Here is a 72,089-nt window from a genome sequence, read left to right as displayed (position 1 = left end):
CTTTATATGGCGGGTCAAGATTTTTCCTCAGTCCATGAACAAACTACTTGGCGAGTCAAATGAACTTATTTCACCTCTTACGGTAGATGTTCAAGCGTGTAAATTCACCCGTACTTTACTCCTTTGTAGCATGGGCACCGTCTTCAAAAGTGACTGGCTCCCTACCAAAGTCGAGATACCATACTAGTAGATTATGTGAAAACGGGCAATTTGGACCCTCAGGACGTTATCGGTTGGTGTACCGGGTTCGGAGAGGATCTCCCCAACCCCAAAGAAGGGGAGATAGTCGTTTTCGTCGAACACCTTGAGCGAGGTTTCAAGCCGCCCGGATCAAAGTTCCTTAGAGACGCCATGGCTTTCATGAACGTCTGCCTCCAGGATCTGGGACCTATGCCAGTTCCAAGTGTTCTGTGAGGCTTACCTACGGATGGAACCCTCAGTTCCCCTATTCTGGTACTTTTTCCACTTAAATCGCCAAACGGAATTTCACAATGGCCCCAGCCTGGAACTTGGCGGTGTAAATGTTCAGCGCCGCAGGGATAGCCCGTTTCCCTCACTCGCCATGCCAAGCCATCCCAAAGGACGGGGCGAGTCTTCGTTCTATTGTCAAGAGACCTCGCCTGCAGGCGAAAACAAGCTTCTGGGTTATAGGAAAGATCGCCTTCCAACGAATTTCAAGCTTCCGGACAAGCTCACCGAAGAGGAGGAATCAGATTTTATCCCAGTATTGTCCAAGTTAAGATCTTTGACAAACAACAGCCTTACTGGGGTCGACTTGATCCCCTGCTGGGTCGAATGGCGCATCCTCCCTTTGAGTCGCCCGGACGGGCTAATGTGCGAATTTGATGGCACCTTAGATCATCCTCAATGTTATTTCCATACGGCTTTAACAGAAAATGATATTGTCACCATCATCAAGAAGCTGACCGGCGAGCCTGCGGGAAAATACGGCCAAATCGGCCTCAAACCCTTCTGCAAAATTAATCTGGCGCCCAAGGTAAGCAATTTTAACCCGCCTTTTGTTTTTACTTCTTATGTTTCATTCGAATTGTGGCCTTTTATAACATATGCCATTCCAGAAAGGTGATAAATTTTGGTCCAAGAAACCCAAAAGGCCAGCCATGAAGCAAGCTAAGCCGCCCCCAAAGAAAACCAAGGGCAAGGGCAAAGCTGCTCTGGCCGAGCCATCCGAAGCCGATGAATCTCAAGTCGGCGACGCACCGTCAGAGGTAAAAACCTATCCTCTTTTCACTCGCCATCCGCTACTGTTAACTTTGTATTTATGTCTCTGCCTCTCCTGAATAGAATGAAAACAACGGAAGCCGGGAGGATTCTGTAGAGGTAATTTCTGTTTCCTCCGATTCATCTCCTTCTCCACCTAAGCCGGCCAGGCGAATTTGTGGGAAAGTTCCCTTCTCACATCGAAATGCTTGTTTGGACCCAAATTTTATACTGAAGAAAGCACAACATACTTCAAATCGGAAGACCCGAAGTCATTCCGGTGATCTAGTGTCCGGCTTACCAGCAAAGAACAAGAGGAAACCAAATGAGGTACCCATGAACAACACTTCTTCATGTTTCTTTGGATCACATCTGTAACCCGCCTATATCTTTGACGTAAAATTCTTGCAGAATTCTCCTCCTACATCTGGCGACTCAGTAATGTCGACACTTCCGCCAATGATTCGAGTCCCTGGGTAAGTCCTTTGATAATTTTACTTTGAATCTGAGGGTGATAAATTTTCAGTCCTTTAATGCGCCTCTCCCCTCTTTTAGGACACATGCGAAGAAGAGGAAGACCAGCGGGTCAACTCCTATCATAATTCCAGAGCCCATCAAAGAGTCAGCGCCGATCCAAGATAAGCCGGATCAAGACGAGCCTGAGAATCAAATGGATCTTCCTAGCTCGCCCAAGGAAACAATGGATGCCCCTAAGCCACCAAGTCCATTGACAACAACAGAAGACCCGGATGCTGTAATTATCACTGGTACCAGCTTCTCTAAACCGGCCACAACGGTTTTGTCAAAGCATGTGCCATCATCCTCTCAAACCATTCCTGAGTCTGGACTCTCCAAGGCTAAGCTTTCTGAATATGAACATCTGGAATTCAAAGAACTCTGCTCTGGTTTTGCAAGTCGCCTGGAGGCGAGTTATGAGATGGAGAAAAGCCTGCTCCGAATGCTAAAAAATAAACATGAGGTAAGCTTTGTTATATATCATATTATTCCCATTAACCCCCAAGGGTCGGGTCATCAGTAAAAAAGATGAGCCGAGTCTTGATAACTTAGAAAATTTTCGACCAGTAACCCCCAAGGGTCGGGTCATCAGTAAAAAGATGAGCCGGGTCTTGATAACTTAGAAAAACTTTCGACCAGTAACCCCCAAGGGCCGGGTCATCAGTAAAAAGATGAGCCGGGTCTTGATAACTTAGAAAAACTTTCGACCAGTAACCCCTAAGGGCCGGGTCATCATTAAAAAGATGAGCCGGGTCTTGATAACTTATAAAAACTTTCGAGCAGTAACCCCCAAGGGCCGGGTCATCAGTAAAAAGATAAGTCGGGTCTTGATAACTTAGAAAAACTTTCAACCAGTAACCCTCAAGGGTCGGTTCATCAGTAAAAAGATGAGCCGGGTCTTGATGCTGTATAATTTTATCTGGAAAAAAAATTATACATTAGCCCCCAAGTGTGAGGGATATTGCTTGCAATAGTTCTCAGACTTGCCCCTTATCATGTACTTCAACAGGAAACTCTTATTCAGACTGAATCAGCACTTGGCGATTTAAAGAAAAACTTATCTGATCAGCTAGATGCCCGAACCAAGTCGGAGGAGAAGTATCGATTGGTCTTAGCTGAGATGGAAAAACTAAAAGCCGATTTAAAAAGGGCTCAAGCTGACCAAGATGCTGCAACAAAAAAAGCAGAGAAAGTTGAAGCCAAGTTGGCTACTGTGCAACAAGAGCTATCTGGCTTGAAACGTCATATCTCAAACATGGCGCAAGCCGTCTTTGGTAAAATACTCAAAACTTTGATCTTTTTTTAAACCAATAACTCTTATCCTGAGTCGCTGATTATCATTACCCCTTGCACAGGTCCAAGAGCCGCCAATCTTCAGGATTATTGCGTGTTGATGCTGAAGGCGATTTACACGCTGACAGAGTAATTGTATACCGGCAGCGTACTAACTGTTAAAGCAGTGATGGGCGCCAAGGAGCCTATAACCTCCATAAAGAAGATGCTTGGCTGCCTATCCACGCTTCCTCCCCAGATTGGCGAGTTGACACGATCAGCCGACCGGAAGGGAGTGCTGACTACATTAAGTCACTACTTAGCGTATGCTCCAGAGATCAACCCGGAAGAAGTAGCAGCGGGCTTTCCTCAGCTCAAGGATGACGGGTCTGAATTCGTCGAAGAGGACTATCAGCGTGTCGTCAAGGACTCCCGGCTGGCGGCGACTCAACTTGCTGCAAGCCTGGACTTATCAAAGTATCGGGCTGCTTATGATAGCCAGAACAAGAAGGTCAACCCGCCAACCTTTGTGACGACCAGCTTAACTCCACGGCGACCCAAGAACCCTTTTGACTTGGACGCAGATCTTTCATCAATCCTGACCGATGAGGATGACTTCGCGGCTCTGGCCAAGTGTAACTGGGTACTGGGCGACTTGCAAATTGAGATCGGCCAAAGCTCGCAGCAAAACGATCCACGGGCGCCAGCAGAATAAACTTCATTGATTTGGCCCTAAGAGCCATGTAATAGGTTTCCTTTAGGAATCGGTAGTGCTTTTCTGATACTTTCGAAAAGAATCCTTATGTCTCCCTTAAGGCGATTTGAAATACTGGATCCACCGTTTGAAAATTCTTTATAATGCTTAATCCGCCATGGATGAATTGATTTTGATCATCAACCTGTTTTAAGCTTGAAAAACATATGTGAAATCAAATAAATAATAAATGATAACAAATATTTTCAAGATGAATCAGGAAAAAGGTTTGGAAAACCTTGTGGCAGTGCCAGTAAGGAAAATAAAAAATAGCAATTTCGTCGGCTCATAAGGTCGCGAAAGGATGGGGCGAGTCAGAAAACTCAAGCGCCACCCTAGATGATGGTTTCGTCGGCTCATAAGGTCGCGATAGGATGGGGCGAGTCAGAAAGCTCAAGCGCGCACCCTAATTGATAGTTTCGTCGGCTCATAAGGTCGCGACAGGATGGGGCGAGTCAGAAAGCTCAAGCACACACCCTAAATGATGGTTTCGTCGGCTCATAAGGTCGCGACAGTATGGGGCGAGTCAGAAAGCTCAAGCACACAACCTAAATGATGGTTTCGTCGGCTCATAAGGTCACGACAGGATGGGGCGAGTCAGAAAGCTCAAGCAGACACCCTAAATGATGGTTTCGTCGGCTCATAAGGTCGCGTCAGGATGGGGCGAGTCAGAAAGCTCAAGTGCCACCCTAAGATGATGGTTTTGTCGGCTCATAAGGTCGCGACAGGATGGGGCGAGTCAGAAAGCTCAAGCGCGCAACCTGAATGATGGTTTCGTCGGCTCATAAGGTCGCGACAGGATGAGGCGAGTCAGAAAGCTCAAGCGCACACCCTAGATGATGGTTTCGTCGGCTCATAAGGTCGCGACAGGATGGGGCGAGTCAAAAAACTCAAACGCCACCCTAAGATGATGGTTTCGTCGGCTCATAAGGTCGTGACAGGATGGGGCGAGTCAGAAAGCTGAAGCGCGCACCCTAAATGATATTTTCGTCGGCTCATAAGGTCGCGGCAGGATGAGGCGAGTCAGAAAGCTCAAGCGCACACCCTAGATGATGGTTTCGTCGGCTCATAAGGTCGCGACAGGATGGGGCGAGTCAGAAAGATCAAGCGCCACCCTAAGCTGATGGTTTCATCGGCTCATAAGGTCGCGACAGGATGGGGCGAGTCAGAAAGCTCAAGCGCCACCCTAAGATGATGGTTTCGTCGGCTCATAAGGTCGCGACGGGATGGGGCGAGTCAGAAAGCTCGAGCGCCACCCTAAGATGATAATTCTGTCGGCTCATAAGGTCGCAACAGGATGACAAAATTGATCTCAATGAGGAAGCCCCCAAGTCGGGAAGCATTTTAATTTTATTACTTCATAATGAAACTGAAAAACGTACAAAATGTAGAGCTTAAGAGCTCAAGTGTAATAAGGCCGCAAGTGGGCAATATTCTAGGGGCGAGTTGACTCAGCCTCCGTGGTTGGCCGGTTAGGCCGAAGATCCACCAGATAATAAGAGCCGCTGCGAAGATTCTTGCTGACGACGAACGGTCCTTCCCATGGTGGTGACAACTTATGCATGCCAGCACGATCTTGTATCAACCGAAGAACTAAGTCGCCTTCCTGAAAGGTCCGGCTCTTAACCGGGCGGTTGTGATAACGCCGTAGATCCTGCTGATAGATGGCCGAACGGGCTGCAGCCAAGTCACGTGCCTCCTCTAAGGCGTCCAAGGAGTCTTGACGTGCCAGCTCATTGTCTTGCTCCACATATGCGGCGAATCTAGGGGAGTCATGCCTTATGTCAGTAGGAAGAACGGCTTCTGCTCCATAGACCAAAAAGAAAGGGGTGAAACCCGTGGACCGGTTCGGGATGGTCCGGATACTCCACAGCACTGAAGGAAATTCTTCGACCCTAAATCCTGGGGTTTTCTCCAGGGGAACCATGAGTCGGGGCTTAATTCCTCGTAAAACCTCCTGATTCGCCCGTTCCGCCTGCCCATTAGATTGTGGGTGAGCGACCGCAGAAACATCAAGCCGGATATGTTCTCGACGGCAAAACTCCTGCATCGCCCCTTGGGACAGGTTAGTACCATTATCAGTAATGATACTGTGTGGATATCCAAACCGGAAGATCAGCTTCTTCAAGAACTTGACCGCTGTCTCCGCATCGCAAGTTCCAATAGATTCCGCCTCAACCCACTTGGTAAACTTATCAACCGCCACCAGCAAATGGGTTTTCTTGTTGGACGACATTTTAAAGGGGCCGACCATGTCTAACCCCGAGACGGCAAAAGGCCAAGTGACGGGAATCATTCTTAATTCTTGAGCCGGCACATGAGCCTGTCGTCCATAACGCTGGCATCCCTCGCACCGACGAACTATATCTTCTTCATCTACATGAGCCATCAACCAAAATAAACCATGACGGAATGCTTTTGACACCAAAAAGCGTGATCCAACATGATGCCCACAGTCTCCGGAATGAATGTCATTTAAGATTATGCATCCTTCTTCGGAGGAAACGCATCATTGAAAAACTCCAGAGGCGCTCCGCATATATAACTCGCCATTGATGATCACCATGGATTTGCTGCGCCGAACGATTTGACGGGCCGAAACTTCGTCTGTTGGTAACTCGCCTCGGGCAAGATAAGCCAGATAGGGAAGAACCCAATCCGGCGTGACGTGGAGAGCCACCATGAGCTGAGACTCAGGATCTGGTATTGCCAACTCCTCCTCCGATGGTAAAATCACGGATGGTTTATGCAAAATATCCTGAAAAACATTGGGAGGAACTGGCTTTCGCTGGGAACCAAGTCGTGAAAGGGCGTCAGCCGCCTCGTTGAGGCGCCAATCAATGTGGTCAACCTGATAACCATGAAAATGACCTGCCACGTCAGACACAGCTCATCTGTAAGCCGCCATCATGGGGTCCCGTGAATCCCAGGTACCCGAAACTTGCTGCGCCACCAAATCAGAGTCCCCAAAACACCTAACTCGCGTTAGATTCATCTCCTTGGCGAGTCGCAAGACGTGAAGCAAAGCTTCATATTCCGCAGCATTGTTAGTGCACGGAAACATGAGTCGGAGAACATAACAGAATTTATCTCCTTGGGGGGATACCAATACCACACCAACCCCCGAGCCTTCCAGCTGTCAAGATCCATCAAAATAAATCGTCCAGTAAGTAAGATCAGGCCTGTCTTTCGGAGCCTGCAACTCCGTCCAGTCATTGACGAAATCAACTAAGGCCTGAGACTTGATGGCTGTGCGGGGGGTGTACTGCACGTGATGCGGCCCAAGTTCAATCGCCCACTTGGCAATCCACCCTGTTGCCTCCCGATTCTGGATGATGTCCCCAAGGTTGGCAGAGCTAACCACTGTGATAGGGTGTTCTTGGAAATAATGCTTAATTTTCCGACTTGCCATAAACACCCCGTACACTAACTTCTGCCAATGTGGGTAACGTTGCTTGGAAAGGGTTAGCACTTCGCTGATAAATACACCGGGTGTTGCACTGGGTACTCCTTCCCTTTCTCCTTTCTTTCAACGACCACTGCCACACTTACTGCTTTGGAATTTTCCGCAACATACAGAAGCATGGGCTCTTTTTCAGTCGGGGCGGCTAGGACCGGCGGGTTAACCAGTTGTCGTTTCAAGGCTTCAAGCGCTTCGTCCGCCTCATTTGTCCAAACAAACTGGTCAGATTTCTTTAGTAACTGATAAAGGGGAATCGCCTTTTCACCCAGGCGACTTACGAAGCGACTTAGAGCCGTAATGCGACCCGCTAGTCTTTGAACTTGGTTAACGTTTGCCGGCTTTCCAAGGGATGTAACTGCTTCGATTTTGTCCGGGTTAGCTTCAATAACACGCTCAGACACCAGGAAGCCCAACAATTTCCGTGCAAGAACACCAAAAACAAACTTGGTGGGATTCAGCTTCATCTGATATACCCGCAGATTATCGAAAGTTTCCTTGAGATCCTCTAGTAGCGTGTCCCCCTGGCAAGTTTAGATCACAATATCATCGACATAGGCGTGGACATTGCGACCGATTTGGGTGTGAAGGCAATTCTGGATGCAGCGCTGATAAGTCGCCCCCGCACTCTTGAGTCCAAAAGGCATGGACACATAGAAAAAAGCCCCAAAGGGGGCTATAAAAGTTGTTTTCTCTTGATCCTCCACGGCCATCTTGATCTCGTGATATCCTGAGTAGGCGTCCAAAAAGCACAATCGTTCGCACCCCGCCACCGAGTCAATGATCTGGTCGATGCGGGGAAGAGCGAAAGGATCTTTCGGACAAGCTCTGTTGAGGTCCGTGTAATCAATGCACATACGGAAGGTACCGTTCTTCTTGAGTACCAAAACCGGGTTAGCCAGCCATTTGGGGTGGAAAACTTCCACGATGAATCCGGCGGCTAAGAGACGGGCGACCTCTTCCCCGATCGCCTTGCCTCGCTCCTCGTTAAACCTGCGAAGATACTGCTGGATGGGTTTTGCCTTTGGGTCAACATTAAGATGGTGCTCAACGAATTCTCTCGGCACACCAGGCATGTCAGAAGGTTTCCATGCGAAGATGTCCCGATTCTCACGGATGAATTCGATGAGCGCGCTTTCCTATTTGGGATCCAGACCCGTCCCGATGGTGAACTGCTTGGATGAATCGCCGGGAACAAAATCGATTGTTTTAGTGTCATCCGTTGGTTTGAACTTGAGGGGCGACTCAGCATCTGTCGTTGGCTTCTTTAGAGGTGACATGTCCGCCGGGTCGATATTGGCCCGATGGTGTTTGAGCTCCTCTGCAGCGCAGGCGACTTCCATATAAGCCGCGTCCCCTTCTTCACATTCCTTTGCAATTCTTCTATCCCCATCAACCGTGATGGGTCCCTTAGGACCGGGCATCTTGAGCTTAAGGTAAACATAGCACGGGTGAGCCATGAAACGGGCATAAGCCGGCCGCCCAAATAACGCATGGTAGGGGCTTTTCAATTTGACCACCTCGAATATTACTGACTCGGGCCTGTAATTCTACGCCGTTCCAAACGCCACTGTGAGTCTGACTCGGCCTATGGGGTACGCCGACTTGCTCGGGACAATTCCGTGGAATACCGTGGTTGAAGGCATCAGGTCCTTTTCCAATAGGTTCATCCTTTGGAAGGTGTCAAAATACAAGATATTAATGCTGCTGCCACCATCCATTAGCACTTTGGACAGGGTGTAGCCCCCAACTTGGGGAGCCACGACCAACGCTAAATCGCGAGGATTGTCAACTCTTGGCGGGTGATCCTCCCTACTCCATGATATGATCTGTTCAGACCAGTGCAGGTACCTGGGAAGCGCCGGCTCAGCCACACTGTACGCCCGGTGACTCACCTTCTTATCACGTCTGCAAGCATTGGTGGTGAAAACGTGATACTGCCCATTGCTTAACTGTTTGGGATTGTTGCGGAAACCTCCGTTGTCATCCTGACCCTGTGGAGCCCCCTGTGGGGGCGGCTGCTGAAAGGCTCCTGGCGGGTTATACCGCCGCTGGTGGTGCACCGGATACTGGCCGCTGCTTGGCTGCGGGCCTCCCTGAGCCCCATGTTCGGGAAAACCGCCAAAGGGGTTCTGTCGTTGGTTGGGTGCAGCAAACTGCTCCTGCCGTTCGTCCGGGTCATCGTTTTGGCTTTTCTTGATCGCCTCCGCCCGAAACTCCTGCATTACGAAATAGTTCTCCCAGGAGTGAGTCCCCGGACCGTCTGTCGTGGCATGGTGCGAGCAAGGGCCCTTGAGTAACTCTTCATAGTTACGCGGCCTCTTCCCACTAAATCCCCTGTTTTTCTTCTGGCGTTGGTTGCCACTTTTGGTGTTGGTGTTGGCGACTAAGTCCGAGGGTTCCTCTTGCTGCCTTCGCTTGCCATTGGCTCCTTGATTGTGGCGGTTACGTCCCTGGAATCGGGTATGATTTTTGGATGACTCGCCTTTCTTGGGCGAATTAGCTTTACCGTCCTCACCGGGATCTTTGGTGTCATCCGCTTCAGCATACCTAGTGAGGGTGTCCATCAGCTCTCCCATGTCTTGTACCTTTCGCTTGAGTCGCCCCAATTTCTGTACCAAGGGTTCATAATGGCAATTCTGCTCGAGGATCAACACAGCCTGAGCCGCCGTAATACCATCTGACGAATGGATAATCTCCGCAACCCGTCGTGACCAATGGTGGGCCGACTCATCAGGGCGATGAACGCAATGCTGCAGATCGACGATCGTCATTGGTCGTTTGAGGTTCCTCGGAAGTTTTTGATGAATCACTCTTTCAACTCGGCCCAGGTCTGGATGGATTTGGGAGGTAAGTTTTTCAACCAAGTATGTGCTGACCCCTCGAGCATCATCGTGAAGTATCTGACGCAAACTGCCTCGTTCACGTCGAGCATGTCCATGGCGATTTCATAACTCTCGACCCACGATGCCGGCTCAAGGTCCGGGGTGTAGTTAGGCACCTTTCTTGGTACCTTAAAATCTTTGGGCATTCTTTTGTTGCGAAGGGCGGGGGCCAAACAGGGCACCCCCACTCGCCCACCGCTCCCGACGAGAGGGGTCGGGGTGATTTGGATGTCCGGGAGATCCCGGCCCGGCGGGTTCTGATGATCAGGCGGGTTGTCCTGAGGGACGGGTCGCGGCCCGCTGCTTACGGCGGGCGGATCCTCTGGCCGGCTCCTCGTGTAACTCGCCTGGGGAGTGGAATGCAGCCTATCTAGGCTATGTGAGAACTTGGCGTTTTGAACCACCGCCGTCTTCAACATCTCAATGGCGTTCCTTACTTCTATCTCGGCAGGGGTGTTGCCGTGAATCGGAAGAGATTCCAGATGGCGAGTTGCAGCAAGGACGTTGTACGCCGGGTTGGAAAAGTGGCCTTGAGGCGTCTGGAATCGGGGGATGCGATCCTCAACTGTCTGAACCGGCGGGTTAGGCGGTTGACCCGGTCCTCCCCCTCGGGCGGCTCCCGCCCCAGGGGTTTATGGAGTGTCGAACTGGCGGGTCGGGTTGAGATCATGGGGCAGGTGACCTTGGTGTCTCCGTTGATGGACGGCGTCGGATGCGCGTTGGTGTCTTTCGAGCCGCCAGTTGTCAGTATTTAAGCGAATCCTTTCGGCCGCAATTTGAGCTTGTCGAGTCTCGATCCTGGCGGACTCCACCTCGGCATCCGATGAGCCTTTGCCACTGCCTCTCTGAGTTTCGCCAGCTCCGCGTTTATCTCCTCCTGTTTTTCTGGTGTGAGGGGGGTCGCCATCAGCCTTGTGATTTCCGCCGCTAATTCCACCAGGACAGCGGCCGGGCTTCTAGACGTCTCGCCGGTTCCATCACCTCCTGTAGGGTTTTGCGAGGGTCGATTCGCCCCCGCCATATAGATGGCGATCTGGCAGCGGGTTCGGTCAAGGACTTCGGGGTCCATGGCCAGCGACAAGCCCCCAAGACAATCCCCATGTAGAGACCGGATTGAATCTGAATCGCCCATGGATGATTCATCATCAGTGTTGACTGGTGTAGTTTCCTGGGTCGCCGAGCGTTCTGGCTCCTCCGATCCCTGTGTGAACCCAACAAAGACCGGCGAGTCAGGTTTGGCGTCACTACTGGGCGGACGTACCTGGCCGGCTCGACGATGTCAGTGGAGATGTCCGGCTCAGGCACGGATGATTCGATCATGCCGATGAACATGTTGATCTTGCCGAAGGGGACCCTGTAACCAGATTCGATCGAATCCGCCTCGGGCCCCATTGCTGGCTGTCGATGTAGGTCTTCTCGCGGCGGCTCTGGGTCATGAGCCCCGTCGCGTAACTCCCAAACCCTGGTAGGGCTCCCTTTGAGAACTCCACTCCACCGTGCGTAGGCCCCACGGTGGGCGCCAACTGTCGTGGTTTTGTCACAGCAGATGTCCTCTTGAAAGGACTTAGTACTGGAGCCATCGCACCATGGTGACGACTCAAAGGGGTTAAGCAGGAGAAACACGGTGATTTACCCAGGTTCGGCCCCTCGTGAGAGGTAACAGCCTACGTCCTACTTTGAGTTGTATTGATGTGGTTTCGATTACAAGGAGGGCGTAACTCGCCAAACCTAGCAATCGATGATTTCTAACCTGCCCTCTGCTTCCCTGGGACTCGCCTTTATATACAGGTCGAATCCCTAGGGTTTACAAGGGTACTTTCCTTCCTACAAATCGTGACTTCTACAATCTCCAAGTCGCCATCTTCCAAAGCTTGGAGACCTTCCGGAAATTGTAAACCGCCACACAACTTTCGGCCTCACCAGGCCAAGGCCCGAACCACGCTCCGATGAATCGCCTGATTCGGTGACCCGGCCCAACTAGGGCGGGTTATTAACAGGTAATATCCCCAACAGGAGAGGTCATGGTGTTGATGAAGAAGCCCTCCGTATCCGAATCCCCCTCCGGCAGGGCACCAGGACGTGCCCCAGATGGGATCTTGCGGAGACAGAAGCTTGCGGCGGCGGAAAGGTAATTGTGATCATCTCTCGATTTTTTTTGGGAATATATAGGTGCAAGATCTAGGTCAGGGGACCTCCAGGGGGGCCACTAGCCTGGATGGCGCCCCCCTGGCCGTGGGGTGGGGGCTTCTGGGGCCCCTGGGGATCTTCTAGCTTGGCTCCCAAGTTCTCCGATCTTCTTCCATTCTAGAAAAAATCTTTTCGGGGACTTTCTTCCCTTTGGACTCCGTTTAAAAATCTCCTCTGAAAGGGGTCAAAAACATGGGAAAAAAACAAGAACTGGCACTTGGCACTGAGTTAATAAGTTAGTCTCAGAAAATAAATAAAAAGCATGCAAAACATCCAAAGTTTGACAAGATAATAGCATGAAACCATCAAAAATTATAGATACGTTGGAGACGTATCAAGCATCCCCAAGCTTAACTCCTGCTCGTCCTCGAGTAGGGAAGTGATAAAGAATGAATTTTTGATGTGGAATGCTACCTAGCATAGTTGTCCTTTGCAACTTCTTTCACGTGGTATGAATGTTCCGATCCGTAGGATTCAAAACTATAGTTTGCTATTCACATGAAAACAATAATACTTCAAGAAAACTAGCAAAGTAATCATGACCTTTCAAAATAACAAGGCCAAAGAAACTTATCCCTACAAAATCATGTAGTCTGGCAATGCTCCATCATCCTCACACAACTAATGTAAATCATGCACAACCCCGGAATTGGCCAAGTAATTGTTTTCGCACTCTTACTTTCCCAAACCTTTTATAACTATCATGCAATACATGAGCGCGAGCCATGGATATAGCACTATAGGTGGAATAGAGTGTGGTGGTGGTTGTGAGACAAAAAGGAGGAGATGGTCACACTGACTCGGCGTATCAATAGGCTATGAAGATGCCCATTAATAGATATCAATGTGAATGAGTAGGGATTGCCATACAATAGATGCACTAGAGCTATAAGTATGTGAAAGCTCAAGAGGAAAACTAGTGGGTGTGCATCCAACGTGCTTGCTCACGAAGACCTAGGTCAATGTTGAGGAAGCCCATCATTGGAATATACAAGCCAAGTTATAAAAAGAAGATTCCCACTAGCATATGGTAGTGACAAAGCAAGAAGCTCTCAATCATGAAGAACATGGTGCTAATCATGAAGCACAAGTGTGGAAAAAGATAGTAGCATTGTCCCTTCTCTCTTTCTCTCTCATTTCCTTTTTTTATTTGGGCTCTTAGGCCTTTTTTTCTTTTCTCTCCTTTTTTTTGTTTTTGGGCTCTTTGGCCTCTTTTTTTATTTATTTCCTCACATGGGACAATGCTCAAATAATGATGATCATCACACTTTTATTTACTCACAGCTCAAAGATCACAATGATGAGGACTCCATAGAAAATGCCTCCGGCAGTGTACCGGGATGTACAACGATCTAGTATGATCATGCAATGGCAATATGAGAGTGACGACACAAGTCATGAAACGGAACGGTGGGAGTTGCATGGCAATATATCTCGGAATGGCTTTGAAAATGCCATAGTAGGTAGGTATGGTGGCTGTTTTGAGGAAGGAATTTGGTGGGTTTGTGCACGAGCGAGAATTGCGGGACACTGGAGAGGCTAGCAATGGTGGAAGGTGAAAGTGCATCTATACCATGGTCTCACATTAGTCATAAAGAACTAACGTACTTATTGCGAAAGTTTTCATTAGTAATCGGAACAAAGTGCTAAACGCATACTCCGAGGGGAAGGGTTGGTAGGTGTAAACCATCGCGCGATCCCGACCTCAACACAAAGGATGACAATCAATAGATCAATTATGCTCCGACTTCCTAACATAGCGGTTCACCATACGTGCATGCTATGGGAATCACTAACTCCAACACAAGTATCTCTAGATTCACAACACCCTACTAACATAACTCACAATATTACCGAATCCACGTCTCAAAACTAATTGAGAGGAATCAAAACTTCTCTTTCTATTCAATGCACATGATGGAGGTTTTTGCATACTCTTCGGGTACCTAGCACATTTGGGACTACTTTCATAGCATAAGCCAACTACCAAATCAGGCACCGCCGTGCTCTAAAGATATAAGTTAAGCACGAGAGCAAAAGTATCTAGCTCAAAAGATATAAGTGAAGCACTATGAGCATTCTAGCAAAATCACGATGAGTGCATGTGTCTCTCTCTCAAAAAGATGTGCAGCAAGGATGATTGTGACACAAAAAAAGGCTCATAATATACAATACGCTCCAAGCAAAACACATATCATGTGGTGAATAAAAATATAGCTCCAAGTAATGTTACCGATGGATTGAAGACGAAAGAGGGGATGCCTTCCCGGGGCATCCCCAAGCTTAGGCTTTTTGGTGTCCTTGAATTTGGCTTGGGATGCCTTGGGCATCCCCAAGCTTGAGATCTTTCCACTTCTTATCTCTTTGTCCATGAGAACGTCACCCACAACTTGAAAACTTCACAACACAAAACTTAAACAAAAACTTGTGATAACATTAGTACAAGAAAACAAACTACCACTTCTTTTGATACTATAGAAAACTTGAATACCATCTATATTGATGATGGGCTACTGTATTCTCACTTTTCCATGGCTAGTATCCCCCGATACTAACCATAGTTTCATCAAAACAAGCAACCAACTCAACAAAAACAGAATCTGTCAAAAACAGACCAGTCTGTAGCAATCTGTATACTTCGTATACTTCTGCTACCTCAAAAAATATGAACAATTAAGAATGTCTGGGGAAAAAGCATATCAATCAGCAGCAAAAAGAATCAACTCAAAAGCTCTTTCTAAATAAAAATGAAAAATCATCTCGTGAGCAAAAAGTTTCTGTCTTTTTCCAGCAGGATCAAACAACCATTACCAAGACTAGTCATAAAGGTTTTGCTTGGCTCAAACACAAAAAGAAACACAAAAAACACAATCACAAACGAATTGTTAAAGTGTGGACGCAACAAAACAGAAAGAAAAAGATAAATTCATTGGGTTGCCTCCCAACAAGCGCTATTGTTTAACGCCCTTAGCTAGGCATAGGAGCGATAGAATCACGTATCGTCGTCTTTGGTGCTCAAACCATAAGTAGCCCTCATCATGGATTCATAAGGCAATCTTATTTTCTTTCTAGGAAAGTGTTACATGCCCTTCCTTAAAGGAAATTGAAATCCAATATTCCGTTCCTTCATATCGATGATAGCACCCATAGTCCTTAGGAAAGGTCTACCAAGAATAATAGGGCATGTAGGATTGCAATCAATGTCAAGCACAATGAAATCCATGGGTACATAGTTCCTATTTGCAATAATAAGAACATCACTGATCCTTCCCATGGGTTTCTTGATAGTAGAATCAGCAAGATGCAAATTAAGAGAACACCCTTCAATTTCATTAAAACCTAGAACATCACATAAAGACTTTCGAATCGCAGAAACACTAGCACCCAAATCACACAAAGCATTGCACTCATAGTTTTTGATTTTGATTTTGATGGTAGGTTCCCACTCATCATGAAGCTTTCTAGGGATAGCTACTTCCAATTCAAGTTTCTCTTCAAGAGCTTTTATCATACCTTCGACGATATCATCGGTAAAGGCTTTGTTTTGGCTATAAGTGTGTGGAGAGTTCAACATGGATTGCATCAAAGAAATGCATTCAATCAAGGAGCAACTATCATAATTCAATTCCTTGAAATCCACGGTAGTAATTTCAATACTACTCAAAGTTTTAACGTCTTCTACTCCACTTTTAATGCTTTTAGCATCAAGATAGATGGACTCCGAATCCTTGGGGCACTTTTCAACCAAAGTGGATTCATATCCAGCCCCATAATCATTAGGTTTGACACAAGAAAACAAAGATTCAATGGGAGTCACACCAAGCACTTTAAGATCTTCGTGATTCTCATCACGAGAACATGCCTTTTTAAGCCATTGATGTCTAGCACGAATTTGGCGGTTCTTTCTTGGCTCTCAATCATGTAAACACGCATAGCTTTCAAAGTTTCATCCATGTTGATTTTGGGAGGAGCACATCTAACTTTGAAAGCATCAACATCATAAGAAATCCTATCAACGCTCTTAGCCAAATCGTCAATTTTGAGTAGTTTTTCCTCTATGGCCGCATTGAAAATCTTTTGAGAGTTGATGAAGTCTTTGATATTACTCTCTAGATCAGAGGGTAATCTATTGTAATTTCCATGGGTATTGTTGTAGGAGTTGCCAAAGATATTAGAGGAGTTACCAGGAAAAGGCCTAGGAACATAGTTTCCTCTAAAAGTGTTGTTGTTGCCAAAGTTATTCCTACCAACAAAATTAACGTCCAAGCTAGCGTTGCTACTCTCAATCAAAGAAGACAAAGGCATATCATTAGGATCCAAAGGAGCACTTCTACTAGAAACCAAATTCATTAACCCGTCCATCTTTGCACTCAACGAATTAATTTCTTCTATAGCGTGTACCTTCTTACTAGTAGGTGACCTTTCAGTGTGCCATTGAGAGTAGTTTGTCATGATGTTGTCTAAGAGCTTTGTGGCTTCTCCTAACGTAATTTCCATGAACGTTCCACCCGAGGCGGAATCCAAGATATTTCTAAAACCGAAATTCAAGCCAGCGAAAAAGATTTGAATAATCATCCAAAGACTCAAACCATGAGCGGGACAATTTCTAATCATTAATTTCATTCTCTCCCAAGCTTGTGCAACATATTAATGATCAAGTTGCTTGAAATTCATGATATCATTATGGAGAGAGATGATCTTAGCCGGCGGAAAATACTTGGATATATAAGCATCTTTGCACTTATCCCAAGAATCGATACTATTTTTGGGCAAAGAAGAAAACCAAGTTTTTGCGCGATCTCGCAACGAGAAAGGAAAAAAGCTTCAATTTAATCACGTCATTACCCACATCTTTTTTCTTTTGCATATCGCAAAGCTCAATGAAGGTATTGAGATGGGATGCGGCATCTTCACTAGGAAGGCCAGAGAATTGCTCTTTCATAACAAGATTCAGCAAAGCGGCATTGATTTCGTATGACTCCGCACTAGTGGTGGGAGCAATCGGAGTACTAATAAAATCATTATTATTAGTATTCGAGAAGTCACAAAGTTTGGTGTTTTCATTCATGGTGACTTCAGCAAGCAAGCAAGCGCACAAGCAAACAAAAGCGGGCGAGAAAAAGGGCGAACGAAAAGGCGAACGAAAAAGGCAAATTGGTGAAGTGGGGGAGAAGAAAACGAGAGGCAATTGGCAAACAAAGTAAATGCAAGAGATGAGTTTGCGACACCTACTTGGATGAGTTCTTGACTTGATCTTCCTCCCCGGCAACGGCGCCAGAAATTCTTCTACTATGGCAACAAAAGTCCTTCCCTGGAGCTTAGGAATTCTTCTTATTACTTCTCTGATTTGCGTTGGTTTTTCCCTTGAAGAGGAAAGGGTGATGTAGCACAGGAGCAGTAAGTATTTCCCTCAGTTTGAGAACCAAGGCATCAATCTAGAAGGAGGGCCTCGTAAAGTCTAAAGTACCTGCGCAAACACAAACAAGCTTGCACCCAACGCCTCAAAGGGGTTGTCAATCCCTTCAAGATTGTTTGCAAAGTGAGATCTGAAGGCGGAAAGTGCAACAAAGTAAAAAGTGTAAGGCTAGAAATATGGTGTGGAGTAGACCCTGGGGGCCATAGTGTTCACTAGAGGCTTCTCTCATAATAGCAAATATCACGGTGGGTGAACAAATTACTGTCAAGCAATTGATAGAATCGCGCAAAGTCATGATGATATCTAAGGCAATGATCTAGCATATAGGCATCACGTCCAAGACAAGTAGACCAATACTTTCTGCATCTACTACTATTACTCCACACATCGACCGATATCCAGCATGCATCTAGTGTATTGAGTTCATGACGAACAGAGTAACGCTTTACGCAAGATGACATGATGTAGAGGGATAATCTCAAACCAATGATGAAAACCCCATCTTTTTACCCTTGATGGCAACAACACGATACGTGCCTCGCTACCCCTTCTGTCACTGGGTGAGGTCACCGCATGGTATGAACCCAAAACGAAGCACTTCTCCCATTGCAAGAATCATAGATCTAGTTGGCCAAACAACACCCACAACTCGAAGAGAATTACAAGTATATGAAATCATGCATAAGAGAGATGAGAAGAAACTCAAATAAGATTCATAGATAATATGATCATAAATCCACAATTCATCGGATCTCGACAAACACACCGCAAAAGAAGATTACATTGGATAGATCTCCATGAAGATCATGGAGAACTTTGTATTGAAGATCCAAGAGAGAGAAGAAGCCATCTAGTTACTAGCTATGGACCCGTAGGTCTATGGTGAAATACTCACGCATCATCGGAGAGGTCATGGTGTTGATGAAGAAGCCCTCCGTATCTGAATCCCCCCTCCGGCAGGGCACCAGGACGTGCCCCAGATGGGATCTTGCAGTGACAGAAGCTTGCGGCGGCGGAAAAGTAATTGCGATCGTCTCTTGATTTTTTTGGGAATATTTGGGTGATATATAGGCGTAAGATCTAGGTCAGGGGGCCCACAAGCCTGGATGGTGCCCCCCTGGCCGCGGGGTGGGGGCTTGTGGGGCCCCTGGGGCTCTTCTGGCTTGGCTCCCAAGTTCTCTGATCTTCTTCCATTCGAGAAAAAATCTTTTTGGGGATTTTCTTCCATTTGGACTCCGTTTCAAAATCTCCTCCAAAATGGGTCAAAAACATGGAAAAAAACAAGAACTGGCACTTGGCACTAGTTAATAAGTTAGTCCCAGAAAATAAATAAAAAGCATGCAAAACATCCAAAGTTTGACAAGATAATAGCATGAAACCATCAAAAATTATAGATACGTTGGAGACGTATCACCTATGATCAAGTATTATTACTTGGCTCCTAAGTCACTATACTCATATATAGATGACTTTGTCATCGCCCAAGTGCTTGATAGCTGCTAGGATGTTTGTGCATGTTCACCGTATTTTATCTATCATTCTTATTATGTGAGCATGTCGGTCTGCCTGTGTTTTATCATTCGAGGACATCCAATTGTTGTTATTTGTCTCTTGATTTATCTTTTGCCAATTGGATGGACAAGAATGCCTAGGACCCTTCTCTAGCTATCTATGCTATCTCATCTCAAGTTATATTCATGCTTCATCAAAAAACTTGAACAAGCACTTGTCGATCCCTCTGTGTGAAGGTGCACTCGGAGTTTCGTATCGTCAAAGGTCAACTTCCAAAACCTCTTTCAAAATCACGGTGAGACCAACTCCACAAACTCGGTTCCACCGAACTTCCAAAGTTGATCTCATTTTTCAATCTTGGTACCACAGAAATCAATAACTCGGTTCTACCGAGTTTCCCTATCAACTGATAGTAGAGGAACTCGGTGACACTGATTTTGTAATCTCGGTGACACCGGCAGCGAATGACTATATATTCTAGTGGAGGATTTCTTTGAATTCCGATCATCAAAAACCTTTCGCCTCAAAACCCTAGGCTGCCCCGAAGACCCCGAGCGCCTCCGCCATTGGGAAACATCGCCGTCGACTGAATCTTCGTCGTCGTCGCCGCCGTCGTAGCCGGGCCACCACCAAGTTAAGGTACGGACCCGATCTCCTTTTGTGTTCCAATGTCCAACTCCTATGCACTGGGAAAGTTTATCTACAAGCCACCATGTGCAAACCCTTCCCTTCCACCAGAGTATCTCGTAGCATAGAGGAAGATTAAATTTTGGATCTCATCTGCAGCAGCATGCAACTAGGTGAGACCGAGTTTGCAAAATCGGTTCCACCAATTTTCCTTTTAGGGGTCATGAGAAGCAACTCGGTGAGGCCGAGCAGATCTTTTTGGTCCCACGGAAACAGACTCCCAAGTTTCTGTTAAGCGAGTAAGCCTTCTCGGTGACTCCAAAAATGCCAACTCGATGCCACCGATTTACATTGTGCAGAAGATCATACCCTAAGTTTCAGCCTTCAAATTTTGAAAAATCCTTGTGTGTTTTGTGATGCTCAACCCTTCTGCCTTTCCTATATCTACTTCACAGGCTTGTTGGTTTGCTGTTGAGTTTCTTCTTGTCTGCCAAGATGTCTGGATTTGAAGATAGCCAGAAATATTTCACATAGCAAAGTGTTGAGACGGACTCAGGCATAGCCCTGAGAAGACTGGCTCGCACCCTGGATCTTACAGCTCCCATGGCTTTCCCAAGGCACCCACCATGCACAGGAAGAAACTGAAATCAGATGAAGAAGACTCAGACTTTGTGCGAGAGGAAACTTCAGCTCCTCCAAAGGCTCCTAAGAAGATTGTTAGGAAATAGTACGCAGCCCCTGCTGATCTTAGAGATACTGAATCTGCAAGGTAGAGCACAACACTCTCCACTGATAAACTTGCCAAGAAGGTTGGTGTGAATAGAGCCAAGAAGAGAGTAGTTCATGTTATTGGGAGATAGACTTCTATGTATGAGGACCGTGAAGATGATGTTGGTGAAGATGAGATCCCAGTTCCTCTTAAGAAGAAGAAGCTCATGCCTGATGCCACCCAGGAAATGTGCTCTTAAGCCTCCTTCCAAGGCAAAGAAGGTTGTACCTCATAGAATGACTACAAAGGATATTCCTGCTGCTGCCAAGGAAAAAGGCACTGCTTCTAGTGCCTTTGTTGCAGAGGAGGAAGAGAATGAGAATGCACCTATTCTCATGAATCTCTGACCAAATCTGCCAGTACACAATGCTTCTCACCTAGTAGAAGAAGATATGAGGAAGAGTAAAGATGCAGGTTTGAGGAAATGGAGAGCTACAGATCCATATGCCATAAGGAGAAATACTGATTTTGATCCAAGGTTTCACACCAAGGAACAACAATATTTCTTTGGACTGTCCTGTATGACAAGAGTCCAGCTGTTAGTGATATGAGATATGTTGAGTGGGCTTACATCAAATAAAATGGAATTCTATTTCCCTATGTGCAAGAAAAATTCAGGCTAGTGGACATTGAAGACTTTGTTGGTAAAGAGATGACCCCATGTAGTGATGTGTTGATCATGCAATTTTACTAAACAGTTCATTTCTATGGAGATGGTTCTTTGGTCTAGATGACTGATGGTCACAAATATGATTCTACGATTGATGAGTGGGCCAGTATCATTGGTTCCCCCAAGCATAAAGAGAGTGATGTGGATGTGTATCCTGAAGTAAAGATGAGCCACAACACCATGGCCAATATGTACAAACCAATTCCTCACAAGTATTTGGCTAGTAACAAGATGGGATCAGTATGCTTCTTGCAAGCAGGAATACCCACAACTAACACCATTCCGAGACACACCAAGATGCCCAAATCAGGTGATGATAGGATGATTCGAGGACACCCCATCAATCTGCTGCACCATTTGGACCCTCACACTTGATTCAGAGTGCTAGACTTAATAGTAGAGAATATCCACATGAGTGTTGCTGATCATAAAAGATCTCGTGGATATAACCCTTACATTCAGATGATTATCAATGCCAAGCTAGGAAAGCATTCATATCTCCTTGATCATCCCCATCTACCCCTTCAACCGGATATTGAAGACAATGTTGTGGTGATGGATGAAAATGATCCCAGCTCAGCTGCAACAAGAATGGCAGCAGAGGCAGCAGAAGCTGAGGCTGCTAGAAATGAGCCACCACCAGTTCCACAGCTAAGAACTCAAGCTAAGAAAATGGCATTTCTAGTTAGCTCTGTCCAAGGTATGGAGAAGAACATACAAGAGATACTGCAAAGTAAGAAAAGCCTTGAGAGAGTCGTGGAAACAAAGTTTCATGACATGGATGTGAAGGTAATGGAGTTGACCACTATAGTCAAACAAGTTCAACATGAACTTCACTCAGTGGAAATACCACACTCAGATGATGAGGATGAAGATGACGATGATGAAGAGTCACCTCCTCTCACCACCACACGTTTCAGCACCCAACCTAGATCAATTGTTGTTCCTACTGAGTAGACAAGTCAGACTTCTTTAGCTCAAGCATCACCACCTTCAGCACCAGCTCCAGTATCCACTCCTCCAGCTCTAGGACACTCAACAGATGCCTTCATGGACGCTCTTCAGTCGACATCGTCATTAGCTTCCCAGAGAAACGAGTAGTTCTATACCTTTTGAACTTTTTGGTAACTTGTTGCCAAAGGGGGAGAAATGTATAGATCATACACTTCGAGAGAGAAAGAGAGAGAGAGAGAGAGAGAGAGAGAGAGAGAGAGATTTTGACTTTATTTGCTCTCATTTGGTTTTAATACTTTGGTCTTTTGGATGACTTTATCCCGTTATTTGTGTTTGATCATACACTTTGCTTGCTTGATTCTTCATTATTATCCTTTTAGCTATCTATGTGATGATCATTCACTTATGTTCTTGGTGTCATGTGCATTACTATTCATTCTTATCTTATTTGCGCACTACCAAGATGTACATGACATGGAAGACTTACCCATGATCCTAATCGATTGTGCATTTGCATTCAAACAAAAAAATTCAATAATGCACAAATTTAGCGGGAGCTCTCGCTTTTCACATACTTCTCAAAGCGTCGATGCTAATCATTGATTATAACTTTTGTCGATCTTTGATCTATATGTTATCATCAATTACCCAAAAGGGGGAGATTGAAAGCACAATTTCTCCCTAGGGTGGTTTTGATAATTGATCACAACATATGCATCATTGGACTAATATGTTTTCCAAGTATATTTGAGAAAAGTTCAAAAGATGCTATGGCTAAAGGCTTATGTTGAGATGCCCCTTGATGCAAGAAAGGAATAAGATTGGCTCAAGCTTCAAGCTAGAAGACTCTTCATTTTATATTTGTGAGTAATCACTTTTGAGTCCATAGGAAATCCAATACTATTAAAAGGGGGTGAGGTAGTAAAATGAACTGATTGCTCAAGTGCTCAAAGTTAGCCACCAAAATACTCCATGATTTTTCCCACATAACCATTCTGTCCAATTCCACATACTCAAACTCGATGTCAACAACTTTCATATTTCGGACCCACCGAGTTTGACCTCAGACAGAAACCCTATCCTTTCCCACCAAATCGGTGCAACCAAATCCATATCGATGCTACCGAGTTCACTGTGACCAACCTTGTGTTGCCTCGTTACACAAAATCAGAATTTCCGAGCTTGAGTATCGGTGCCACCGAGCTTGGTCATCTGACTGTTAGCCACCTTTTTGGTGCCACCGAGTTGTGTATATCGGTCCCATCGAGATTCAAAAGTTATTAGCTTTGTGTGAATCAGTACCACCAAGTTTATGACTTTGGTGTCACCGAGTTTGTCACTTTAGGTGTAACGGTTGGATTTTGTATGCTGCCTATACCCCTTCACCCACCTCTCATTCGTGGTAGAAGCACTCAAAACACACTCTACATTGCTAGATTCATTTTCTGAGACAAAACCACCTAGTCATGTGTTGAGACCAAGATATTACAATCCAACCATTTGTAACTTGATCTCTAGCCTCCCCAAACTGCTTTCCACCAAATCAATATCTTCTACCCATTCCCATTCTGTGAGAGAGTGATTTTGTGTTGAGGATACTATCTTTATAAGCACAAGAGCAAGGAGTTCATTGATCTACCACATCTATTACCGTTTGGAGGGTGGTGCCTCCTAGATTGGTTACGTGTCGCTTGGGAGCTCCTACTTCGTGTTGTGGAGTTGAACCAAGATGTTTGTAAGGGCAAGAAGATCGCCTACTTTGTGAACATCTACTGTGAGTAAGGCTAGTCCTTAGTGGGTGGAAGTCATGATGGAGTAGACGAGGACGCTTCTTCATGGACCCCTTGTGGATGGAGACCTACGTGGACTCACGTAGCTGTTACCCTCCGTGGGTTCAAGTCTCAACTAACATGGACGTACAATAGCCCACCTATTGGAACCATGCCAAAAATTGACGTCTCAACCTCATGTGTTCGATCTCCCTACCTTACTCATTTACTTTACACTTGCATGTTTTACTTTTTGCTGCCATACTCTTAGAAATGCATGTGTGGGGTGTACTTGGCTTGCTATAACTGCCAAAGTTGCCTCTCAACTAAAATTGGGAAAAGGCAAAATTTTATCTTGTCAAGTAGTCTAATCACCCACCATGTAGACATACTTTTGATCCTACATAGCCCCCCTCTGGTACTTCTTCCCTCCCATATTTTTATTTATTCCAAAATAAATCGCTGTCAAGTTTCAGCCCATTTGGAGATGTCCATAATAGGTATCTTTGACGTAGCTTTCTCAAGTCCAGAATTCTCCCTCTTTATGGAAACCTTGCATATTGTGAGAGAAAAGGCATTATTATGACTCCACCAAGTGGTATAATGCATAAAATAACTAAAAATAATAGTAACAAAACATGATGCAAAATGGACGTATCAACTCCCCCAACCTTAGACCTCGCTTGCCCTTAAGCGAGAGCCGAGAACGAAAATGATGACCACATGCTTTGAGAGAGAGGTGTCGTTAAAAACAAAATACGGACATAGTAGCAGCATGCTCATTATTATAAAAACAAATAAATTTTATGAATTAATTCATCATAACATTTTCAACATATAACTTTCATGATAAGAACTTTTCATAAACAAGTAACGATTCATCACATCATCGAAGTATGATGCATAAACTCTGTTGAAAACTAACAATCTATGTTTTTAGTCGAGTTTGCAACAAAATTCATCAAATTTGAAGGAAGGGTCACATATGGGAGATTTTAAGCAAGTCTACATGCTCAACCATCATTTAGTCTTCTATGATTGCTAACACTCATCGCAACATATGAACAAAAGGTTTCAACTGAACACATGGAAATATAGGGGCTTAAAGTATCGCCTCCCAACGTATTCACCTCAAGGGTGATGTCAACAGTAATAACTGATGTCCATTCACATTCAACTGGAGATGAATGCTTAGATATTTTCCCACCACATGATGCTTGCAAAGGACAAAATAAAAAGGAGGAGAGAAGAATAATTTGACACTTGCATAAAAGTAAAAGATAGGCCCTTCGCGGAGGGAAGCACGGGTCCTCGTGCACTTTTTGGTTGTATGCCAAATCTCTTAGTGCAAACGAACATTATGTTATATTTCCCCTTGTGATGGCAACCTTTATTATGCGGTTCATTGCTTTTATTATCAGCATCACAAGTTTGTACAACGCTTAATTCCCCTTACACTAAATGTTCAAACATGTTTAGCTGCAATTTTTATTGCTTTCTGCACCGATGACAACTTACTTGAATGATCTTACTCAATCCATAGGTAGGTATGGTGGACTCCTAAAACATGGATTTGAGTTTAAGATTTTGGCTGCACTAGTAGTATCTCTACTTAGTGCGCAATTTTGGCTAGCAAACTTATTAGGCAAGCACCACATGTTAGAGGATCTATAACAATATAACTTCTATGTGAATGTGAAAAAACATAAATCATTACGTTGTCTTCCTTGTCCAATGTCAATAGTTTTGGCATCCTATAATTAATGGGGGATCATAATCATAAAATATGTCAAGGATAGTGTATTTGCACGTAAATCTTTTCTTCCCTAGTTAATTCGTTCATGTGTTGCATTACCAACCAATTCTATGTTTGTCAAACTTCAACAAATTTTACTACTTATACTTTTCCTTATGTGGTGTCACTACTTACTATAAGATTAGCATATGATATTTTTCATCATTTTACTTTACTTTGATTGCAACAATAAAGTAAAGAAGCAAAACTCAAACTAAAATTTATCATATAACTCTCACTCAATTACATAGATAGATAGATAGATCACGAAACTAGCACTTGAAAAGATGGATCGAACTAAACTTTTATTTGACTGAATCACGAAATAGCTAAATATCAAATTGAGAGGCATAAAGATAATAAGAGTGATGGTGATACGGTATCGGGGCACCTCCTCCAAGCTTGGCACAAGCCAAAGGGTGTGCCCATACTCGTGTACCCAAATCTCATTCTTTGGTGATGAACATGGAGGTGATGATGGTGTAGATGATGAAGTAGAAGCAAACTTGTCCTCCGGCTTCCATGGCAGTGTCTCACCATTATAAGAGGAGGCACAAGTCCCTAGTGTCCTGAAACACACAACAAAATTGCTTCATACTCAAAGATTTGCTTTGGAAGATCGAAGATTTGTCCTTGGAGAAATTTGATTTGCTCATTGAGGTTGAAGATGATATTCTTCAAGGACCTGCCATCCACCTTTTGATCATGGGCGAAATACCTAATCATGGAGTGCTTGGCACTGAGTCCACGCTCCACCATGCCTTGGCACCTGAAGATATCCTGCTCTACCTCCTCGGGACTAGCTTCCATGATTCCGGTGCTCTTGGGCCCTTGAACATCCCGGATGTGAAGCACCCCTGCAGGCATCTCAATGGTTTGAGGGTGCTTCATCACCTCCGGCAAGTAGGGGTTGATGACCCTCTCGAAGAACTTCTCCTTGGAGGAGCTTGATGAAGCCTTGGTGATCTAGATCTATCAGGAAACAGCATGAAACATGAATAGGGGATTTCTCCATGGTATTGGGGTCAAATCATTGGGAGATACATAAAGAGAATTTTATACAAGGAATTACGTGTCCCATAAGAAAATGGCGCCAAGAAGGTGGCCCAGGGGCCTACTAGACACCAGGCCGCACTAGGGGGGTTGGCGCGCCCTGGTGCCTAGTGGGTACGTGGGTTGCCTTCCCGTGTGTTTATCAATTTCCTTTTTTTCTAAAATTCCAAAACTGATAGAAAATATTTTTGTTGATTTTTCTGAATCTGTTTACTTACCGTATCACATACCTATTCCTTTCAAGGGTTCTCGAGTGTTCTGGAAGGTCTCCTTAATGTGCTCCTCCGGTATCATGGATTGGATAATATTTGTGTCAACATTAATTGGTGTACATGAAATATAGTGCTTTATTATTTGTCCATTGACCACCTTCGGGTTAGTGGCTTCGCGATTATTGATCTTAATAGCTTCAGACCGATAAACTTCTTCAATGATATATAGTCCTTCCCATTTGGAGAGAAGTTTTCCTATAAAAAAATCTAAGACGAGAAGTGTACAATAGAACATGTTCACCAACTTTCAATTCTCGTTTTTGGATTCTTTTGTCAAGCCATCTTTTAAATTTTTCTTTCAATAGTTTGGCAGTTTCATAAGCTTGTGTTCTCCATTCATCTAATGAGCTCATATCAAATAACCTCTCTGTTGGAAATATGCCCTAGAGGCAATAATAAGGTTATTATTATATTTCCTTGTTCATGATAACCGTTTATTATCCATGCTAGAATTGTATTGATTGGAAACTCAAATACATGTGTGGATACATAGACAACGCACTATCCTTAGTGAGCCTTTAGTTGACTAGCTCCTTTATCAAAGATGGTGAAGGTTTCCTGGCCATAGACAAGTGTTGTCACTTGATAACGGGATCACATCATTAGGAGAATGATGTGATGGACAAGACCCAAACTATGAACGTAGCATATGATCGTGTCAGTTTATTGCTATTGTTTTCTGCATGTCAATGTATCTGTTCCTATGACCATGAGATCATGCAACTCTCGGACACTAGAGGAATACCTTGTGTCTATCAAACGTCGCAACCTAATTGGGTGACTATAAAGGTGCTCTATAGGTATCTCCGAAGGTGTCTATTGGGTTGGCATGAATCGAGACTGGGATTTGTCACTCCATATGACAGAGAGGTATCTCGGGGCCCACTCGGTAATACAACATCACAATAAGCCTTGCAAGCAATGTGACTAAGGAGTTAGTTACGGGATCTTGTATTATGGAACGAGTAAAGAGACTTCCGGTAATGACATTGAACTAGGTATGGAGATACCGACGATTGAATCTCGGGCAAGTAACATACTGAAGGACAAAGGGAACGTCATACGAGATTAACTGAATCCTTGACATAGAGGTTCAACCAATAAAGATGTTCATAGAATATGTAGGATCCAATATGGGCATCCAGGTCCCCATATTGGTTATTGACCGGAGAGTGTCTTGGGTCATGTCTGCATAGTTCTCGAACCTGCAGGGTCTGCACACTTAAGGTTCGGTGATGTTTAGGTATTATTGAGTTATGTGTGTTTGGTAACCGAAAGTTGTTTGGAGTCACGGATGACATCCCGGATGTCCTGAGGAGCTCCAAAATGGTCCGGAGGTAAATATTGATATATAAGAAAGTTGCATTTGGCTTCTAGAAAGTTTTCGAGCATTACCGCTAAAGTATCGGGAGTGACGAATGGGTTCCGCGGTTTTACAGGGAGAGGCCACCCTCCCGGGAGAGAACCTAATAGGCCTAAAGGTGGTGCACCAGCCCTTAGTGGGCTGGTGCGGCCAGCACAATAAGGCTATTTCACCCAAGGAGCAAAAGTAGGAAAAATAGAAAAAGGGAAGGAGGAGACAAGATGGAATCCTACTAGGAGTAGGATTGGAGGTGGACTCCTCCACCTCCTCTCCACTTCGGCCGAACCCTTAGGGGTTTTTGTGGCTGCCTCCTCCCCTCCCTCCCTCCTATATATACTAGAGGATTTGACGGCAGCCCTAACCCTAATAATCCACGGTTGTCCTCTCTCTCTAGATCGTTTTCTCCTCTAGATTAGTTCTAGAGAGCTTGGAAAAGCCGTGTTGGGTTAGTTCACCATCACCACCCCCACGCCGTCGTGCTGGAGAACTCATCTACCTTTCCACCCCTTCTGCTGGATCAAGAAGGCGGTGATCGTCATCGAGCTATACGTGTGTTGAACATCCGTTCAGCACTAGATCGGGATGGATCGTGATGGGATCGTGGGACGGATCGTGATGAGATCGCGGGACGGGCTGCAATTTGGATCCCTAAGATGTTCCACTACATCAACTATGTTATATATGCTTCCACTTAGCGATCTACAAAGGTATGTAGATGCACTCTCCCCTCTCGTAGATGGTCATCACCATGGATAGATCCTATGTGCGCTTAGGAAATTTCTTGTTTCCGATGCGACGTTCCCCAACACTATTTTCACCAGCAACTTTGAAATCATAGTTGAGTTATTTAATTACCTAATAATCTTTATGTTCTAACTCAAGAGGTAAATGGCATGCTTTCCCATAAACCATTTGATAAGGAGACATACCCATATGATTTTTATAAGTTGTTCTGTAGGCCCACAATGGATCATCTAATTTCTTAGACCAATTCCTTCGGGACCTATTGATAGTATTTTTCAATATTAAATTTATTTATCTATTGGTTAATTCTAATTTACCACTAGATTAAGGATGATAGGGATACGCAATTCTATGGTTAATATCATATCTAGCAAGAAACTTATGAAAAGCACCATGAATAAAATATGAACCACCATGTGTCATTAAGTATCTAGGGACTCTAAAATGTCGGAAAATACCTTCCTTGAGCATTTTAATAGAGGTCTTATGATCAGCACTATTGGTTTAAATATCTTCTACCTATTTAGTGACATAATCAACAGCAACCAAAATATGTGTATACCCATTAGATGAAGGAAAAGTTCCCACATAACCAAATCCACAAACATCAAATGGTTCAATAATAAGTGAATAATTCATAGGCATTTCCTCAAGTCTACTAATGTTACCAATTCTTTAACATCCATCACAAGGGAGGGCAAACTTATGAGCATCTTTTAAACGAGAAGGCCAATAAAATCCAGACTGTAATACCTTGTGTGCAGTTCAATCTCCCGCATGGTGTCCTCCATAAGCCTCGAAGTGAAACTTCCGAAGGATTTGTCCCTGTTCATGCTTAGGTATACAGCATCTAATAATACCATCTACTACCTCTTTATAAAATGTGGGTCATCCCAAAAGTACTATCTCAAATCAAAGAAGATTTTTTTTCTTTTGCTCATAGGTGAAACTAGGTGGTATGTATTTAGCAACAATCTAATTAGCATAATTAGAAAACTATGGTGTGTTATGAGAAACATTGACCATAGCTAGTTGTTCATCACAGAAGCTATCATCAATAGGTAGTGGGTCATCAAGAGCATTTTCTAACCTAGATAAGTTATCAGCTACGAGGTTCTCAGCTCCTTTCCTATCAATGATATGCAAATCAGATTCTTGTAGCAAAATAACCGACCTAATAAGTCTAGGCTTAGCATCATTATTTTCCATAAGATATTTAATAGCAGCATGATTAGTGTGAACAGTTACTTTACATTCAAGTGTGTAAGATCTAAATTTATCACAAGCAAATACATCTGCTAAGAATTATTTTTCAGTGGTAGCATAATTTCTCTCAGCATTGTCTAGAGTTTTACTAGCATACTCGACAACATTTAATTTCTTGTCAACTCTTTGCCCTAGAACAACACCAACAACATGATCTCTATCATCACACATAGTTTCAAAAGGCAAGTTCCAATCAGGTGGTTGAACAATAGCGGCAAAAGTTAAGGCTTTCTTAAGTGTTTCAAAGGCTTCTACACAATCATCATGAAAATGAAAGGAACATCCTTTTTTAATAAATTAGTAAGAGGCCTAGAAATTTTTTGTAAGTCTTTAATAAACCTCCTATAGAAACCAACATGACCAAGGAAACCTCCTATAGAACATCCTTTATTTTCTAGAATTTGTTCTATGGAAGGTAAGGTATAATGATCTTTCTAGTATCTTTATTTAATTTTCTAAAATCCATTACCATTCTGTAGACAGTCACAATTCTTTGTGGAATGGGTTCATTTTAATTATTAAGAACAACAGTACTACCTCCTTTCTTAGGAACAAAATGAATGGGAGTTACCCATCTACTATCAGCTATGGGATAAATTCTATCTACTTCCAGAAGCTTTAATATTTCTTTTCTTACCACTTCTTTCATTTTGGGATTCGGTCTTCGTTGGTGATGAACAACGGGTTTAGCATATGGTTCCATAATAATCTTGTGCTAACACAGAGTTGGACTACTGTCCTTAAGATCATCAAGAGTATACCCAATAGCATCTAGATGCTTCCTTCAAGTCTTTAAGAACCTTTATTCTTAATGTTGTGTAAGGTTAGCACTAATAATAACATGATATATATTCTTTTCATCAATATAAGCATATTTCAAAGTGTCAGGTAATTGCTTGAATTCAGACACAGGATCAACCTTGGGTGGAGGAGGACCTCCTAGAGTTTCAATAGGAAGGTTGTGTTTAAGGAGAGGCTTTTGCTAAAAGAACATTTTATCTATTTCTTATATTTCACGCATATGCATATCATTTTCATGGTCTAGCAAATATTGTTCAACGGATCAGTAGCAGGAATGGCAATAGAAGTAAGACCAATTACTTCATGTTTACTAGGCAATTATTTATCATGGGGTTGCTTACCGAACTTGGGGAAATGAAACTCATGAGACATACCACCAAAGTTAACACTGACAGTTTCCTTTTTGCAATCTATTTGAGCATTGAAAGTGTTCAAGAAGGGTCTACCAAATATTATGGGACAAAAATCATCTTGTGGTGAGCCAAGTACTAGAAAATTAGTGGTGTATTTTACTTTTCCACACAATACATCAATATCTCTAACAATCCCAAGTAGCGTGACGGTGTCTCTATTAGTAATTTTAATAGTAACATTTGTGTCTTCTATTTCAGCGGGTGCTATCTCATGCATAATTTCTTGATATAAGGTAAAAGGAATAGAACTAACACTAGCACCCATATCACATAAACCACGATAGCAATGATCTCCTATTTTGATTGAAGTGACACCGTGCCAACAACGGGTCCTTTTTTATCTTTGGTATCGGGTTTGGCAATTCTAGGAGCTTCATGACAGAAATAAATAACATGCCCATCAATATTATCGACCAAGAAACCTTTAATCATAGCAGTACTAGGTTCTACCTTGATTTGTTGAGAGGGTTTGGTTGTTCTAACATAACTTTTGTTAACCACGATCAAAGCTTTAGCATGTTCCTTTATCCTAACAAGGAAAGGTGGTTTCCCAATATAAGCAGTAGGCACAACTGGGTCAACATTGTAAATGATAGTCTCATCCTCAACTTTAGTTGGTTCTTCAACTTTTTCTTTAATTGGTGGATGGTATTTAAACCATTTCAATTTAGGGAGATCAACATGAGTACCAAAGGTTTCACATAATGAGGCTACTATCTCACAATCAAGTCCATATTTAGTGCTAAAATCATTGAAAGCATCGGTATTCATAAAAGATTTAAGAAAATCAAATTTAAGTTTTATACCAAACTCCTTACCTTCATCGAGTTCCCAATCTTCAGAGTTGCATTTAATTCTTTCCAAAAGATCCCACCTGAATTCAATAGTTTTCTTCATAAAAGAACCAAAACGAGAAGTATCGAGCATGGTTTGATCATTACGAGAAAGCCGAGCATAAAAATTCTGAATAATAATTTCCCTCGGGAGCTCATGATTGCTACATTAATATAACATTGACTTCATCCTACCCCAAGCTAGAGATATACTTTATCCTTCACAAGGCCAACAATTATAGATAAAATACTGATCACGATGAATAAGATGCATAGGATATATTTTCTGGGGAAACTCCAATAGCAATCGTTTCCATTTCCAAGATTATGTATCATCACATGGACTATACCATATCAATGCTTTATCCCCCAATGATAAAGGGAAAACATTCTTCTTGAGTTCATCTCTGCATAAACATGCAAGCTTAAATAATCCATAAACTTCATCCACATAGATTAGGTGCATATTAGGATGTTTTGTCCCATCTCCTACATAAGGATTAGCTAGCAGTTTCTCTATCCTACGTGAAGAAATTTCATAATAAACATTTTCAGTAGGTTCAGAAGGTTGAGGGATAACTCTTGGTGTTTCCGGTCGATGTGAAGATACCCCTAACAAACCCCACAAAGGATTACTTTCCATAGTAACAAGTAATAGTAATTTAAGCACGTAATATAAATTTTTCCTTACCAAACTCCGCTTACCAAGGCGCTTCACTCCCCGAAAACAACTCTAGAAAAGAGTCTTGATGACCCACAACAATAGGGATCAAAGGTAGTCCTTTCAATAAGTAAGAGTGTCGAACCCAACGAATAGCAGAAGGAAACGACAAGTGGTTTTCAGCAAGGTAATTTCTGCAAGCACGGAAATAGCGGTAAAAATTTGTTTGATAGCAAGATAATTGTAACTAGTAACGAGTAGCAATAGTAACAATAGGTGCAGAAAGGTAGCCGAATTCCTTTGTGTAAAAGGACAGACTGGAACGGTTTCTTATAATAGGCAAAGAGTTCGTGAGGGCGCACTAGAATTTCATCTAGTCACTTTCGTCATGTCGGGTTAATTCGCGTTTAGTACTTTGAGAATTTATATGTGGGTGGACCGGTTCTCGGGTGATGTTATTACTTGAAGAAGCCTCCCACTTATTATTAACACTCCTGCAAGAATCCACAACTACGAGAAAAGTTTTAAGAATAAATTCGAACCATAACATTAAACATAGTGATCCAAATCAGCCCCTTACGAAATAGCGCATAAACTGGGGTTTAAGTTTCTATCACTCTTGCAACCCACCATCTAATTTCTACTCTGCAATGCATTCCCTTAGGACCAAACATGGTGAAGTGTTAATTCGCCGACGTTCACATAAGACCACTAAGGGAATCACAACATTCACATCATCAAAATATCAAACGAATATCAACTTCACATGACTACTTGCAACATGAATTCTCCCATGGCCTCAAGAACAAAAGTAACTCCTCACAAGTGATAAACATGCTCATGATCATAGATGTATTCAATAGCACATTAGATCTGAACAAATGATCTTCCACCAAATAAACCATGAAGCATCAACTACAAGATGTAATCAACTCTAATAGTCACGCGCCAAGTACCAATGTGAGGTTCCTGTACAAGACTGAGCACAAGAGATGAACTAGGGTTTTGAGATGAGATGGTGTTGTTGATGTTGATTAAGGTTGGCCTCCCCAAGATGGGAGGGTTGTTGGTGATGACGATGGATTCTATTTCCCCCTCTGAGAGGGAACTTCCACCATCGAAATCACTCCACCGAAGGGAAAAAGTGCTCCTGCCCGGGTTCCGGCTCGAGACGGCAGCGCTTCGTCCCAAAAGTCCTCTCCTGATTTTTTCCAGGTCAATAGAGAATTTATACGAGAAGATGGTCGCCGGAGGTGGGGCGGGGGGGCCACTTGTTGGAAATATGCCCTAGAGGCAATAATAAATTAGTTATTATTATATTTCTTTGTTCATGATAATCGTTTATTATCCATGATATAATTGTATTGATTGGAAACACAATACTTGTGTGAATACATAGACAAAATATTGTCCCTGGTAAGCCTCTAGTTGACATGCTCATTGATCAAAGATGGTCAAGGTTTCCTGACCATAGGCAAGTGTTGTTACTTGATAACAGGATCACATCATTAGGAGAATCATGTGATGGACTAGACCCAAACTAATGAACATAGCATGTTGATCGTGTCATTTTGTTGCTACTGTTTTTCTGCGTGTCAAGTATTTATTCCTATGACCATGAGATCATATAACTCACTGGCACCGAAGGAATACCTTGTGTGTATCAAACGTCACAACATAACTGGGTGACTATAAAGATGCTCTACAGGTATCTCCGAAGGTGTCCGTTGAGTTATTATGGATCAAGACTGGGATTTGTCACTCCGTGTGACGGAGAGGTATCTCGGGGCCCACTCGGTAATACAACATCACACACAAGCCTTGCAAGCAATGTCACTTAGTGTATGTCACGGGATCATGTATTACAGAACGAGTAAAGAGACTTGCCGATAAATGAGATTGAAATAGGTATGCGGATACCGACGATCGTATCTCGGGCAAGTAACATACCGAAGGACAAAGGGAATGACATACAGGATTATATGAATCCTTGACACTGAGGTTCAACCGATAATATCTTCGGAGAATATGTAGGATACAATATGGGCATCCAGGTCCCGCTATTGGATATTGACCGAGGAGTCTCTAGGGTCATGTCTACATAGTTCTCGAACCAGCAAGGTCTGCACACTTAAGGTTCGGCGATGTTTTATGTGTATTTGAGTTATATGGTTGGTTACCGAATGTTGTTCGGAGTCCCGGATGAGATCACGGACGTCATGAGGGTTTCCGGAATGGTTCGGAGACAAAGATTGATACATAGGATGACCTCATTTGATTACCGTAAAGTTTTCAGCATTACCGGGAATGTATCGGGAGTGACGAATGGGTTCCGGGTGTTCACCGGGGGGGCAGCCCACCCGGGGGAAGCCCGTAGGCCTTAGGGGTGCCGCACCAGCCCTTAGTGGGCTGGTGGCACAGCCCAAGAGGCCCTATGCGCAGGAAATAAAGAAATCAAAGAGAAAGAAAAAAAGGGGAAGTGGGAAGGAAGGGAAGGACTCCACCTTCCAATCCTAGTTGGACTAGGATTGGAGGTGGACTCCTACACCCCCTTCGGCCGACCCCTTGAGGCTCCCTTGAGCATCAAGGCAGGTCCCTCCCCCTCCCTCCTATATATACTGAGGTATTAGGGCTGATTTGAGACAACTTTGCCACGGCAGCCCGACCACATACCTCCACGGTTTTTCCTCTAGATCGTATTTCTGCGGAGCTCGGGCGGAGCCCTGCTGAGATAGATCACCACCAACCTCCGGAGCGCCGTAACGCTGCCGGAGAACTCATCTACCTCTCTGTCTCTCTTTCTGGATCAAGAAGGCCGAGATCATCGTCGAGTTGTACGTGTGCTGAACGCGGAGGTGCCATCCGTTCGACACTAGATCGGAGCGGATCGTGGGATGGATCGCGGGACGGTTCGTGGGACGGTTCGCGTGGCGGATCGAGGCACGTGAGGACATTCCACTACATCAACTTCGTTTCTTAACGCTTCCTGTTGTGCGATCTACAAGGGTACGTAGATCGGAAATCCCCTCTCGTAGATGGACATCACCATGATAGGTCCTCGTGTGCGTAGGAATTTTTTTGTTTCCCTTGCGTCGTTCCCCAACAGTGGCATCATGAGCTAGGTTCATGCGTAGATGTTATCTCGAGTAGAACACAAAAGTTTTTGTGGGTGGTGATGTGCGATTTGTTGCCCTCCTTAGTATTTTCATGATTCCGCAGTATTGTTGGATCGAAGCGGCTCGGACCGACATTACTCGTACGCTTATGAGTGACTGGTTTCATCGCTACGAGCAACCCCGTTGCTCAAAGATGACTAGCGAGTGTCAGTTTCTCCAACTTTAGTTGAATCGGATTTGACCGAGGAGGTTCTTGGAGAGAGGTTAAATAGAAATTCATACATCTCCGTTGTGGTGTTTGCGTAAGTAAGATGCGATCCTACTAGATACCCATGGCAACCACGTAAAACATGCAACAACAATTAGAGGACGTCTAACTTGTTTTTGCAGGGTATGCTTGTGATGTGATATGGCCTACGACGTGATGTGATATATTGGATGTATGAGATGATCATGTTGTAATAGTTAATATCGACTTGCACGTCGATGCTACGGCAACCGGCAGGAGCCATAGGGTTGTCTTTAAACTAACGTTTGTGTTTGCACATGCGTTTACTATATTGCTAGGACGTAGCTTTAGTAGTAATAGCATAGCATACATGACAACCTCGATGGCGGCACGATGATGGAGATCATGATGATGGGGATCATGGTGTGGCGTCGGTGACAAGAAGATCATACGGGCACTTTGGTGATGGAGATCAAGGAGCACTTGATGATGGCCATATCATGTCACTTGTGAATTGCATGTACTACTTTGTGCATCTACTACTATTACTCCATACGTTGACCGCCATCCAGCATGCATCTAGTGTATTAAGTTCAAAAGAACAGAGTAACTCCTTAAGCAAGATGACATGATGTAGATGGACAATCTCAAATCTATGATGGAAGCCCATCTTGTTACCCTTGATGGCAACAACACGATGCGTGCCTTGTTGCCCCTTTTGTCACTCGGAAAAGTCACCGCACGGTATGAACCCAAAACCAAGCACTTCTCCCATTGCAAGAATCATAGATCTAGTTGGCCAAACAAAACCCAAGACTCAGAGAGACTTACAAGGATATCAAATCATGCATATAAGAAATCAGCAAAGACTCAAATATAATTCATAGATAATCTGATCACAAATTCACAATTCATCGGATCTCAACAAACACACCGCCAAAGAGGATTACATCGGATAGATCTCCATGAAGATCATGGAGACTTTGTATTGAAGATCCAAGAGAGAGAAGAAGCCATCTAGCTACTAACTATGGACCCGTAGGTCTAAAGTGGACTACTCACGAGTCATTGGAGAGGCGACGATGTTGATGTAGAAGCCCTCCAACTCCAAAGTCCCCTCTGGTAGGGAACCGGGAAGGGTCTCCAGATGAGATCTTGTGGAAACGGAAACTTGCGGCGGCGGAAAAGTGTTTTCGTGGATGCCCTGATTTTTTCTGCGATTTTAGGGAATTTATAGGCCAAAGAGCTAGGGCAAGGGAGCGCGAGGGAGGCCACAAGCCTGGTTGCCGCGGGCCCCCCTGGCCGCGGCAACAAGGCTTGCGGGCTCCCTGTGGGCCCCCTGTCTTGGCCCTCAAGTCCCCCGATCTTCTTCTGTTCTGGAAAATTTTTATTTCGGGGATTTTATTCTGTTTGGACTCCGTTCCAAAATCAGATCTGAAAAGAGTCAAAAACACAGAAAAAAAAAGGAACTGGCGCTTGGCACTGAATTTATAAGTTAGCCCCAAAAAAGATATAAAAGGTATATAAAACAACCAAAGTTGACAAGATAACAGCGTGAAATCATCAAAAAGTATAGATACGTTTGAGACGTATCAATCATCCCCAAGCTTAACTCCTGCTCGTCCTCGAGTAGGGAAGTGATAAAGAATGAATTTTTGATGCTTTCATGCTACCTAGCATAGATGTCCTTTGTAACTCCTCTTATGTGACGTGAATGTTCAGATCCATTAGATTCAAAACAATAGTTTGCTATTGGTGTGGAGACAATAATACTTCAAGCAAACTAGCAAGGTAATCATGAACTTTCAAAATAACAAGGCCCAAAGAAAGTTATCCCTACAAAATCATATAGTCTAGCTATGCTCTATCATCCTTGCACAACGAATTTAAATCATGCACAACCCCGGTATTGGCCAAGTAATTGTTTTCACACCTTTACTTTCTCAAACTTTTTCAACTCTCATGCAATACATGAGCGTGAGCCATGGTTTTTAGCACTAAAAGTGGAATGAAGTGTGGTGGAGGTTGCAAGGCAAACAAGGAGAAGATGGTCACATTGACTAGGCATATCGATGAGCTGTGGAGATGCTCATCAATAGATATCAACGTGAATGAGTAGGGATTGCCATACAAATGATGCACTAGAGCTAAGAGAATGTGAAAGCTCTTAAAGAAAACTAGTGGGTGTGCATCCAACTTGCTTTCTCATGAAGACCTAAGGCATTTTTGAGGAAGCTTATCATTGGAATATACAAGCCAAGTTATATAATGAAAATTTCCCACTAGCTATATGGTGGTGACAAAACGAGAGACTCTCAATCATGAAGATCATGGTGCTTAATAAGCACAAGTGTGGAAAGATAGTAGCATTGTCCCTTCTCTCTTTTTCTCTCATTTTTTTGGTGGGCTCTTTAGCCTCTCTTTTTTGTGGGCATCTTTGGCCTCTTTTTGTAAATGGGCTTCGTTGGCCTCTTTTATTTCCTTACATGGGACAATGCTCCATCAATGATGATCATCACACTTACAACTCAAAACTTAGAGCAATGATGACTCTATACGGAATGCCTTCGGTAGTGTACCGTGACAATGATCTAGCATGGCATAGACATCAATGGAAACATCATGCTAGCTATCTTACGATCATGAAATGGCAATGTAGAAGTGGTGGCACATGTCATGGTGGTAGTTGCATGGCAATATGTCTCGGAATGGCTTTGAAAAAGCCATAGTAGGTAGGTATGGTGGCTGTTTTGAGGGAGGCTAATGGTGGGTTTTGTGCACCGGCGAAAGTTGCACGGCACTAAAGAAGATAGTGATGGTGGAAGGTGAAAGTGCATCTAAACCATGGATTCAACATTAGTCATGAAGAACTCATATACTTGTTCGAAAATTTTAGTAGTAATCGAAACAAAGCATTCAACGGATACTCCTAGGGGAAGGGTTGGTAGGTATAAACCATCGCGCGATCCCGACCGCCACAGAAAGGATGACAATCAATAGACTAATCATGCCCAGACTTCATCACATAGTGGCTCACCATACGTGCATGCTACGGGAATGACTAACTTCAAAACAAGTATTTCTAGATCCACAACACCTTACTAGTCTGACTTCAATATTACCACAACTCAAAACTAATTGAGATGAATCAAACTTCTCTAACTATTCAATGTACATGAAGGTGGAAGTTTTCATATCCCTTCGGATAACTACCCCTTTTGAGACTACTTTCATAGCATAGATCAACTACCAAGCCACGTGCTTATGTGCTCTAAAAGATATAAGTGAAGCACACAGAGCAAAAATCAACTAGCTCAAAAGATATAAGTGAAGCACATGTGAGCTGAATTGTCTAACCAAAGGATATAAGTGAAGCTCGACAAAATCACGGTGAGTGCATTTCTCTCTCTATAGGTGTGCAGCAAGGAAGATTGTGACACAACAAAAATAAAAGACTCCTACGATACAAGACGCTCCAATAAAAACACATAACATGTGGTGAATAAAAGTATAGCCCCAAGTAACGTTACCGATGGATTGAAGACGAAAGAGGGGATGCCTTTTCGGGGCATCCCCAAGCTTAGGCTTTTCCGGCATCCTTGAATCAACTTGGGGTGTCTTGGGCATCCCCAAGCTTGAGCTCTTGCCACTCTTTATCTCTTTGTCCATAAGAACTTCACCCAAAACTTGAAAACTTCATAACACGAAACTTAAACAGAAACTCGTGATAACATTAGTATAAGAAAGCAAACCACCACTTTCTTATGTACTATAGCAAACTTAAATTCTACTTATGTTGATGTTGGGTTACTGTATTTTCAATCTTCCATGGATAATACCCCCCGATACTATCCATAGTTTCATCAAAATAAGCAACCAACTCAACAAAAACAGAATATGTTAACAGCAGACCAATCTGTAGCAATCTGTATACTTCGTATACTTCTGGTACTTCAAAACTTCTGAACAATTACGACAGTATGAAGAATTTGCGTAACAATCAGAAGCAAAAAGAATCAACTCAAAAGCCCTTACAGAAGAAAAAAAATGTAAATTCTTTTCGTGAGCAGAAAGTTTCTGTCTTTTCCAGCATGACCAAACGATCATCCCCAAGACTAATCATAACGGTTTTACTTGGCACAAACACAAAACAAACACAAAAAACACAATCATAACAGAATTATGAAAGTGTGGAAAACACAAAACAGAAATAAAAAGGATAGATTCGTTGGGTTGCCTCCCAACAAGCGCTATTGTTTAACGCCCTTAGCTAGGCAAAAGGTGATGGAATCACGTATAGTCATCTTTGGTGCTCAAATCGTAAGTAGCCCTCATCATAGATTCATAAGGCAATCTTATTTTCTTTCTAGGAAAATGCTCCATGCCCTTCTTTAGAGGAAATTGAAATCTAACATTCCCTTCCTTCATATCGATGATAGCACCAATAGTCCTTCGGAAAGGTCTACCAAGAATAATGGGACATGAAGGATTGCAATCTTTGTCAAGTTAAATGAAATCCAAAGGTACATAGTTCTTATTTGCAACAATAAGAACATCATCGATCCTTCCCATGGGTTTCTTGACGGTAGAATCCGCAAGATGCAAATTAAGAGAACACTCTTCAATCTCATGAAAACCAAGAATATCACATAAAGACTTTGGAATCGCGGAAACACTAGCACCCAAATCACACAAAGCATTGCATTCATAGTTTTTGATTTTGATTTTGATAGTAGGTTCCCACTCATCATGAAGTTTTCTAGGTATAGAGACTTCCAATTCGAGTTTCTCTTCAAGAGATTTCATCATAGCATCTATGATATGTGCGGTAAAGGCTTTGCTTTGGCTATAAGCATGTGGAGAGTTTGCAATGGATTGCATCAAAGAAATGCATTCAAACAAGGAGCAACTATCATAATTGAATTCCTTGAAATCCAAAGTGGGAGTTTCATTACTACCCAATATTTTGATATCTTCTACTCCACTCTCCACACCTTTATCATCAAGATAGGTGGACTCCGAATCATTGGGAATTTTTCAACCAAAGTGGATTCATATCCAGCCCCTTCATCAATAGGTTTAACACGCGAAAACAAAGATTCAACAGGAGTCACACCAAGCATTTCAAGATCTTCGTGATTTGCATCACTAGAACGCACCCTTTTAAACCATTCATGCCTAGCACGAATTTGGGCGGTTCTTTATTTGCTCTCATTCATGGAGACACGCATAGCTTTTAAAGTTTCATCCAATTTGACCGTGGGAGGAGCACATCTAACTTTCAAAGCATCAATATCACAAGACATCCTATCAACGCTCTTAGCCAAATCGTCTATTTTGAGTAGTTTTTCCTCTATGGACGCATTGAAAATCTTTTGAGAGTTGATGAACTCTTTGATATTACTCTCTAAATAAGAGGGTAATTTGTTGTGATTACCATAAGTGTTGTTGTAGGAATTGCCATAATTGTTAGAGGAGTTACTAGGAAAAGGCCTAGGAACATAGTTTCCTCTAAAAGCATTGTTGTTGCCAAAATTGTTCCTACCAACAAAACTAACATCCAAACTAGCGTTGATACTCTCAATCAAGGAAGATAGTGGCATGTCATTAGGATCTAAAGGAGCATTTCTACTAGCAACAAAATTCATCAACTCGTCCATCTTAGCACTAAGCGAGTTAATTTCTTCTATAGGGTGTACCTTTTTGCTAGCAGGTGACCTTTCAGTATGCCACTGAGAGTAGTTGGTCATGATATTTTCTAGGAGATTTCCATGAACGTTCCACCTGAGGCGGAGTCCAAGATATTGCGAGAAGCAAAATTCAAACCAGCGTAAAAGATTTGTATAATCATCCACAAACTCAAGCCATGAGCGGGACAATTTCTAATCATTAACTTCATCCTCTCCCAAGATTGTGCAACGTGTTCATGATCAAGTTGCTTGAAATTCATGATATCGTTACGTAGAGAGATAATCTTAGCCGGCGGAAAATACTTGGATATGTAAGCATCTTTGCACTTATCCCAAGAATCGATACTATTTTTAGGCAAAGAAGAAAACCAAGTCTTTGCGCGGTCTTGCAACGAGAAAGGAAAAGGCTTCAACTTAACAACATCATTATCCACATCTCTTTTATTTTGCATATCGCAAAGTTCAATGAAGGTATTGAGATGGGATGCGGCATCTTCACTAGGAAGGCCAGAAAATTGCTCTTTCATAACAAGATTCAGCAAGGCAGCGTTGATTTCATATGATTCCGCACTAGTGGCGGGAGCAATCGGAGTACTAATAAAATCATTATTACTGGTACTCGAGAAGTCGCAAAGTTTGGTGTTTTCAGCCATGAAGACTTCAATAAACCAACAAGAACACAAGCAAGCAAGAAAACTGGCAAAGGAAAATAGCAAAAGGCAAAAGAAAACGGCAAAGGAGAAAGGAAAAAAGACAAATGAAAACGGCAAGGGAGAAAGGCAAAAGAAAAGGGCAAATGTGAAGTGGGGGAGAGGAAAACGAGAGGCAACTGGCAAAAAAGGTAACTGCAAAAGATGAGTTTGTGACACCTACTTGGATAAATCTTGACTTGATCACTCCTCCCCGGCAACGGCGCCAGAAATAGACGTGTTGACGGGAGATTATTCTTGTCTTGATCTTCCTCGGCAAGCGATCCTCCTCCCCAGCAATGGCGCTAGAAATCCTTCTCCTACTATGACAACAGACCTTCCCTGGCAACGGCGCCAGGAATCCTGCTGCTACGGGCTACGCTATAGGGACTTCTTTGGCAAATATGCAAAAGATTTCCCCGCGGCCTTGGAGCCTTGCGTTGGTGTTCCCTTGAAGAGGAAAGGGTGATGTAGCACAGCGGCGGTAAGTATTTCCCTTAGTTTGAGAACCAAGGTATCGATCCAGTGGGAGGATCGCGTCAAGCCACAAGTACCTGCACAAACACAAAGAGCTTGCACCCAACGCTATGAAGGGGTTATCAATCCCTTATAGATTGTTTGCAAAGTGAGAACTGAAAGCAAAGAGTAAACAAAGCAAAGTAAAAGTGAAAGTGGAGACAATAGTTGTGAATAGACCCGGGGGCTGTAGTGTTCACTAGTGGCTTCTCTCATGAAAGCAAGTAGACGGTGGGTGAACGAGTTACTATCGAGCAATTGATAGAACCGCGCAAAGTCGTGACGTTATCTATGGCATGATTATATCTATAGGCATCACGTCCAAAACAAGTAGACCGATACTTTCTGCATCTATTACTATTACTCCACATGTCGACCGCCATCCAGCATGCATCTAGTGTATTAAGTTCAAAAGAATAGAGTAACGCCTTAAGCAAGATGACATGATGTAGATGGACAATCTCAAATCTATGATGAAAGCCCATCTTGTTACCCTTGATGCAACAACACGATGCGTGCCTTGCTGCCCCTTGTGTCACTGGGAAAGGTCGCTGCACGGTATGAACCCAAAACCAAGCACTTCTCACATTGCAAGAATCATAGATCTAGTTGGCCAAACAAAACCCAAGACTCGGAGAGACTTACAAGGATATCAAATCATGCATATAAGAAATCAGCAAAGACTCAAATATAATTCATAGATAATCTTATCACAAATCCATAATTCATCGGATCTCGACAAACACACCGCCAAAGAGGATTACATCGGATAGATCTCCATGAAGATCATGGAGAACTTTGTATTGAAGATCCAAGAGAGAGAAGAAGCCATCTAGCTACTAACTAAGGACCCGTAGGTCTGAAGTGGACTACTCACGAGTCATTGGAGAGCGCGATGATGTTGATGAAGAAGCCCTCCAACTCCAAAGTCCCCTCCGACAGGGCACCGGGAAGGGTCTCCAGATGAGATCTTGTGGAAACGGAAGCTTGCGGCGGCGGAAAAGTGTTTTCGTGGATGCCCTAATTTTTTCTGCGATTTTATGGAATTTATAGGCCAAAGAGCTAGGGTAGGGGAGCGCTAGGGAGGCCACAAGCCTAGTTGTCGTGGGCCCCCTGGCCGCGGCAATAGGGTTTGTGGGCTCCCTGTGGGCCCCATGCCTTGGCCCTCAAGTCCCCCAATCTTCTTCTGTTCTGGAAAAATTTATTTCGGGGATTTTATTCCGTTTGGACTCCGTTCCAAAATCATATCTGAAAAGAGTTAGAAACACAGAAATAAACAGGAACTCGCACTTGGCACTGGATTAATAAGTTAGTCCCAAAATAGATATAAAAGGTATATAAAACATCCAAAGTTGACAAGATAACAACGTGAAACCATAAAAAATTATAGATACGTTTGAGACGTATCAGTCGTCTCCTATACCTTAGCCGTAGACTCTAAAGTATGCCATGCTGAGTACCACACCTGATGTGTGCCTTGCTACAAGTTTGTTAAGAGGTACACAGAGTGATCCAGGAATGAATCATTGATCAGCGGTCAAAGTTATCCTTAGTAACTAATGGACTAAGGAATTTTTTCTCGATTATGGAGGTGGTTAAAGAGTTTGTCGTAAAGGGTTACGTCGATGCAAGCTTTGACACTAATCCGAATAACTATGAGTAGTGAAACGGATTCGTATGGTAGAGTAGATATTTGGAATATTTCCGAATAGCACATAGTAGCAGCATATATAAGATGACATAAAGATTTGTAAAGCTCACTCGGATCTGAAAGGGTTCAGAACCGTCGACTAAAACCTCTCTCACAAGCAAGACGTGATCAAACCCCACAACTGTAAGGGTGTTGGATTCGTTAGAATCACATAGTGATGTAGACTAGATTACTGACTCTAGTGCAAGTGGAAGACTGTTGGAAATATTCCCTAGAGGCAATAATAAATTAGTTATTATTATATTTCTTTGTTCATGATAATCGTTTATTATCCATGCTATAATTGTATTGATTGGAAACACAATACTTGTGTGGATACATAGACAAAACACTGTCCCTAGTAAGCCTCTAGTTGACGAGCTCGTTGATCAAAGATGGTCAAGGTTTCCTGACCATAGGAAAGTGTTGTTACTTGATAACGGGATCACATCATTAGGAGAATCATGTGATGGACTAGACCCAAACTAATGAACGTAGCATGTTGATCGTGTCATTTTGTTGCTACTGTTTTTCTGCGTGTCAAGTATTTATTCCTATGACCATGAGATCATATAACTCACTAGCGCCGGAGGAATACCTTATGTGTATCAAATGTCACAACATAACTGGGTGACTATAAAGATGCTCTACAGGTATCTTCGAAGGTGTCCGTTGAGTTAGTATGGACCAAGACTGGGATTTGTCACTCCGTGTGACGGAGAGGTATCTCGGGGCCCACTCGGTAATACAACATCACACACAAGCCTTGAAAGCAATGTGACTTAGGGTATGTCACAGGATCTTGTATTACGGAACAAGTAAAGAGACTTGCCGGTAAACGAGATTGAAATAGGTATGCGGATACCGACGATCGAATCTCGGACAAGTAACATACCGAAGGACAAAGGGAATGACATACGGGATTATATGAATCCTTGACACTGAGGTTCAACCGATAAGATCTTCGGGGATATGTAGGATCCAATATGGGCATCCAGGTCCCGCTATTGGATATTGACCGAGGAGTCTCTCTGGTCATGTCTACATAGTTCTCGAACCCGCAGGGTCTGCACACTTAAGGTTCGGCGATGTATTATGCGTATTTGAGTTATATGGTTGGTTACCGAATGTTGTTCGGAGTCCCGGATGAGATCACGGACGCCATGAGGGTTTCCGGAATGGTCCGGAGACGAAGATTGATATATGGATGACCTCATTTGATTACCGGAAAGTTTTCGAGATTACCGGGAATGTACCGGGAGTGACGAATGGGTTCCGGATGTTCACCGGGGGGGCAGCCCACCCGGGGGAAGCCCATAGGCCTTAGGGGGTGCCACACCAGACCTTAGTGGGCTCGTGGGACAGCCCAAGAGGCCCTATACGTAGGAGATAAAGAAATCAAAGAGAAAAAAAGGGGGAGGTGGGAAGGAAGGGAAGGACTCCACCTTCCAATCCTAGTTGGACTAGGATTGGAGGTGGACTCCTCCACCCCCTTAGGCCGACCCCTTGAGGCTCCCTTGAGCCTCAAGGCAGGTCCCTCCCCCTCCCTCCTATATATACTGAGGCATTAGGGCTGATTTGAGACAACTTTGCCACGGCAGCCCGACCACATACCTCCATGGTTTTTCCTCTAGATCGTATTTCTGCGGAGCTCGGGCGGAGCCCTGCTGAGATAGATCACCACCAACCTCCGAAGCGCCGTCACGCTGCCGGAGAACTCATCTACCTCTCCGTCTCTCTTGTTGGATTAAGAAGGCCAAGATCATCGTCGAGCTGTACGTGTGCTGAACGCGGAGGTGTCGTCCGTTCGGCACTAGATCGGAGCGGATCGTGGGACAGATCGCGGGACGGTTCGTGGGACGGTTCGCGGGGCGGATCGAGGGACGTGAGGACGTTCCACTACATCAACCGCGTTTCTTAACGCTTCCTGCTGTGCAATCTACAAGGGTACGTAGATCAAAAATCCCCTCTCGTAGATGGATATCACCATGATAGGTCTTCGTGCGCGTAGGAAATTTTTTATTTCCCTTGCGACGTTCGCCAACACCACTACCCACTAGGCCATGCCAGGGGAGCTGGCATGCCCTGGTGCCTAGTGGGCACATGGTAGCCCCCCTCTCGTACTTATTACCTCCAGTATTTTTTATTTATTCCAAAATAAATCTTCATGAAGTTTCAACCAATTTGTAGATGTGTAGATATGTATCTTTCGCGTAGCTTTTTCAGGTCCGGAATTCCATTTGCTGGCATTCTCCCTCTTGATGTAAACCTTGCATATTGTGAGAGAAAAGGCATTAGAATTACTCCACGAAGTTATATATTGCATACAAACACTAAAAATAACAGTGACAAAACATGAGTCAAAATGGACGTACCACTCACCTGCTCATATTTTGTTAGCCTCTTCGGTACCGTGCATTGCCAATTCTCACCTCAAGGATCAGTGCAAATTTCGTCGGTGCATCCAAACCTCGTGCCATTATATGCTCTGTCACACATAGACCTTTTGATCTTACTCAAAACAGACACCATACCTATCTATCATGGCATTTCCATAGCCATTCCGAGATATATTTCCATGCAAATTTCACTATTACATCACATGACTAGTTCATTCATCATCATATTGCTTTGCATGATCATCTAGAGCTGACATAGAATTTGTGGCAAAGCCAGCAGCCATTACATTGGTGAATACATGCCAGGCAAGATCATTGCACATCTTGGTACACCGAGAGAGGCATTCATATTGAGTCATATCAAGCTTTCATGAGTTGTAAGTAAATAAAAGTTTATGATCATCATTATTAGAGGATTGTCCAAGTGAGGAAACGTGATGGAGACTATAAGTCAAGTTAAAGAATCACTTTTGAAGAACAGGTTACAGATATCAATATATCTGCCGAAGGCTGAACCATCCGGGTTCACCCTATATGCCAAGTCACCGAACTTGTTCATATCATTTCTTCCATAATAACTCCATGTAACACATACAAACACACTTGGTTTATGCGGAAACAACTGGATGTAGTTTAAGAAGGATTACCCAACTGTCCTTGACCGTGGACACGGCTATTCGAATAGTTTTACGCTCTGCACATGTAGTACGCTGGACCCACGAGATCCGGGAAACTTCCGTGTCATCCACGGCTCGCAGTATATAACATACCCGAGGTAAGTACCCGATCAATGCCTTTCCCCTGACGATACTAGACAAAGAGGTCCACTCGATTGGTACCCATCCCACATGATGTACGTCTTACGAGCACCGACTCTAGACAGCATCAACCATGCTGGGACCAACGGTGTGCCTGGAACACATAAAAATGGCATAGTCGCCCTACCTGGCACGACCCCATCACGAGAGTGACCACACATCACTCCCGCCACTAGTAATGTCGCTCTTTTCTAGCATCGACTAGAGTAATCAACACAACCCCGTCCCATAAGGGGTAACGTGGTCGTACATGTAAGGTTTGGACGATCGACACATCATAAATCTAATCCCATTTCCGAAACCATACTCACACAAATACCCGATGCACCACTTCACCAAAAGTGGCCACCTAACTCAACCTCACCCTCGGGCATTAGTGCCACCCGACGGGGTTTTCATAAATCTTTGACTTATACCAACAACATGGTCATGCTATTTACTCTAGAATTACTTGCCAACATGATACTAGCATGATCCTCATAGGTGGTAAGATCAAGCTTAATGCATGTGCTTCGGGGGAGCCATCGGTAACATCACATCAATGATTTACCGGCACTTATGATCATATGCAACGGGAACATTTGCTACACTAGCATGCAATATAACATATGCTCAGTCATGGTCAAAGGGTTGCTTGCCTTGGTCAGGTAGGTATCCGGAGTCTTCGAGGTCTTCCGCTCGGATTCCCTCGTCACACGGATTTTCTATCGTCGTCAAAAGAATAAATAAGAAGTAACTCACTCAAAAACAGATCACAAAGTCATTTTAGAAATGTTGATTATTATTGATAAATCTAAGTTGTTATTTTTTAAAATATTTGCCTCTATTCCTAATGAAGGAACATTTTTAAAATCAACTAAACAGAAGCAAAATTATTCCAACTTAATCCTTTTTATTATTGTAAAACAGAATAGTTGCTGGAAAATTCAACCAATGGTCTTGTTAAATACTACATATTTTTAGAAGAATATCACTGGAAAAATTATATTTTTACACTAGTTAAATATTTTTCTAAAAATATTTGAAAAATCATTTTTAAAATAAAAGAAAATGGGCAACGGTTCCTGGCCTGGCTCGGCGTGGAACTGGGCCGGCCCAAAGGCCAGCCGACAGTCTGCCCAGGCGCCCGCGCCGTCAGGTTTGAACCTGACGTGCGGGCAGCGAAGGAGAGGGAGGTGGGCCACCGACAGGTGGGGCACACCGATCGGGGTCGTCTCCTACCTCTGGCGAGAGAGGAGGAGGAGCACGCCCGCGAGGCTGTCGACGTTCTCAAGCCGCAACGAGGACAGAAATGGGTTCGGCTCGTCGCCGCCTACCTGCAGGTGGTCGGAACAACGACGGAGAGGCACGGGTTCGCCGGTGACGAGGAGGCCGCAGCGGAGGAGTTTTGGGACGTGGTCGAGAGGGTAGCTAGGGGCACGGAAATGCTTGGGAAAGTTGGGGGAAAGCTTCCTGAGGTCGAGGGGATCATTTTGGTGGGTCGAGGAACGCAGGAGCCGTTGTGTAGCCGTAGATCGACCGAAGCTCCGAGGCGGAGGGGCCTCGGTCGATATCGAGCACCGGGGCTCTGCTAGCTTTCTGGGGTGGCTAGGGAGGTGCTAGTGGTCGTGGCGAAGTTGTCTAAGGGGTGCTGGAGCGAGGGGGAGGGCTATAAATAGGCTCGCGAAGGTGAGCCAATTCGGGAGCGCCGGTGACTCACCATGGCGCGCATGGGGGTGCAGAGAAGAGTTGGGGTCGAAACCACGGTCTCAGGACGTGGTTTTGGACTGCCAGAACCATCTGCAACACAGGGAGAGAGACATGAGTCGAGCATCAGTGGCCGCGGAACTTTGGCCGATACTGGTGCGCGCGGGCACGCATCGCACGAGCTCTAACACGGGAGAGGAGGGGCCCTGATGGTCGCTCAATGCAGAGGGGTTGTCGGGGAAGAGGTTGGACACCTCGGGGGAGGCTGGAAATGGCCGAGGGTGTCGCCCCCACCTCGATGGCTTCCTGTAGCGCGCCCAGAGCGCAGTTTTGGCATGCCACGGAATGCTGGTGCGCTCTGAGGTGCTTTGGACGTGTCTAGCATGTCCTGGCACTGGCTGGGAGTGAGACTAGCCGTTGGGGTCCCGTGGGAGCTTCGGCTGGTCAAGGGAGACAAGGAATATAGGTGTTGTCAGCTTTGAGCTGAAGCTTAGATTGGGGATTTTGGCATTTCTACTTTGAACCGGAAAGGGGCCAGTTGACTGGGGTTGGGCATTGATACTGGCCACCTAATCTGAGAGTTTGGAGCAAAGGGGTTGGGTTTAGTTGTGGCTAAGAGGGCTTTTACCCATTTGTTAGAAGGTGCTCGACAGTGGTTTGGGGTAGTTGCACCCCACCACTGGTGCTGCAACTTAATAGGTTTGGGTTTGTTGCTAAAACATGGGGTTTCACCAAGTTTGAGCTCCATTGGACAAGTTTAGCTTTGTAAACTTGAAAACACCACCATTTGACAAGATTCGTCCCTTCCAAAGAGAGTGTAGGCAAACTAAGTCCCACAAATCCCATTTTTGGTGTGGAACCCTCATTTGAGGTATTAGGCACTCCTCCAAAGTTTCATCTTCATTGGACAAACTTTGCTATGTAGAGTTGCTCTAACTTCAATCTGGACAGAAGGGGTTTTATAGTTATTTGGGACCCTTAATCACCTTGGATCAAGGTGAAACTTTGCGTGGACAACAAATATGGCTTAGGGATACTACTGAAATTTTCTAGGATTTTATTGAGAATATTTCCTTTGGTAATATTTCAAAAGGTCAAAACAGACAGAAATGGTTTTCAGTGGTTTACTCAAATAATTATAATGTAAAAAGGGGTTTAAAATCTTATATATGGAAAATATATGTCCTTGTGATCATCTCCAAATTTAATCAGTTTTTCTAAGACAGAAAAGTATTTTTTTTCATGTAGAAATACCATTTCTGGCCTCAGAAATGGACATGCAATTAAATTAGAAAAATAATTCATAAAATAATTATTTTGTGGTTTTGGAGCACTAAAATAAAGTCAAAATCAGATCACCAACTTTGGATAGAAAGTCAAGAAAAAGTAGGGTTTTACCTTGATCAGAAACAAGAAAAAGGTCTTTGGAATAATTCAATATTGTGAAATGGGATTTTTATCATCACATGATCAAACACACAAGCATACAACGAAAAACATGGCACCCACAACATAAGTTTTGAAAAAGTTTTAACAAGCTCTGATTTTTGCATTACAGAGAAAGTGGTAGAGAAAACAGAGCGTGACACGGACTTTGCTACAATCCTTTAGCAAACTTGTGACTCAAAGTGGTACCATGTTCCGCATTTAGAAAGTCTCATGATATGTCACTTTCATATGCTAGTGAGAATCATATTATCACTAATATAAACTTGGTGTAAGGGAATATTTCTACCCCAATAATGTTGGTGATTGATGAGAATATATTTGCGGTATAATAGCGTGCGATAAGCCTTTCAAGTACTTCCTCGGTTTGCACAAAGACGATTCTTGCCCCTCGGTGTTTTGATGTGAAGACGGTTTTCTTTCTTACGCTTCGTTGTCGGTGGACTTGAGTCGTAAAAAAAGTCGTACTATTAAGAGGGGGCCCGCTTTGAAAAAATCTTGGTGAAATCATCACGTACACTTTCCTCTCACCCCCTTTTCCGCTTCGATGGAGCTCTCTACCCTACCAACCCCCTCCCCCAAATTTCCAAGCGATAGTACCTCTACCAGGAGTGGTACTATCTCTTATGACCGGTAATTCCACCCGGGCCCGTGGTAGTACCGGTGGCCCATGGTAGTACCGCTCGGAGCGGTAGTGCTTTGTTGGTACCGCTGGCCTGTACCGCTGCTCGCAAGTGCAAACACTTTTGTGGTCGAATTTTGTGGTAGTACTACTAGTTGCTCTACCTCGGCTCTGGCTCGGCCTCCCTCTGGCTGAGCGGTAGTACCACTCCCCTAAGCGGTAGTACCGCTCCCTTGAGCGGTACTACCTCTTATCATCGGTAGTACTGCTCTCCCAGGAGCGGTAGTACCGCTCCGGCTCCCAGGAGCGGTTCACATCAAGAGACGGGAATTCTTTTTTATTTTTTCCTTTTTTACCTTTTCTCTTCCATACTGATTCAATTTTTTTTAATTTTTTTGTTTACCTTTTCTCTTCTATCAGGCTGGTTCACATCAAGAGACAGGAAATTTTTTTTCCCTTTTTCTTTTTTTGTTTACCTTTTCTCTTCCATAATGATTCAAATCAAGAGACAAAGATAGGAATCGGGAGAAGATGAAATTGACTATTTGTAGAAGAGGCCAATTTTCTATGATGGGATGCATCGTATACCAGTAAACTAGACTGCGAACAAAAAAGATTGCTCCGATGGCCTCTAGATTAGTTCATCTTCATTTCTTCCACTCACGTACGATAGTGTGCATTTCGATGTGTAGCCTAAATAAACATCTTTGGCTACTTAAGTGTGTTTGCATTCATTTGTGATTCTCAGTTCATTAATAATATACGTTCACAAGACATAAATTTGAATTGTTTGGAATACATGTACTCAATATTCTTCCATGCTTTTATTTCTTGATTTGTTCATGAAATATACATCGAGTTCACAAGACATAAATTTGAATTGTTTGGAATGCATGTACTCAATATTCTTCCATGCTTTTATTTCTTGATTTGTTCATGAAATATACATTGAATTAGTGTATACTCCCTCTGTGTAACTAAGCATACAGAACATATTGAACGTTTTGCTTAAAGAGAGAAAGAGAGACTTTAAAACTGAACACATTTAAACACATTATCGTTGTGTGAGTACTGAGGCCACTGTCGGCAACATAAATATGATTCCATGTGAAACTAAAAGACGTGGGCCTGTTAAGGTCTTGAGTCGTGGTTATTTGGTTATTGGATTAAAAGCGTGTGTTATTTTCTTTCCCGTTGCAATGCACGGGCTTTTTTCTAGTATAAACTAACAGAATCATGGACAGTGATCCATTTGGAAAGGAAAAAAAAGGGAACATGTGGTGATGTGGCCTAACACGAGCTGGTAATCTTTTTACCATCACAGGACTCTGCAGGAGAGAGCAGAGAGAGGTGGCTGGATGAGGGAATTGGGAATGGATAGATCGATCGAGGCGTGTAATCATTGTGTCGCGCCGCGCCGCGTCGTGCCAGGCTGCCAGCTTTTTGCCGCTTCGCATTCAGTACTCTGTGTTCTGACGGGCTCTGATCATCTCGATCGCTGCCTGCCTGCAATTCATGCAGCAGAAACATGCCTTTCTCTCTGCACTCTGCTGGAGGTCCCGCTGCTTTCTTTTCGGGCCGTGCTCTCTGCATTCTGTTGGAGGTCAGAGTAATTCCAAGCGCGACGCGCGATTCTGTATGCGTCCGCTCTCTTTCGTAAATACTACTAGCAGGCATAGGCGCGGCACGCCGTGCCCGTGAGAGAGCCCGTGTGAGCATTTGGTGTTATGAAATGGAATAGAGATTAGGAAGAAATTTGGGAGCAGTAACTTTTATTTATCGAGCGGTTTCACATAATATACATATAACATTTTTCATAATACACAACTGAAACCATGCTGATTAGAATTCAGAATCTGAATTGCACACCCTAGTGACATTGTTGACCTGTACAACGTCTGAAAACATTTCATTAGTTGTATGAGTATACAGAAAAGTCCGAATATGTACAACATAGGAAAAAACAGTTCAATTTTGTATACCTCATCAGTTGTTGTTTCAATGCTTCATTTTCATAACGATTGTGGTCACCAGATAGCGGAGTTGCAACTGGATTGTTTTCAACCATTCCGTCTCTGGTGTTGGCGTTGAAGTATAAGATTGTGCAGTATTTGTCATTAATGGTTGATTGACCATTTGAAGTGGAGCCAATGGTACATGCTCTGTTAATTGTACCTGGAAATATTAGAAGTTGGCATCCAGAGAGATCTGCTGTTCGGTGTAATTGTGTATATAATTTCTTTGCCAGGAAGTCTTTGTAGTTGTGGAGGTAGTCAGTCCGTCGTTTGGCAAGAGCAGCAACGCAGTTTGTAGTTTTCCTAGTGATTAGATCACGTTGTGCTCCAAAGAAAGCAAACTCTATTAGACAACAGTTTTTTGAGCAAGCACTGTTCTCTAGGACTGGTCCATTATTTTGTACTTCCTCCGTCTCCTCAAAATAAGGGCATCCTCAATGGTTGTAAGATAGTTATTAGTAATTTTAACACATAGAATTTAATGATGTGTCACGCAATAAATGAGAAAATAGAACAAGGTTGTATGTAAATTAACCAACACCCTTGCACAAGCTCCAATGTAGAATGAGAGAGCATCTTATTTATTACCTCACATCTTATTAGGCAAACTAGATACAACCTATTGGAGTAGTTGTATATTAAGGTGTTGGCTGATGACATGATATATTTTACCAACAAGCTAACCAACAAACTGTTGAAGATGCCCTAAGTGACTAAAAAATGAATCAACTTTGTAGTAAAGTTAGTATAAAACTAAATCATTTTTAAGTCACTTAATTTGAGACGGAGGGAGTATTTTTCTCTAGCCCTATAAATTTTGAAGTACCAATTATAACGTTTCCTCAGTGATCTTGTTATTGTAACTCTTTATTCTTATTTTTGGGATCGATCCTTCTATTGTTCCGCCCAGAAAATAATAATCAAGCATGTCAGCTATGCAGCAGCCCTCAACAACTATCCAACGGACAGCAACGACGTAAAAGCAAAAAAAAAAAAAAAAAAAAACATCCACACTTACGAACCAGACATCCAGTGTTATGGGACAAAAACAAATAGCAGTTTTTCAGGCATCCCAGCGCTGCGTAGCAAAAACAAACAGCAGCTTTTCAGCCCATTTTCAGTCATTAGAAAATACAAAGAGCAGTTTTTCAGTCCACTAAAAATACGAACAGCAGCATTGAATACATACTGAACAAAACAACGTTGCGAAGAAGCATTTTTACTGCTGAAATAAGCTACAGAGATAGGTAGTTTTGCAGAGAAGCTTGTTTCCTGAAGCATTAGCAACTTTCATGTCATACTTCTGTTCAGATTTATGCGAATATAAGCTAAAGTTTTAGACAAAGAATGAACCAAACATTGCAGGGAAGCAGCTCAGGAACAAAACAACTGACTCTGCCAACATTCTGCAAGCTAATTCTGAAGGGGTGATCTACTGCTCTTTACTTGTCTCTCGCTTTAAATATATGGCAGCGCTGAATTGTAAACACCACCTATCACGGAATTTATTTTAAACTTGGCCATTTTGTCCTTAGTATTGATCCCTCTGCTGTACCTCCCGACCCAAATAAAAGAGATTTAAAGTATACTGATGGATAAAATAAACAGTGAGATAGGAAAACTGGTACTATCCTTACTTTGTGGTCAACCATGTACTGGAATCGGGCACTCCAATGTTCCCATATCCTTTTGATCTGGACAGTAACCTTGAAGTCGACTGTATCATTCTCCAAATTTCTTAGCAGTGGACCTTCCATAGGAGACAGTTTGATACTAACAGGCTGCGTTATGCAATAGCAGCAATTATAATTAAAATGGTACTGAAAATTAGACCAGTGTAACAAATCAGTGGCAGTTGATATCTAACTGATAAAAACAAAGAAGTAGATATCAATGAAGTTTGTTCATTCATTCCAAAAAAAAGGGGGAAAGGAAGGAGTACTAATCGAGCTGAGGTGTGTGTTTGTAATATGTGCTAAGTAATCTTCCCCATGTATCTAATTTTCTTAAGCAGGAGAATTGACTTTGGTTCTTCATCTTGTCCTCTAGGCGTCTTCTACTATTTAGTAGTACTACTGATCTACCTCCCTGGTGTCTCTATTTCTTAAACTCAAGAATTTACTTTCCTTGTTTATCTAGATCTTCTTTTTGTGAGAGATTATCTAGTTACTGGTTAGCAACCAATATTTCGCAACCGGCATGTGTTTACTGGTTCTCGTTCAAAAAGAAAACATGTGTTTTCTGTTTCTTTATTTGTTTTAGCTAGCAATGAAATGAGGAAATTTGTCCTCTCTATTGACTTGCAAGTTACACCTTATTTTTAGAAGAGATTGGATCCCTACTCCTTAATTTTTCTTGACCAAATTAGGGAAACAATCTCGAGTGAAGGCTGCTCCTTGTCTAATTTCTCTGCAACTAGGAAGATATTGAGAGATATAATCAAATCAGTGCAACACACATAATAGAAATGCTCCTTAATCTGAGAAAGAGAAAGAGAGAGAGAGGGGGGGGAGGGAGGGGGAGAGAGATATTAAATCAGTACCTATGGTGGTCTTAACTCTTAAGATTAGCGAAACTCCTGTATTTGCCGGAGGCAGGAGAACTGTAGGGGTGCAGCTGCTGACGGGGACGTGGTGAGGTGGACACGAGGGAGAGAGGCTGGATACTGAAAGAGTCTGGAGTAGAGGAACTGAAGGCTGACGGCGGAGAGCAGCATCGGACGGCAGGTGCAGCCGGCGAGGGACCTGAGCGTGCAGTGGGCGGCGAAGAAGAATCGGGAAGAGGCGAGCGAGGCCCAGCCATAGATGTTCGGCCCCAGCGGCAAATCTCTCTCAAAAAAAGTTAAGAAAAACATGCAGCTTAGCAGGTATATACGCGTGTCAACCGAAGGAATAAAATACGTGCCAATCCATGAGAGCTCTCGCTCAACACTGGAAACGCACCACACGAGGGCCTGCTTAGAGCATCTCGAGTAGAATCCCCAACCCTTAAATCTAAAACCAATTTTAAGGATTGAGAATTGCTCATTTTTGATACTTTAAGAATTGAAAAACAGGGGCAAAGACTATAACCCTCAAACCCAACCCTTATAACGGAATATATAAGGGTTGGGTTTGAGGGTTTAGTCTTTGCCCCAACCCCAACCCTTAAAACTATCATTTGGCATTGCATAATTTTCACTAGAAAAACATAATAAAGCTTCAAATAAAAACGAAAATAAAGATCATTGATGCATGGTTTAATAGTTTTTACATCACACAATCATCATCTTCCCCCTCTCATCAGCACCATCACCAAAAAGTTACACTTGACGCCATTTCCTAGACCACTTCCACGTCCATCAAGCACCTCCATTGTCGCCGGTGGTGGAGTCATCCACACCGCCATCGCCACCACCGCTCATCGGAGTGTCACCTCGAAGAGTAGAGGATGTACCACGGAATATCCTCTTCCTCTCTGCGATGTCCTCCTTGTAGTCCTTCCACCATTGCAATTGTTCTTGATCCATGTCCTTCTTGGACATCATCATGTGCTCCTTCTCTTTCACCATGAGTTCTTTTCATACCTTTGCCTCTTTCACCTTGATCATCCTCTCCTCCAAGTCGGCCTTGCGCTTTGCTTCTTCACGTTTTGCTTCAACTTGTGCAAGCTTGACCTCTTTCTTCTTCTCGATGATAAGAATCTTCGTCTTCAATGTCTTCCTTGCCAATTCCTCTCTTGCCTTCATCATATGCTCCATCTTCTCCCTTAGGCTTGATGCCTCTCCTTCCATCTTCACCCTTTGCTTGCCCTTCTTGGTTCCCTCGGGCTTGCCCAAGTTCCTCTCCTTCTCCTCATCTTCACTATCATCCATCCTAAATATTGCCGACTTCTTGGGTGCGGTCTCTTGATCCCTCAACTTCCACTTGTCAAAGGTTTGAAGAATTGTTCAAGCATGCTTAAATGGGAAAGGCTTGCCCTTGGAAGCGGCCATCTCCTTGTACCTCATGCCGGCCGCCGCTTGGCCCCGACGTGGGTCGCCGCCACCACGTCGGCCACGGTGGCCGGGGCGGGGGCGGGCGGGGCGGTGGTGGGGGCGGGCGCGGCGGGTGCGGCGGCGGCCGGGGCGGGCGCGGGGGTAGGCGCGGCGGCCGGGGCGGGCGGGGCGGCTGGCCCGGCGGCAGGCGAGGGCGCGGCGGCGGCCGAACGCGGGAGGAGCTGGGAGGCGGGGCAGTTTTTCCCTCCCGCGCGATGTGTGAAGTGGAGTGCGGGTTGGGGGGAGTTTTCCCTCCCAACCCTCACTTCTACAGGCTGGGAAGGGGTTTGAGGGTTGGACCTCTAAATTTTTTTACGGGTTTAAGGGTTTAAGGGTTCTAGTCTACGCCGTTTTTCCGATGAAAACTATAGAAAAACGGTTATTTTTAAGGGTTTGAGAGTTTGAGGGCTCTACTAGAGATGCTCTTAGCAACTATAATAAGGAGGGTTGGTGAAGGCGGATGGAGAAGGATGCGGCGGTTGCGACATGAGAGTACATAATTTAGGGAAAGATGTATATGTTAGAATAATCCGAGGCTTTCCGTCGATCTACCGAGGATCAAGCAATCACACAAGCACGACACCCCGATTTGTTAACGAGGTTCACCGATATGGCTACATCCCCGGGGCCTCACTACGGGCACTCCTCCCCGTGACACCGTCACAATACCGCACCTCGGCCGCCCGGGTGCCGGCACACGTCGCCGGCTCCCCCGCGTACCCGTGCTATTTTGTTGGCATAGGTGGCATAGGTTACATCGTATGTCTACTCCCGTTATATACGAGAGCCCTAGGATAGAAGTGTCCTATGAGGACACAACTCCATATCCTGTTTAAACACAACACTACTCAGAGTCCAACTATAACCTACCTTGTACACCATATTCGACACGACTCTAACAAACTCCACCTTGGCGAATATTCTCCACCACCTTGAGTTCATCCATGCGTCAAACTTCCATGTACATTGGACTTGAGATACGCCATGAGCACTACTGCTACTTCTAGACTCCATGTGACTCCACCTGCAACTGTAGTCCCTTCTCGTCTTCTTCACAGTCAACCCTCGAGCAAAGTTAAGTTCCTCATTACTCTACTTTGTGCTCTCAACTTCCGGAGTATCCATTCAACGCCATCACACACTGATCATTGACCTGTGTGAAAGTGAACAACCCACAAATTGAATGCCACAAATAAGAGTTACCTGAACTCAACATCCTTGCTCTTTCTTGACCGTCCGTATGAAACTTGAAGGAATTTCAACGTCGCCTTGTGTCACCCTGAGTCTAATTCGTAGCTATCTCACCCTTTTTCCGGATAGTCTCTGACATGTCCCACAGCTATAACACTCCGCCTCCTTCTGTACTTGTCATACACACTTTGCCATGTGCACTAAACCCTACAGAATATACGGCCATGTACTCTCTCCGCTTATGAAAATTCAGACTTCCCTTCACTTTCTCAGATTCTCCATTGTCAACTCCCGTCCAACAAACCGACACCGATAGACCCAACCACCAACTTGAATCCGATACTCGCCAACACTGCTTCAGCACCCATTTCACAATTTGTGTGACCACATGTATGACAACCAGTGCATTGGTCTGTCGCTGTGTCCCATGCTTACCGCACGCCTCGCCGCTATCACCGCGTCGAGCCTCTGCAGTCCTGGTCGAGTCTCCAAGGTCGCGAACCCACACCACTCAACCCCCACTGCAGAGAACCACCGATCATCACCGACCGATGCCGAGTGTCACGTCTCCATCAGACCACTGGTACCTAGTCCGATCCACGTGTCTCTCACTATCCCACTGAAATAGGCTTCGACTCTCCATGCATTTACGTCGTAGCCCATCCATCAATACAAAGTGAAGTCTTCCACTAGACTCCAGCTCCACCTTCGAAATGACTCCATGTAGCTGGCCATGCTACCCCGCGCCTCCTTGACTTCAAGCTCTCATGTGTACATCGCCTTGAATCAATCCTGCGCCATAGTCCGTCGAAGCCGCACAAGCCCTCAGGCCTGCACCACGTGTTTCCACGCCCCAAAAATCGGCCACCATCAGCATCACGCTCTTATGTCGTCGTCGCTGAAATCACCGCCGTCTTCTGGTTTGACCGACATTCCCGTCGATCCGTCAAACAGTCTAGTTCAATCCAGGCGAAAATTATCCGACTGGAACCATGCCCCACCTTGCGTCGTGTCCGTCCGCACTCCGTGCATTGTTGGACGCCATGTGTATGCATGATCCCATCACGACGCGCTCCCGACTCCTTTAAGTCTTATACACGACGTCGTCCTCGCCACGCGCACCACAAACCCTTACGCTATCATCCCTATACACAACACGTGTATGCAAAAAATAAAACCGAAATCCACCACATAAGCCTTCCCGTGTGCACTTATCCATGAAGATCAAAAGATCTAAAATCTCCAACTCCATCATGTGCTCTCATAGGTTGTAGGTCCATTAGGCTTCCTATTTCCTCCCAGTGACTAGCTTTAGCCTGTTACTATGTAGCTTCCCTTTTTTTCCATCAAACAAATCACGAACAATGCATACACAGCTCTCCACGTCCCAGCTCAGCTCACTCTCCCTTGGCCTGTCAGCGTTGCCCCATGGACCAGCCTATGCCCGCCTTTGGAACATGCAGGCCCATCCTGGGGTTCAGCGACCCTGCCTCTGTGCCTCGACCTACGCGCCACCCGGCCACGCGTTCGGACTCACGCGATGTGTCGCATCCGATCTATCCTGCCGCTGCCAGGTCGCCAGTCGCCATGCGCACGAACCTGCTGCACGCCTCTTGGTCCATGCGTGGCACGGTTTGCAGCCGCCATCGATTTACTCCGATCCGCTGCCGTCGTACCTGCCGAACAGTTCCGCTGCTTCTTCCGGTCTTCAGCTGCTGCACGCCGCCGCATGCCCTGAGCCGATCTGATCCGCAAGGATCTACCTCCAGCGTACGCACACAAGCCGATGACCCTGCCCGCTCCGGATTGCTTCTTGTACTCGCCGACATGTGCTGCTTTAGAAAATTCCATTGATCGTCTTGGCTTTCTCGTCGACTATCACGACATCGCTCCCGATCGCCCGACACACCGTGGATCAAACTGATTTCTTTCGCAACATTTGACATCATCACCTCTAGATCAACGACCACAACTTCAAATCGAACCTTACTCATGATACCACTTGTTAGAATAATCCGATGCTTTCCGTCGATCTACCGAGGACCAAGAAATCACACAAGCACGACACCCAGATTTGTTAACGAGGTTCACCGAAATGGCTACATCACCGAGGCCTGACTACGAGCGCTCCTCCCCGTGACACCGTCACAATACCGCACCTCGGTCGCCCGGGCGCCGGCACACGTCGCCGGCTCCCCCGCGTACCCGTGCTATTATGTTGGCATAGGTTACATCGTATGTCTACTCCCGTTATATATGAGAGGCCTAGGATAGAAGTGTCCTATGAGGACACGACTCCATATCCTGTTTAAACACAATACTACTCAGAGTCCAACTGTAACCTACCTTGTACACCATATTCGACACAACTCTAACAATATACCTATTGACCGAGAACAAAATTTATATAGTGGTTCATTGACATGCTTCAGTTAGACTCTAAATATTCCTACGCAATTCATCTGGGACACATGTAGGCCAAGTAAAAAGATCGATGTGCAGAAATAAAGAGATCAGCCATGTCTTGAAAGAAACATCACAATAGAAATAACCAGAAGAGACCACGAGGCTTAAAAGTTGACACGTGGTAAACCATGCAATCAAAGTGGGAGCAAATATGTCACACGTAGTCAAAACTAAGTAAAAAGGGAGCATGCCCAGAAATACTTCTTCCCACGCGTCAGGCTATAGAAAATCATTTTTTATAGTTATAGTAAAAGAAAAACAATCCATGTCACATGCAGGCCCGGCCCCGAGGGGGGCGAACGGCGGCCGCCCCGGGCCCCCATATATAAGGGGCCCTCATAGCAGATGTGTGCGAGGGTGAAGTATCTCAATCCCAACTGCCATCGAAGACGCCATTAAAATCTAAGGGACCTTCATAGCAGGTGTGTGCGAGGAGGAAGAAGACTGAAACATTTTCTTTAGCGATGTGGGTAACTGGGCTTTGGGCCTCTTTTTCTTCTTCTTAACGCTGGTTGATGGTTAAGTGGTGGTGGCCATATTAGTGAGGTTGGGCAGGAATTCTTCTCTAATTTTTAAATATAATTGTTTGTTTTTAAGATGGAATTAATGATAAAGTGAGATACTTGTGTGCTTATCCGTTGTCATTTGGAGTACCGTAAATGCCTAACCGGGATAAGAGTGGCATCCATGGCCAGATGGCCTAAAACAAGTTTGGCTTGGCGATAATAAAGCAGTCCTTGACATCACAACTTTGTATTAATATAATAATTCATTTATTTTTGAAGCTTGATTACAAGTTCCAAATTGATGACCATCATTTTTTATAATCCATTTTCGTTTAAATATATTGGCATAGGCAGATCATAGTGCACATCTAGCAAATTTAGCATTTTATGCCATATTTTTTTTCTCTCCATCCTACCGGTTACACCACACTAAAGCTTTAAGTTTTCGCCCTCACCTTGCAAGCACAGTTTAGCTTGTTGTATGTTAAAAGCAGTTTCGTTTATCTCGTATGTGATCGCCGTTTGTCTGGCTTGCTGCGACCAACACTTGATCGCCGTTTGTCTGGCTTGCTACGACCAACACTTGATCTTCGAATACGCCTCATCATCGCATCTCAGAGCACACTGAGAAGCAAGTCGCCGAGAGGAGACTGCACCGTGCCTAACAACTACTTCGGCAACACATTTTTAGAGACGATATGTGTCCCTTTTTCTGATAACATCTTCATTAACTTTGTATATAAATACATTATCATTTTTTAAATTTTAAAATACTTGTGTTTACTTTTCGCCCCGGGCCCCCAAAATCCCAGGACCGGCCCCCTGGTCACATGCACTATGTACTATGCACTACCCATCTCTCACATCAATACTACCAGACAAATTTCAGTGTTAATTGATCAAAGCAGTTTAGATGGAAGGCAACGATCAGAGGGAGAGTAACATCCGAGGCACACGTGTCGGTTTTACAGCTATGGTAAAAAAGTTCAAAAAACTAGAAAAATGGAATCCTTGCGGGCTTACTATTCTTAGTATATATCAGCCGAGCGTCCAATGCATCAACCTATTTTTCATCCATACGGTAGACTTACAACTATTTTTTAATCTCTTTAACAAATATTATAAATGTTTTAGATTAATAAATGTTTAATACAAAACATTACATAGTTCAAGGATTACAAAAATACTTCATAGTTAGTACATTTAAAAGGAAAGGTTGCCAATATATATGTCCTGATTATCAACATGAGATCACATATACTCAACCAAATCATTTTGCAGCTGCGTGTAAGTACTTTAATCACGCATCTTATGATAAACTCAACGAAATGTGTAAATGCTACCTCTTCTTCATGCTCACGCACAACATTGTCATCCGGAAACTCAAACCCTTGATTAGAGAGACGTTTCAGACGTTCATCCTCTTTGATCATATTGTGCATGATCACACAAACTGTTATCACCTCCCATATTTTTTTCGTGCTCCATGTTCTAGCAAGACATTGAACGATGCCCCATCGAGATTGAAGAACGCCAAAGGCATGTCCTATATCTTTTTTAACACTCTCTTGCTCTTGGGAAAATCTTTTTCTTTTCTCTCCTATGTGATTGAGGATTGTCTTCACAAGAGTATACCACTGTGGATAGATACCGTCAGCTAGATAGTATCCATTGGTGTATTGGTGGCCATTGATCTCAACATTGACCTCCCGGAAATTGCCTTCTGCCATCCTAGCAAACACCGGAGAGCGTTGAACCACATTGATATTGTTGTGAGATACGGACATGCCGAAGAAAGCATGCCAAAGAAAGCATGCCAAATCCAGAGATCTTGGGAAGCCACGACCTCAAGTTTGAAAGTGCAAGCTTGGACATGGCCCTTGATGGGGTTGTACATTAGGGGTAGGCCTACGCACCTGCCACCTTAGGCCTACCTAGGACCCCTTACGGACACCAGTGTCCTTAAAGTCACCGGTACAGCCTCGACCTCACTCGATTCAGCAACCGTTAATCGGCCTGCCTGGAGTCACTCTGACCACCTTGTGTTAGTCGGACGCATCCTGGCACAAGGACCACGACAAGGTGAAGGCACCGAAGAGGCTGCAACGGCTAAGAACTGAATCCATCACATCAAGTGCTGTGAAGAGTCACGTTACCAGTAACGCCGAGGGTTAAAGTTGCCGTTTCTAGTAACTTCCCTCTTTATTAACATTAATTTCCTTGTAATGAAGCTCGGTCCATCATGGTTGCAACTATATAAGCCATTCCCGGGCTCCAGCTCAAGGGATCGCCACTTTGTAATCTTTGGCACCCCCATAACAAAACATCAGCCTGAGGGCTCTAGACGTAGGGTTGTTACCACTTGCGAGTGGGGCCTGAACTTGTCAATCCGAGTGCATCTGTTGCGCCTAGTTAGACTTCGCCCCTTCATTCGTACCCCTAGGAACTATTGTCAGGGTCTTTCCCACGACAGTTAGAGCCCACTGTGGGGTTGCCCGTCTAGCAAATCCAGCGCAGTTGGAGATTTATCACATTTTCGTCAACATGATGACACTCGGCGAAGAGATCCTCTTCAGTTCCCTCAGATTCATCGTCGATGACTCAACGTGGTGCTACTTCTCAAACAACAGCACCAGAAATTGACACGTTGACGGAGACTTGCTTGCCTTGGTTTTTCCCTTGAAGAGGATGTTGGGTAACGTAGCATAAATTCAAAATTTTCCTACGCATATTCAGCTCTTCCTATGGAGAGACCAGCAATGAGAGAGGGGTAAGAGCATCTTCATACCTTTGAAGATCGCTAAGCGGAAGCGTTGCTAGAACGCGGTTGATGGAGTCGTACTCGCAGTGATTCCGATCTAGTGCCGAACTACGACACCTCCGCGTTCAACACACGTGCAGCCCGGTGACGTCTCCCGCACCTTGATCCAGCAAGGAGGAGGGAGAGGTTGGGGAAGAACTCCAGCAGCACGACGTCGTGGTGTCGATGGAGAGACTGTTGGAAATATGCCCTAGAGGCAATAATAAATTAGTTATTATTATATTTCTTAGTTCATGATAATCGTTTATTATCCATGCTATAATTGTATTGATTGGAAACACAATACTTGTGTGGATACATAGACAAAACACTGTCCCTAGTAAGCCTCTAGTTGACTAGCTCGTTGATCAAAGATGGTCAAGGTTTCCTGGCCATAGGCAAGTGTTGTCACTTGATAACAGGATCACATCATTAGGAGAATAATGTGATGGACTAGACCCAAACTAATAGACGTAGCATGTTGATCGTGTCATTTTGTTGCTACTGTTTTCTGCGTGTCAAGTATTTGTTCCTATGACCATGAGATCATATAAGTCACATACACCGGAGGAATGCTTTGTGTGTATCAAACGTCGCAACGTAATTGGGTGACTATAAAGATGCTCTACATGTGTCTCCAAAGGTGTTCGTTGAGTTAGTATGGATCGAGACTGGGATTTGTCACTCCGTGTGACGGAGAGGTATCTCGGGGCCCACTCGGTAATACAACATCACACACAAGCCTTGCAAGCAATGTGACTTAGTGTAAGTTACGGGATCTTGTATTACGGAACGAGTAAAGAGACTTGCCGGTAAACGAGATTGAAATAGGTATACGGATACTGACGATCGAATCTCGGGCAAGTAACATACCGAAGGACAAAGGGAATGACATACGGGATTATATGAATCCTTGGCACTGAGGTTCAAACGATAAGATCTTCGTAGAATATGTAGGATCCAATATGGGCATCCAGGTCCCGCTATTGGATATTGACCGAGGAGTCTCTCGGGTCATGTCTACATAGTTCTCGAACCCGCAGGGTCTGCACACTTAAGGTTCGACGTTGTTTTATGCGTATTTGAGTTATATGGTTGGTTACCGAATGTTGTTCGGAGTCCCGGATGAGATCACGGACGTCACGAGGGTTTCCGGAATGGTCCGGAAACGAAGATTGATATATAGGATGACCTCGTTTGGTTACCGGAAGGTTTTCGTGCATTACCGGAAAAGTTTCGGGCTCATCGGTAGTGTACCGGGAGTGCCGGGAGGGGTGCCGGGGACCATCAGGAGGGGTGTCACGCCCCAAGGGGTCTCATGGGCTATGGGAAGAGATAAACCAGCCCCTAGTGGGCTGGAATAAGTTCCCACTAAGGCCCATAAGGTTTGAGAAGGAAAAAACACAAGGTGGAAAGAGTTTCCAAGTGGGAAGGTGGAATCCTACTCCAAGTAGGATTGGAGTAGGACTCCTCCACCTCCAATTTCGGCCAAACCTTTAGGTTTTTAGGCTGCCTCCTCCCCTCCCTCCCACCTATATATACGGAGGTTTTAGGGCTGATTTGAGACGACTTTTCCACGGCAGCCCGACCACATACCTCCACGGTTTTTCCTCTAGATCGCGTTTCTGCGGAGCTCGGGCGGAGCCCTGCTGAGACAAGGTCATCACCAACCTCCAGAGCGCCGTCACGCTGCCGGAGAACTCTTCTACCTCTCCGTCTCTCTTGCTGGATCAAGAAGGCCGAGATCATCGTCGAGCTGTACGTGTGCTGAACGCGGAGGTGCCGTCCGTTCGGTACTAGATCGTGGGACTGATCGCGGGATTGTTCGCGGGGCGGATCGTGGGTCGTGAGGACGTTCCACTACATCAACCGCGTTCACTAACGCTTCTGATGTACGGTCTACAAGGGTACGTAGATCACTCATCCCCTCTCGTAGATGGACATCACCATGATAGGTCTTCGTGCGCGTAGGAAATTTTTTGTTTCCCATGCGACGTTCCCCAACAGTGGCATCATGAGCTAGGTTCATGCGTAGATGTCTTCTCGAGTAGAACACAAAAGTTTTTGTGGGCGGTGATGTGCGTTTTGCTGCCCTCCTTAGTCTTTTCTTGATTCCGCGGTATTGTTGGATTGAAGCGGCTTGGACCGACATTACTCGTACGCTTACGAGAGACTGGTTTCATCGTTACGAGTAACTCCGTTGCTCAAAGATGACTGGCAAGTGTCGGTTTCTCCAACTTTAGTTGAATCGGATTTGACCGAGGAGGTCCTTGGATGAGGTTAAATAGCAATTCATATATCTCCGTTGTGGTGTTTGCGTAAGTAAGATGTGATCCTACTAGATACCCATGGTCACCACGTAAAACATGCAACAACAAAATTAGAGGACGTCTAACTTGTTTTTGCAGGGTATGCTTGTGATGTGATATGGCCAACGATGTGATGTGATATATTGGATGTATGAGATGATCATGTTGTAATAGTTAATATCGACTTGCACGTCGATGGTACGGCAACCGGGAGGAGCCATAGGGTTGTCTTTATAACTAACGTTTGTGCTTGCAGATGCGTTTACTATTTTGCTAGGATGTAGCTTTAGTAGTAATAGCATGAGTAGCACGACAACCCCGATGGCGACACGTTGATGGAGATCATGATGATGGAGATCATGGTGTGACGCCGGTGACAAGAAGATCGTGCCGGTGCTTTGGTGATGGAGATCAAGAAGCACGTGATGATGGCCATATCATGTCACTTATGAATTGCATGTGATGTTAATCCTTTTATGCACCTTATTTTGCTTAGAACGACGGTAGCATTATGAGGTGATCTCTCACTAAAATTTCAAGACGAAATTGTGTTCTCCCCGACTGTGCACCGTTGCTACAGTTCGTCGTTTCGAGACACCACGTGATGATCGGGTGTGATAGACTCAACGTTCACATACAACGGGTGCAAAACAGTTGCGCACGCGGAACACTCGGGTTAAGCTTGACGAGCCTAGCATGTGCAGACATGGCCTCGGAACACATGAGACCGAAAGGTCGAGCATGAATCGTATAGTTGATATGATTAGAATAGAGATGCTTACCACTGAAACTATTCTCGACTCACGTGATGATCGGACTTGAGATAGTGGATTTGGATCATGTACCACTCAAATGACTAGAGAGATGTACTTTTTGAGTGGGAGTTCTTAAGTAATATGATTAATTGAACTAATTGTCATGAACATAGTCTAATGGTCTTTGCGAATTACGATGTAGCTTGCGCTATAGCTCTACTGTTTTTATATGTTCCTAGAGAAAATTTAGTTGAAAATTGATAGTAGCAAAACTTTGCAGACTGGGTCTGTAAAACCGAGGATTGTCCTCGTTGTTGCGCAGAAGGATTATGTCCTTAATGCACCACTTGGTGTGCTGCACCTCGAGCGTCGTCTGTGGATGCTATGAACATCCGACATACACGTTTCTGATGACTACACGATAGTTCAGTGCAAAATACTTAATGGCTTAGAAGCAAGGCGCCGAAAACGTTGTAAAACGTCACGGAACATAAGTGATGTTCTATAGAGATGAAATTGTGATTTCATGCTTGTGCCCTTGTTAAGAGGTATGAGACCTCCGACAAGATTCTTTGTCCACAAAGTAAAGGAGAAAGGCTCAATCGTTGAGCGTGTGCTCAGATTGTCTGAGTACGACAATCGCTTGAATCAAGTGGGAGTTAATCTTCCAGATGAGAGAGTGATAGTTCTCCAAAGTCACTACCACCAAGCTGTGAGAGCTTCGTGATGAACTATAACATATCAAGGATACATACAATGATCCTTGAGCGATTTGCGATGTTTGACACTGCGAAAGTAGAAATCAAGAAGGAGCGTCAATAGTTGATGGTTTGTAAAACCACTAAGTTTCAAGAAAGGCAAGGGCTAGAAGGGATACTTCGTGAAACGACAAAACAGTTGCTGCACCAATGAAGAGACCCAAGATTAAACCCAAACCCGAGACTAAGTGCTTCTGTAATGAGGGGAACAGTCACTGAGGCGGAGCAACTCTAGATACTTGGTAGATAAGAAGGCTGGCAGAAGTCGAAAGAAGTGTATTTGATATACATGATGTTGATGTGTACTTTACTAGTACTCCTAGTAGCATGAGGGTATTGGATACCGGTTCGGTTGCTAAGTGATTAGTAACACGAAATGAAAGCTGCGGCATAAACGGAGACTAGCTAAAGGCGAGGTGACGATACGTGTTGGAAGTGTTTCCAAGGTTGATATGATCAAACGTCGCACGCTCCCTCTACCATCGGGATTGGTGTTAAACCTAAATAATTGTTATTTGGTGCTTGCGTTAAGCATGAACATGATTGGATCGTGTTTATTGCAATACGATTATTTATTTAAGGAGAATAATGGTTACTCTATTTTCTTGAATATTCACCTTCAATGGTTTATTGAATCTCGATCGTAGTGTTACACATGTTCATGATATTGGTGCCAAAAGATACGAGTTAATGATGATAGTACCACTTACTTGTGGCACTGCCACTTGAGTCATGTTAGTATAAATTGCATGAAGAGGCTCCATGCCAATGGATCTTTGTACTCACCTGATTTCGAATCACTAGTGACATGCAAATCATACCACATGAGCAAGGCCTTGTTTTCATTGAGATGAAATAAGATAGTAACTTGTTGGAAGTGATACATTTTGATGTATGCAGTCCAATGGGTGCTGAGGCACGTAGTGGATATCATTATGTTCTTACTTCACTGACGATTTGAGTAGATACAAGAGTATTTACTTATTGAATCACAAGTCTGAAATGTTGAAAAGTTCAATTCCGTTTCAGAGTGAAGTTCGTCGTAACAAGAGGATAAACTGTCTATGATATGATCATAGAAATGAATATCTGAGTTACGAGTTTTGGTACGCAGTTAAGACAATGTGGAAATTGTTTCGCAGTTCATGCCACCTGGAACATCATAGTGTGATGATGTGTCTGAACGTCATAGCCACGCACTATTTGGTATGGTGCATACTATGATGTCTCTTATCGAATTACCACTATCGTTTATGGGTTATTCATTAGAGACAACCGCACTCACTTTAAATAGGGCACCGCGTATTTCCATTGAGATGACACAATATAGACTGAGGTTTAGAGAAATCTAAATTGTCGTTTCTTGAAAGTTTGGGGCTTCGACACTTATGTGAAAAAGTTTCAGTCTGATAAGCTCGAACCCAAAGCGGATAAATGCATCTTCATAGGATATCCAAAACAGTTGGGTACATCTCCTATCTCAGATCCGAAAGCAAAGTGTTTGTTTCTAGAAACGGATCCTTTCTAGAGGAAAGGTTTCTCTCGAAAGAATTGAGTGGGAGGGTAGTAGAACTTGATGAGGTTATTGAACCATCACTTCAACCAGTGTGTAGCAGGGCGCAGGAAGTTGTTCCTGTGGCGCCTACACCAATTGAAGTGGAAGCTGATGATGGTGATCATCAAGCATCAGACAAGTTACTACAAGCCTCGTAGGTTGACAAGGTCGCATACTACTACAGAGTGGTACGGTAACCCTGTCTTGGAGGTCATGTTGTTGAGCAACAGTGAACCTACGAGTTATGGAGAAAGCGATGGTGTACCCAGATTCCGACAAATGGCTGGAAGCCATGAAATCCAAGAGAGGATCCATGTATGAAAACAAAGTATAGACTTTGAAAGAACTACTTGATGGTCATAAGACTATTGAGTAAAGATGGATCTTTAAAAGAAGACAGACGATGATGGTGATAAGTCACTATTAAGAAAAGCTCGACTTGTCGCAAAGATGTTTTCGACAAGATCAAACAGTTGACTATGATGAGACTTTCTCACTCGTAGCGATGCTAAAGGTCTGTTAGAATTATGTTAGTTGTTGATGCATTATTTATGAAATATTGCACGTAGGATGTCAAAACATTGTTTTCTCGACGGTTTCCTTGAGCAAACATTGTATGTGATAGAACCAGAAGGTTTTGTCGATCCTAAAGATACTAGCAAGTATGCAAGCTCCAGTGATCCTTCAATGGACTGGTGCAAGCATCTCGGAGTTGGAATATACACTTTGATGAGTTGATCAAAGATTTTGGTTTGTACAAGGTTTATGAGAAACTTGTATTTCCAAAGAAGTGAGTAGGAGCACTATAGAATTTCTGATAAGTATATGTGGTTGACATATTGTGGATCAGAAGTAATGTAGAATTTCTGTAAAACATACAAGGTTGTTTGAAAGGAGTTTTCAAAGGAATACCTGGATTGAGCTACTTGAACGTTGAGCATCAAAGATCTATGGAGATAGATCGAAAGCGCTCAATGGAAGTTTCAACAAGATGCATGCCTTGACAAGTTTTTGAAGGAGTTCAAAATAGATCAGCAAAGAAGGAGTTCTTGGTTGCGTTTTGAGGTGTGAATTTGAGTAAGACTCAAAATCCGACCCCGGCAGAATAAAGAGAATAGACGAAGGTCGTCTTCTATGCCTTAGCCGTAGAATCTAAAGTATGCCATGCTGTGTACCGCACCTGATGTGTGCCTTGACTCAAAGTATGTTGAGAGGTACACAGAGTGATCCATGATTGAATCACTAGCAGCGGTCAAAATTTATCCTTAGTAACTAATGGACTAAGGAATTTTTCTCGATTATGGAGGTGGTTAAAGAGTTCGTCGTAAAGGGTTACGTCGATGCAAGCTTTGACACTAATCCGAATAACTATGAGTAGTGAAACGGATTCGTATAGTAGAGTAGATATTTGGAGCATTTCCGAATAGCACGTAGTAGCAGCATCTATAAGATGACATAAATATTTGTAAAGAACGCACGGATCTGAAAGTTTCAGAACCGTTGACTAAAACCTCCCTCACGAGCAAGACCTGATCAGACCCCATAACTATATGGGTGTTGGATTCGTTGGAATCACATGGTGATGTGAACTAGATTATTGACTCT

General features: G+C 44.0%; 1 long non-coding RNA gene across 3 annotated transcripts; it reads right to left on the bottom strand.

The window, feature by feature from the left end:
• Positions 1-53,869: 53,869 nt before the first annotated feature.
• Positions 53,870-56,968, bottom strand: LOC123410597. Of its 3 annotated transcripts, none has more exons than XR_006613057.1 (4): positions 56,672-56,968; positions 54,290-55,910; positions 54,097-54,189; positions 53,870-54,012 (listed from the first exon to the last, which is right to left on the bottom strand). It is a non-coding gene; the product is annotated as an uncharacterized LOC123410597 (long non-coding RNA). The 3 variants fall into 3 exon arrangements; XR_006613059.1 differs by having other exon boundaries at positions 54,097-55,207; positions 55,767-55,910; XR_006613058.1 differs by having other exon boundaries at positions 54,097-55,910.
• Positions 56,969-72,089: the final 15,121 nt, after the last annotated feature.

This window comes from Hordeum vulgare, chromosome 7H (assembly GCF_904849725.1).
Source record: "Hordeum vulgare subsp. vulgare chromosome 7H, MorexV3_pseudomolecules_assembly, whole genome shotgun sequence".
Classification (NCBI taxonomy): Eukaryota; Viridiplantae; Streptophyta; class Magnoliopsida; order Poales; family Poaceae; genus Hordeum; species Hordeum vulgare.
Note: the sequence above shows the minus strand (reverse complement) of the source record. Positions and strands in the feature narration are given on the sequence as shown.